The following is a 72089-nucleotide window of genomic DNA, read 5'->3' as shown; positions in this document are numbered from 1 at the left end:
TAGATGGGTTTTGCTGCATTCTGAAGTGGCGGATCCATAACTCTCTTGACAACGTGAGCGTTCATTTACAGAAAACCCCACCCTCTGCAGCGTATGGGTCATTTCCCCTAAACACTCAGTGGTCACCAGATACCCAGCTGCTGGTGAACACTCTTCCCTCTATCTTCCTGCTGAGCCTTTTCTACTTTTCGGCAAAGGTTGCCAACCTTTCAGCTCTGGCCCAGGTCTTTTAATGGGGTCAGCAAGGTGGATCATGTGTAGTGGTTGCTAAGCATCTTACATTTTGACTGAAAGCTACAAAATTTAAGACACAGCTTTCTTACCCAAAAGGTTTGCATCTTGTTCATTATTAAAGTAGTTTGGTGCTCAGGTTTCTGAAGAGAGAATGTGTGACTTGGATTACGCTCCTATGCAGTTGTATGTGTTCGGTTCCTGCAGCATAAGCATCTTTGCTGTATTCAAACATTACCAAACTGGAAGCCTCTTGTATTTTAAACAGAATGAATAGTACACCCTCCATCATTATATGCAGCTCTTAATGTAAATGTTAGTCATTCATTCATTCATTAGGGTTGTATGGTCCCGGAGGACCGTATCCATTATATGCTCTTTTGCCCTTTATATCATCACCCCAGGGAGAAGTTCATAGCTCCTCTCTTAAGCTCATTTGTAGGAACCTCTAGCGACCAATTAGTCATTAGTCTTCTGTCCGCGTCCCAAACTTATATAGTCATCCCAGTAGCAAACTTTGCCTTGGCAGCAAGAAAGATAAGGGCTGCTTTAGATAAACCTGCTTAATCTGCATGGTTCACAAACTTCATGCGATGATTTTAACCCCTTTTATATATATATGTATTTTAGATTTTAATCTTGGTTGTTTTGTATGTTTTGTATGTTCTTGTTACGTTGCAATGGCTTATGGCTATACGCAATAAAGAGATTTACTTACATTCATTCATTAGCAATCACTCGTGGATGAGTAAGATTGTCTTCCAAGATAAGGTCTTTAACAGTGGGTCTGTAAGTGACTGTGAAGGCCAATTCTGGATCTATACAGCCTCCCACAGTGAGGACATAGGTTTCCAGATGGAAGATGGTCACAATGAGGATTTATTTGACGTGCCTTCCACTTGGCTCGTTTGTCCCGTTCACCCTGTATTCGTGCTTCTTCGAAGTCCACAGCACCTTTGATAATAGCCAACCTCCATTTGGGATATTCATGGGCCAAGCCTTCACAGTTCTCGATGTTAATGTTACATTTTTTTAGATTCACTTTAAGAACATCTTTAAACCTCTTTTGCTGTCCACTGATATTCCATTTTCCATCCTTAAGTTGGGAGTAAAGTAGTTGCTTTGGAAGATGGTGATCAGGCATTCGAACAACATGCCCGGTCCAGCGAAGTTGATATTGAAGGATCATTGTTTCAACACTGGTAGTCTTTGCTTCTTCCAAAATGCTAACATTAGTTCATCTGTCTTCCCAAGTAATTTGCAGAATTTTCCGGAGGCAGCATTGGTGGAATCTTTCAAGAAGTTAGGAGTGGTGTTTATAGATGGTCCATTTTTCACAGATGTACAGTAAGGTCAGTAGTACAATGGCTTTGTAAACAAGCATTTTGGTCTCCCTGCAAATATCCCAATCCTCGAACACTCTATGCTTCATTCAGGAGAATGCGGCACTCGCAGGGCTCAGACGATGTTGAATTTCAGCATCAATGTCAGCTTTTACAGAGAGATGGCTTCCAAGATAGGTGAAGAGATCAATGTTCTTCAGCATCACACCATTAAGCTGGATTGATGGTGCTACAGAGTGACTAGTTTGCACTTGCTGATGAAGCACTTTGGGGTTTTTTAATATTAAGTGAGAGCCCAAGCTTCTGCAAAGACATTTAGGATAGTTTGAAGATCTTCCTCTGAATGTGCAGATACCACATTATCATCAGCATATTGAAGTTCTACGACAGAGGTTGACATTACCTTACTTTTTGCTTTCAGCCTACTGAGATTAAAAAGCTTCCCATCTGTTCGATATATGATTTCCACACCAGTAGGAAGTTTCCCCTCAATAAGGTATAGAATCATAGCAAAGAAGATAGCAAATAAGGTAGGAGCAATGACACATTCCTGTTTCACGCCTGATCCGACTCTGAATGGATCACTCTGAAAGCCATTGTTATCCAAAACTGTCACTGTCATGTTGTCATGAAGGAGTTGCAAAATATTCACAAATTTATCAGGGCATCCAGTTTTCAGTAGGATGGTCCAGAGAGTGGTTTGATTCACAGTATCAAAGGCCTTAGTCAGATCAATAAACACCATATATAAAGGTTGATTCTGCTCCCGGCATTTTTCTTGAAGCTGTTGTGCAGTGAAGATCATGTCCACTGTCCCCCTGGAAGGGCGGAAACCATTTTGAGATTGTGGAAAGATATCCTCTGAGATCGGTAAGAGGCAATTTGTGAGGATCCTTGCAAGGATTTTACCTGCGGTAGCAAGAAGAGAGATACCTCAATAGTTCCCACAATCTGTTCTATCACCCTTCTTTAAAAGGGTGATAATTATGGCATCCCTAAAGTCTTCTGGGATCTCCTCCCTCATCCAGATTTTTTCGATGAGCTTATGAAGTTGTTGTGTAAGTTCAGGCCCACCTTCAGCAGGAATCCCATCAGGTCCACTAGCTTTGTTGTTCTTCATTTGATGGATGGCTTTATTGACTTCATCCAAATTAGGGGATTCTGCAAGCTCGTCTCTAGTTTGTTGTTGTGGAATTTGTGAGAAGACCTCACCAGTCACAAAAGAGTTACAATCAAGGAGGTCGTGGTAATGCTCTTTCCAGCGCAGTGCAATAGACTCTTTATCCTTAAGAAGTTTGCTACCATCCATTGAACGTAAGGGATTTGTACCGTGATTTGCTGGTCCATAGATGGCCTTTGTGGCATTAAAAAAGCCCTGTGCATCGTGAGCATCTGCAAAGTGCTGGATTTCTTGAGCTTTCTTTATCCACCAGGCATTCTTAAGTTCTCTAGTTCTTCTTTGGACCTCAACCTTTGCACTGGCATAGATTTTTTTTTCTTAGAAGCACAGTTAATGTCTTTTTGCCATATCTGGAAGGCTTTCCTTTTCTTGTCGATGATATGTTCAATCTCACTATCATTCTCATCAAACCAATTCTGATGTTTCTTAGTTTGGTATCCAATAGTTTGTTCACATGCTGCAATAATGGATGTCTTCAGTTTAATCCAGTGTTCCTCGACATTTTCAAGGAGTTCCGTTGGTAGATGTTTCTTGAGAGGTGTTTGAAAGCAGGCTTGCTTAATAGGATCTTGAAGGGCATGGATGTTCATTTTACGCCTTGGTTTTCTTCCTTGGAGCCTACGTTGAGGAACAATATTAATGGCCATAGTGGATTGAATTAATCGGTGATCTGTCCAGCAGTCATCGGCACTCGTCATGGCCCTAGTGAGGAGTACATGATGATGATCTCTGGCACGGACAATTACGTAATCCAGGAGATGCCAGTGTTTTGACCGAGGGTGCTTCCATGATGTTTTAAATTTATTTTTCTGTTGAAAGTGTGTGCTTGTAATAACAAGATTATGCTCTGCACATTTAGTCAGAAGTAGAATGCCATTCAGGTTGCTATTGCCAACTCCTTCTTTCCCAATGGTTTCTGGCCATAAATAGAAATCACGCCCAACTCTTGCATTGAAATCACCCAAGAGGATAATTTTATCCTCCTTAGGTATCTCTGATAAGATCATGTCCAGCTGGTTATAAAAATTTTGCTTGATGTCTTCATCAGCATCTAATGTTGGTACATAAGCACTTAGAATAGTTGCCTGCAGGTTTTTGACGAGTTTTAACTGGAGAGTTGAGAGTCGTTCATTAATGCCAGTAGGAACTTCTGATAAGAGCTTAACAAGATTATTTTTAGTAGCAAAGCCTACTCCATGTAGTCATCGTTCTTGTTCAGGCAGTCCTTTCCAGAAGAAGGTATAACCTCCTTTTTCTTCCTTCAGTTGTCCTTCTCCTGCTCTTCGAGTTTCTTGGAGTGCTGCTATGTCAATATTAAAATGTCTCAACTCCCTCGCGATGATGGCAGTCCTGCATTCAGGACGTTCACTGTCTATATTGTCCAGCAATGTCCGTATATTCCATGTTCCAAAGTACAGTTGTCTTTTGCACCCGCTAAGTGGTTACCCCACTGGATGCGGTAATCCAGTCAGGGAGATAGATGAGGCAGACTATGTTTAGGACACTTTTTCTAGCCCCCTCCCCATACGGAGTGAGCAGAGTGGATCCTGAATAGGACTGCTCAGTCATGGATATAGCTGCCGAACTACTCAACTGCCTCAGTCCTTGAGCCAGGATGACTCAGTCTTTATCCACCACCCATTCACTGATCACCATAGGACTTTTGGTTTGGTTTGGTTGGAAGATGCCTGTGCATGAATTTGTTTTATGTGGGGAGATCGGCGCACGACGATCAACACACAGCCTTGACAGAAAAAGGCTTTAGTCTAATGGCAATTGGGGGAAAAAAGTTAGTATCATGCTGATGTATAATGTAAATGTTAGTATGCTGATGTGTAACTGACTAGACTGAATGCATGTTGGAGGCCCTGGATCATATCTGCTAGTTCTCTCCTCCTATGTGTGGTCAGCATAGCTTTAAAGTTTCTGTACGTGTGAGTGGGAACCTAGTTTTTTCAGGGTTCCTATACATAGAATACATGCAAGCTCTCAGTCTGTACTCATATAGGCTTTTTCAGGAGTTATTGGAAGTGGCTTGCTGGGTGGGGAGGAGCCACTGTACTAGCTTCCTGGCAGGCAAGCTAATGTTGCTTACTAGGAGGAAGAGGGGCAAGGCAGTGGGGAGGTCAGTACAGTGCAAATGCACCGGAGGAGCCAATTCCACTGATGAGAGTTGTTAGACACTAGGTTAGGGTAGAAGGCTGTCTCATACTGTACTGCTTCTTACTTGCAACTGCTTCCATGTTATGTACAGTGTCCCCGCTCCCAATTTACTCTCTGATGAAACTATATCCAAACTATCTTCCTCCTTTGTCTTCTTAGCTGGTGTCTGGTACTTCTCCTGGTTTTCCTTTCCTTATAAAGATCTTCTTTCACTCACTCACCCACTTATCCACCACCCTGTCAGCCGCAATCCCTTTTGTTCATCTCATCTGGACATGGTTGTAAATTACTCAACGCTCAGATAACCTTGAAGAGACTTTCCTATTGCTTCACTTTATGCTGCCATGATAACCTTCTTTTCCTTCGCTACTTACACAGCGGAGTACTGTATTGGTAAGTTTTTCCAGAGACTCTGATATCCAAGGGAATTGATAAGAGGATGAGATAATCTTTCTTTCTCATCACGGGCTCTTTCATCCTCCATTATCTCTAATTGTGAGGGAAGCTGTAGATTCAGCAGAAAATGAACCTGCTTCTAGATCAATAAGAGAAGATTCTTGTTCTAAGGTTTCCTCAATAGATATTTTTTCTGCAACCCAATCAATAAATGAGATCTGACATATAGTACAGAATCAGAGATAGATTAGCTTATGGTTCAAATGGCTAATCATAAGTGATGTAATATGTTCATTCAACAATCCTAGACAAATTTGGGTAATAATAAGATGAAAATCTATATGAAATAATGCATCACGTAAGGCCAAATAACACATTATGAGGCTATCCACTTTTTATCTTGCCAGCTCCCACTTCCTTTGTTTCACCTTGTAGCCTAAGACTAGATGATAAGGCAATGTGTGTTGGTCTGTGGTTTCCAGAATAATTGCAGGACAGAACATTTATGCTTGCAAAGAAGGAGCATATATATCTGGAGCCTTATTCATGACTACTGAATGTTTGAAGGGGCTACTGAGAATGCGCAGGGAAGTTCCACACCATAGATGCCAACATGCACACCAGCCACATCTTCCAGCTGTTTCGTAATCAACACGAATGGTGATTCAAAGTATGAAAGAAATTGTGGTATCCCTTCTGTAGCCACCTGTCAAAATAGAATTCTTTAACCAATTGCAGAGCAGTCCCAGGGGTTCCATGATATTAACCCTAGATCAGTGGTTCTTACACTTTTTGGGGGTTATGGATGCCTTTGAGAATCTGATGAAAGCTATGGACCCTCTACCCAGAAAAATGCACATAAACACATACACACAAAATGTTGTTTACAATGTATTTTATTGCATTGGGAATTGATTTTTTTTATTGTGTGCAGTTCACGGACCCTCTGAAGCCCATTCATGGACCGCAGATTAAGATCCCCGGCTCTAGATAGTATTTAGGTGATTTGTGCTCAGTCATCATTCAGATGACCATCTTATAGTGCAATCCTGTGCATATTGACTCCAAGCTGTTTCCAGGTAACAGCACAATCCAAACTCAAGATCAGCCAGGATAAGCAAATATGGAATAGGTCAGCCTTTCCCAACTAGTGGGCCACCAGGTGTTGCTGGACCACAACTCCCATCAGCCTCAGCCAGCATTGCCAATGGTCAGGAAAGATGGGAATTGTGGTCCAGCAACATCTGGTGGCCCACTAGTTGGGAAAGGCTGGAATAGGTGGATCTTGGGCTATCCTAGATGAGCCAGGAATCAGCTGGGGCTATGCCAGCATAACTCCATCATCCCAGTTCAGCTAGGGATACACTGGTGTAAGTCCCTCAACCCGGTTGAGCTGGTGTATGCTGGCTTACTTGGGCTCAACCAATGGAACTTAATCTGGCAGAATTTATGCTGGGGTAAGTCCCCCAAAAAGAACATGGTGGGGCTGTGGCAGGGGTTGTGGCAGGGGTGGGACAGGACAAGGAGAGACTTACACCTATTCAAAACTTCTTTCAGTTCAGTCATATGACCTGACAACCTGGTGGAACTTACACTAGCAAAAAGGGTGGTGCAAGTCAAATGTTACAGCTTTGTTTTCCCTCTGCCAGACTCAGCTAGCAGTAGGTCCTCTCCTAAACAGAGGATGGAGTAGTGCTAAGTTATGCTGGAGCCAACATTAAGTTCCACTGGCTTCCTATGGCTTTCTGCAGCACTATAAGGGTTGTGGTTGTATTATTTTGTGTTGTGGTATGATATATTTATTTTGGTTTTTAACCATGCTGTAAATCACTTGGAAATCTTCGGGTAACAAGCAATGAATAAATTTAAATCTAAATCTAAACAACAACAACAACAACAACAACAATAAAAATAGTAAGGATTGCTCTGTCAGTGGATTTAGGTTTACAACCTTAATTGAATTAATTTGCTTGTCTGCACTGACAAAGAGAAATGATTGCTAATAAATGTTCCAAGTGCCTGTAAGACAAAATAACCTCCAAGCTGTTTCTAGCCTTTCCCCACTGTTACAGATCCCTTGCCACTGTTGTACCCATCTAAAAATCCAAGTATCCATGAGTTTCACCCTTGACCAGACACCTGCTGAAAACGGTAGTGGTTGCTGTAGCTTTCTGGCAGCCCATCTACTCATACTTGATCTTGAAGGGAAGTCATAGTGCTGCAATTGTGGCATCCCATTTATTTCCATGACAACAGATTGCTATTTCACAGACACGGGATTATGGCTTCACTGCAGGATAAAAAAAGAGAGGCAGTGTTGTGGAGAAAAGAGTTTGTATTCAAACAAAATTTTTTTAAAAAATGTTGCAAGATATAATTATTGGCAAATGAATAAATAAATAAAATTCCCATGATGATATCTATATTTAGACCACTTTCTTTTGGCTACAGTATGAAAAATCTCATTTAAAATTTTGGTGGTGGTGATGGAAATTGGAGAAGGGCCATAGCTCGGTGGTAGAGCTTCTGTGTGCATCTGCAGGAATTTCTACCAGGGGTGGGGGAGGCAAAGTAAAACACTTAAAGGGGAAAACAGGCTAATTTCTCACAAACAGAAAATGAGAAAAATAGTGCCTATACGTTTTGATTGAAATCTCAGGATCTGTAAATACTAGAAACTTACTCTTAAAAAAAAAGAATCTGGGGGTTAGGGTTCATTGGAGGGAAACAAGTACCCCTTTGCCTCCCCTCCCCAATAGCAGCTCAGGAGAGTATCTGTTTTTCATGCAGAAGATACCAGGTTCAATCCTTGGCACCTCCAGGTGGGGCTGAGGAAATACTCCTGCCTGAAACTCTGTGTCAACACTACTGACCTAGATGAACCAGTGGCCTGACTTTGTATAAGGCAGCTTCCTATGTTCCCATGCTCCTTTCAGCATGACATTAAGTAATTAGTGATGCATAGTGGTGCAGTGGCCAGTTCAGAAGTGCAGGGTCCCGTCATGATAGTCATGCCACACACCCTCACAGTCACACCCCCTTTTCCACTTTTCCTCATCTCCCTTGCTCTCCGGGTGATCTCACAAGTCCCAACTCCATTACAACAGATGCCCCTAGGAGCCAATCAGCATGAGAGGGGAGGTGTGGGTTAGCTACTGAGAAGAGTCATCTCAGTGGCTGGCTCACCTCCTTTCACTCTGGCTGGCTCCAGTCAGTATGAAAGGACATGGATTCTTCTCTAACATGCTCTCCTTTCATGCTGATTGGCTCATACATAGGGACCTGCCTGAGGCCCTGTTCCTAAAAAGTAATGGGTCTATGACCCCCTGCGACCCTGGATGACTGGCTGATGCATAGTTCAGTTTCATCTCAACAGACCCTCATATCAAGGATCTGTTATTGCTCCTCTATCCAACTCTTTTTCCACCTCTATCTGCACACTTTTGCCTTCTTATCTGCCACGTACACATATGCAACATACTTAATCAACAGTAATACTGTATACTGCTCTCACTAATCTGCACATCTTTTCCCCAATGCATTTCCAATCAGGATTTTCAATATCAGGGTGTGCATCTTAAAGGAAAGTGCTCTTGATTGATTTAAATAAAGACAGTATTAAGTTACACATTTATCTTCCCATTAAATTTTTAGGTACAATGCCAATACACATTCCATAGAGATGATTGTCCTGGCTATTCAGTCCATTTCTGAGCTCAATTCAAAGTGCTGGTTTTGCCTTTTAAAACACTTTTGTAATCTGCTGTACCTTGTGGATACTGTTTCTGCCTACAGTGAGAAAGTAAGGATATTCACCATAGTTCATCCCACTTCTCTTGTTTACTGCACCTGTTTTATTTTGGCTGAAGTCTTATGCATGCTTACTTGGGACAGGAGTAAGCCCTCCTAAACATTGTGGGACTCATTTCCTAATAAACATGCATAGGGTTGCACTCTTAGATGCAATTTTCCCCTACTGTGAGGTGACCCTGTGAGCAGATGTATGTGGAATTCAAACATGTAAATTGTTTCATCGCACATACCTGTTCACCCTAGCATCACAAGAAATACTATGACTGGCTAAAATATTAAGATATTAAGATATTTTTTCTGTTACATTACCATTATGCTATCCTGGGCTTTTTTGAAGGAAGGGCAGGATACATATTAATTAACTAAATAATAAATTATGATTTTTTTAAAAAAAATGTATAAATAAATGCTTATATTTATTTATTTCTGATAATTAGGCTCTCTTATATACTGCTCTTAATTTCAATAATCCCAAAGTGGTTATTAATTATTGCAAGTCATTGAACTTGATACTGTTTATGTTACATTTTTTTAATGCGAGGACAATCATATGTCAATCGGAATAATAGAATATCAAAGTTGCTTGTCTACTGGTATGTATCATTATCAGATTCATCCATTCAATTAAACAGAAATGCAAGTTGCATAGGAAGGACAATGGAACAAAAAAAGCACCTTATCGCAATCATCTCTAAACAAATGGAGAAAACATTCTTGAAGATTAAATATACTGGCTTATATTATTCACTCCAGCCTTCCTCAAGCTGGTGTCCTGCAGATGTTGGAGGACTTCAACTCCCATCAGTCCCAGCCAGCATGGCCAGAGGTCAAGGACAGCAGCAGACAGCATGCTGGGACTGTGTCACTCACCTGACCTTCCTCCAGCTGAATCACTGCTGCATACTGAGATAGAGATGGGGAAGGGATTGGTGGCAGCAAGGCTGGCACAGTGCAAACTCACCAGCAGGAATGCTGAATCCTCCACTGCATTTGCATCATGCTGATGGCACCATTGCCTTGCCCTTCCCGGGATGCAGCAGCAACTCAACCAGAGGGAGATCAGGTGAGGAGTGCAGCCCCAGCACACCATCCCCTGCTGGTCAGACATGATGAGAGTTGTAGTCCCAAACATCTGGAGGGTGTACCAGTTTGGGTAAGGCTGATTCACTGCATTTCTTTCCACTTCTTTCCCCTTGTTACTCAGGCAAATAAGTTAGAAGTAGGAAAACAGGATCTGCAATGCGGGGTGCAGCTATGGCATCCCTGACAAATGGCTGTCAACCTCTCCTTAAATACCTCCAGTGAAGGACAGCCCCTTCCCCACGCCCCAAGGCAGTCTGTTCCATTGCTGCAGCTCTTGCAGTTAGGAAGTTCCTCCTAATGTTTAGTTGAAATATGCTTCCCTGCCATTTCCACCCCATTGGTTCTAGATTCTGTCCTCTGGAGCAACAGAGCACAGGTCTGCTCCATCTTCTGCATGGCACCCCTTCAGATATTTGAAGGCTGCTATCATGTGTCATGCCTCTCCCCCCCCCCAACAGATTTTTTTATCCAGGCTAAACATACCAGGATACACCTTGCTAATTTGGATATTTATCACTCAAGTTTGCATAGCAATATTAGTGTTAGCACCAGCATATCTGGTGATGTTTCTTATGTTATATGTCTTTTGATTTGATTGTGAAGTCTTCTGTATCAGCTTTTTCTGAATATAAAGAGGAAACCTGCCTCCTTTTTCTTCTCAGTTGCAATGAGATAGCACATTAGAATGCCCTCCAAATCCTTAACCAACAGGGCATTTTAAAAAATGTTAGGAATGCTTTGTAGCCTCTGGTGCTTTGTTGTATGAGCACGTACAAGAGATGAATTTTAAAACCTAGCTGGAAGATGGATTTACATGTGTTACCAGTCAGTGGGTGTGGAAATCTTTGTGACAGGTTCAGCATCAATAATGAATGGGCATATAATGGTTACAGACAAACACGTAATACACAACCATCTCTGACCATTTGGCAAGATGATACAGTGCATAGTTAAACTATGGAATCCACACCGCACGAAGTTAAACTCCAAAATTCGCTCCCACAAGAAGTAGTAATGGCCACCAACCTGGATGGCTTTAAAAGAGGATTAGACAAATTCATAGAGGGTAAGGCTATTAGCCATGGTGTCTATCCATTGTCACAGGCAGTATGCCTCTGAATACCAGTTGCTTGAATCATGAAGGGAGAGTAGTGCTGTTGCACTCAAGTCCTGTTTTTGGGTTTCCCATAGGCATCTGAATGGCCACTGTGAGAACAGGATGCTGGATTAGATGGGATGGACTAGACTGGTCTGATTCAGCAGGCTGTTGTTATGACACAGATGACCAAGCAACCATGGAGTGAAGGGGAATTGTTTATCAGTATGGCCTCTAGATGCACTTCAGTAAATTCCAATGGTGAACTAATAATGCAATGACTTGTTTTTGGTCTTTTGTTAAAATGTCCAGAGTGCTTGTTAATCAAAGAAGGTACTCAACATTTACTGTGAACTGGGTAAGATTAAGAATCCTATTTCTATTTACCTCTCTTCCATAGTCTGATTTTTTTTTCTTGGAAGAATTCCTGCCCTGTTATTTTTACTGTGAATGTAAAAGGGAGTAACATAAGCTTAAGAACCAGGGTAGCTGTTGTTTTCAATAACATGTGTGACAAAATGTCTTTTGATTTCCACAGGTGGTAGCTTCCACCATTAGTAAGAAACTGAGTGAAAATCTGAGCCATGCGCAAAAGACAAACAGATCCAAGAGTGCTTCTTCATAAATGCCTCGCATGTGCTTGTAACAAACCTTTGTACTAATCATTTGTAGCATGGGTTGTTGTGATGTTGTCATTCAGCTTCTAAGACACCATTTTGTACTTTTGGCAGCTGATCAGTTGGGCCTTCTGGCATCATAGGTATGGACTAATTTTCCATCAGTGGGAATTGAGCAAGAGTTTGTTTACATAATGTGGTTGTCCAGGGAATGAACTAAATCTAAAAGGCAGTGGACTTTTTTTGGGATTAATGCCACAGCAACAAAGCTCCAGTAAGTCTGAATCCAGAGCAGCTTAATTTTATCCACATAAGAGTCTTTGTTTTTGGATACGCTGAGTATTAATGGGGATTAAAAATACGCAGTAAAGTGTAATACTTCCTATAAAATAAACCTTTAAGCTCCAGCATCTACCAGTTATATTCATGTTCTTTTTGTGCCTTCAGACTTGCTTTGCTGGAGCCTCAGCCACAGAAAAAATAATATAGCTTTTTCCCCATAATACCGTATGCTACAATAATAGAAGATATCTATATTGTCTTTAGCAACTGTGTATTATACAGCCTCCATCCCCTCTTCCTTCCTCCTCCTCCTCTACCCACTCCAGCCCTCCCTCCCTCCCCCCGGTCAGTTTTACCTATCCTAAGCATGATTGCACGGCAGTAGATCCCACTGAACTCAATAAACATGCAAATGATCAAACCTGCCCTCACTCCTGCCTGCCCCCCTCCCCCTCCTAAGAACATAAGAACATAAGAAGAGCCTGCTGGATCAGGCCAGTGGCCCATCTAGTCCAGCATCCTGTTCTCACAGTGGCCAACCAGGTGCCTGGGGGAAGCCCACAAGCAGGACCCGAGTGCAAGAACACTCTCCCCTCCTGAGGCTTCAGGCAACTGGTTTTCAGAAGCATGCTGCCTCTGACTAGGGTGGCAGAGCACAGCCATCATGGCTAGTAGCCATTGATAGCCCTGTCCTCCATGAATTTGTCTAATCTTCTTTGAAAGCCATCCAAGCTGGTGGCCATTACTGCGTCTTGTGCGAGCAAATTCCATAGTTTAACTATGCACTGAGTAAAGAAGTACTTCCTTTTGTCTGTCCGGAATCTTACAACATTCAGCTTCTTTGAATGTCCACGAGTTCTCGTATTGTGAGAGATGGAGAAAAACGTTTATCTATCCATTTTCTCAATACCATGCATAATTTTATACACTTCTATCATGTCTCCTCTGACCCGCCTTTTCTCTAAACTACAAAGCCCCAAAAGCTGCAACCTTTCCTCATAAGGGAGTTGCTCTATCCCCTTGATCATTCTAGTTGCCCTCTTCTGAACCTTTTCCAACTCTATCCTTTTTGAGATGAGGTGACCAGAACTGTACACAGTATTCCAAATGTGGCCGCACCATAGATTTATACAATGGCATTATGATATCGGCTGTTTTATTTTCAATACGTTTCCTAATTATCGCTAGCATGGAATTTGCCTTTTTCACAGCTGCTGCACACTGGGTCGACATTTTCATTGTGCTGTCCACTACAACCCCGAGGTCTCTCTCCTGGTCGGTCACCGCCAGTTCCTCCCCTCTGTCCTTCCTCCCCTCCCTCCTCCTCCCCTCCCCATCCCCTGTGGTGAGTTTCACCTATCCTAAGCATGACTGCAGGGAAGTAAAGCCCACTGAACTCAATAAGCATGCAAATGATCAATCCATTCTCAGCAAATTTGCACAGGATCCCATTTCTTTCCTCCTGGATTAAAAAGCAGAGAAATTCACTAATAGGCAAAAAACAGATATGTCTATCAAACTTTCATTCATTTTCATTCATTGACGATCACTCGTGGCCAAGTAAGATTGTCTTCCAAGATAAGGTCTTTAACAGTGGGTCCGGAAGTGACTGTGGAGGCCAATTCTGGATCCACAGCCTCCCACAGTGAGGACATAGGTTTCCAGATGGAAGATGGTCGTGATGAGGATTTGTTTGATGTGGCTTAGAAGACGCATGTGGGGAGATCGGCGCATGACGATCAACACACAATCTTGACAGAAAAAGGCTTTGATCCAATGGCATGGATACCATGACGATTGGAAGTCTTTTATCTGCTGCAGCCTTCATCCGCCTTCACAGCCGTTGTAACATGCAAATTGTTATCCTCTGCCTGTTCTGCCGTTGAGGACTTTCTTGGATCATTCTTTGTCTGGTTCCTCTCCCTTGACCTTACCGTCATGGGTGACCCTGCTGGGAGTACATGACTCCCGACGGCATCGCTCAGAGGGTTCATTGGAACACGCAAGCCCACTCACCACTACAAGGTGATGATCCAGCGAGGGGTATCAAACTTTAAAAAGCAGGGAAATTGGGCAGCTATAGTGAATGCACCAGGGAAGCAGGAGACCTGACCTCCTGTCTGAGATATTGGACTGCCCTACAAATTTATCAAAATGCAAACACCATTTGGGTTGGTCTTTCACAGTCCAATCCACTTGCTGTGTAGCTTGGAAGAATTTAGTAACATGTACCTCTGAGCATATGGTGAGTGGGGCAACACCTGCAATCAGCCGAAATAACAGAACCAAGACATGTGCTGTGCTGATCTTGTTTTAGCAGGGAGGAAGCAACAATATTAAAACAGTTGATGTAGTTCAGATAGTCACTTTAAATATGTTTGATTTAGTTTGCAATTTTAGTGAAGTTTCCTATAGTAAATCATTTCCTTTTGTTTCTGTTTCTGGGAATATGTGAAGCACAGCAACACTTTGCAACATTAAAAAAAAAGCTCCAAAACAATTGTGGAATAATGGCACTGACTATTCTGCAGAATAGTTTCCAATGGACATGAAGAGTATCTCCGTTTGCACAAGATAAAACAGAGGGAAGAGAAATATATTCTAGCAACATTCTAGGTGTGCTCTATGTTTTTAATTGATCATGCCCACCTTTCCTTACGTGGAGTGGCTTAAGCAGAGCAGGCTGAAAACATGCATCTTGGGCAGGCCAAGTTTGTTTTTTCAACAGCTAGTCATTGCTTAAGTAGCAACATATTGCAATCAGTCTGATTTTACATCAAACTGCAGTTTCAGATTCAACTGTTAATGCACCCAAAACAGAAATAGAACATAACCTCCAATTTGAAACGCAAAAGGCTGTATTCACCATCCTTTGACAATGACCAATAAAAAGGCTTTGAAATTAAGAAAAATAAATTTGACACACGTTTTCTAGGATGAATAATGAGAAATATAATTTTCTAGGTTAGATTCTCTGTAGAAACAATTGTAATACAGAAAAGAAGCAAAGTAAGAACACCAACAAACATATACAAATGTAATTCTCCATCTTTGGAGATTGCAGGTGTTTCCACCAGTTATCATATGCTCAGAGGCACATATTACTAAATGAAGTTCTGTTTGTTGAGTGAAGTTCTGTTTGTTGCTTTCTCTCTCTCTCTCTCTCTCTCTCTCTCTCTGGTGTAGCTCATATTGCGGCCTAGGCCTGAAATAAGACATGGACTACAACTGTTGGGTTAAACTAATGGGCTACTTTATTAAACCAAATTCATATTAGAATAACGAACCTGCAGACGGGGAACTTAAGCGTGGGAGCATCATGATGACATAGGCAAAGCCTGCTTGCAGCTTAGGGTGACCAATCCCTGCTGGAGCAAGGGCATGCCAATCTGCCAAACCCCTGCCGCAACCACACCCTGAAGGTCCGTACGGAGGCCAACCTGCATCCCCCCCAGGGCCCTACAACTCTGAGCAGATGAGGCATGTTGGCCCCAAAGGTGACCATATCCTGCCCCTGGGTCCTATAACCCTGAGCTGCAGGCCTCCGGAACCGCCTATTGCCCCAAAGGTGCCCAAAGGCGTCACCTAGCTGCCTTTCCCCTTTTAACTTTTCCCGTACTTCCTTCAAAGTGACCAATTACAATATTAAAACAGACCAAATCAAGCTATTAACAAAAGCACCCCTGCTAACCCTTGACAGCATCCCAATCCCTGCTAACCATAGTGCGGAGTAAGCAAAAGAAACCCGCCAGCAAAGCAAGGCAGGCAGGCCAAAAATTCCTAGTCAGCCCCACAGCGACCAAGTTAATCACACTGCAGCAGAAGGAGGGTAGGGCGGGCGCCGAGGAATCAAAGAAGGTGCGGGGATGGCCTCCCTGCCCCTTTAGCATGCCACATCAGCACATCAGCACCTCGTGCTCGCCCACCACTCAAGATGGTGGCATGGGATTAAGCCCGGGCCGCAAAGCTTGCCCTGCAACCCGGTAAGTCCTGGGGTGCAGAGCGAGATAAGCATATGCAACTCCTTACATTTTTAAGTTTGCTTACAGGTATATAGGCATGTACGTGAAGGGGTCATTTCAGTAATATGCTTACACAGACACCATTGAAAAGTAATCATGAAGTTATGGCAGCAGCACAGAAACTCTCCACATGTTGCAGAGGTTTCACACGGTGTGCTGCACTACATATTATGTCTGCAATGTGGGAAAGTTGCCATGCAGAAGTTATGTTAGCCAGCCTATAAAGCCTGTTCAGGTGTTTGAGTGAACACGATTGGCATTAAACTGGGGATGGGACAGAGGATGGGTATTATCTGGGTTCTCATTTGTAGGGAAGCTTCTAGGCATGTTCACTCATGGGCAGAGCAATCCTAAGTACAAGAAGCCTACATAAGTTTCAAATTCTGGTCAGGAGCCAAGCTGCTGCTGGCTAAACCAGCCCATCATTGGCTTTGGACTACAACTCCTGTCATCTGCCATTGGCCACGTTGGTTGAAGCTGATGACAGTTATAGCCCAAACATCTGGAGGGAACCAAGTTAGGGAAGGCTGGTATAGATCAACCCTAAGATGGAGAATCCTTTATGTAAGGAGCTTAAATATGGTCAGTGTCTTCAGGATAAGGATTTTTGTAAATTCTGGGATGGTTGAGGAGTTAAACTGACTAGAGCTCCAAACATTAAACACTATGAAGAAATTTGTCTGAAGCGTCCCTATCCATTACTGTCCAATTTCTAATGGAAGTGGATGACCTAGTTAAATTCTAATTGGAAGAGTCGTTATGGTATCCTCTCCCTTTTACACACACAAAAGTGCTTTTTTAGCCAAGGTCACACATTTCCGTATCTGCCCTCTCACCATAACTACCACCTCAAGGATTTTTTTTAATCCACAGAATAATTTTAGGGGAAGTTTCACTATGACATCAGTGAGCTATCATACAGTCTTTTTGATGTGGAGATGCTATTCAGATGATATTACAGCCTACTACACATTAGACACTTGCTTGAATCCTGTACCATATTCCTCTTGTTGTATGTGTAACGGAATATTAGATATAGTTATGGAGAGAAAAATCCAGTAATTTAATAAATAACTACTGCTTTCTAATTCAGCTGAGAAAATTATGATCCAAAAAGGAGATGCCAATGGGGAACTGCAAGAGATTACTAGGATCTGCTTTCCTGAGATAACAATGGGGAATTATTTTGGTGGGAATGAATCCTCGTTCTTATTGCAAAGAATGTGAAAAACTTAAAACATTTCAAAAAGCAAATTTCAAGGGCTGCTAGCTTTTGCTTTAAAAGCTCAGTGTTCTATTGAATTGGAATCAGCACAGTGCAAAATGTGCACATTGCAGTTGCCTTTTAATTAACCCCATAATTATATGCACGACTGCATAGGCGTAATTAATATAAGCATGCCCCATCTGTCCTCACCACACTTGCAGTTTTAAGGAAATTTGATTATAGGAATGTTTTTTGCATTTTCTCTGCTAGCGCTTCCAGCATTCCAAACACATTTATACAAATTTAAATGGAAATAATTTGTTTTCTTCTGTCATAAAGGTGGGGGACACTACTTTAAATATTTACAAATATTTACAAACACTACTTTAAATATTTACAAACATAGGACTGAAAGACCCACCCCATCCCTGTGATTGTAATTTGTTTTAAACTGTTCTTAATGTTGAGTTTTAAATTGTTGTAACCTGCTCTGGGACTTTAGGGTGAAAAGCAGGTAAGAAATCAAATAAATAATAAAACAATATAACATAAATGCTCCATCACAATGATAAATACAATTTGTTTTGATTCTTTATAATACTTAAGCTGCTTTCACACTTCACTTTATTCTGTTATTCTAATGATTTCTTACTTGGTAATTTGTGCATTATATTTGATCTTTCACACGACGTACAAGCTAGTTCTGGAATTCCAGTGGAATATAGTGCTAGTTTTGCACTAATTTTCATGATAAATAATACCAGAAATAATCTGTCTGCAAGCTTGGGAACATGGTAAATCATGGAAGTTTTTCACTAGCTGCAGCCGCTCATATGACAGGCATCCCAGCATGCAATGCATTCCCACTCTTTAGGCGTGCAATTTTTTAAAATTTACTTTGCCTGATGAAAATTACTGGTATTCTGGCATAAGTGCAGGTAGCAGCAGCATTTCCCACAGACACCCCTATGTCTTTACAACTAAAAAAGGAAGTCCGATCCTAAAGGGAGAGAGGTTGCATGGTGACGGGATGAGATCTTAGACCTCCTACACAGTGGGGAATGACAGTGTGGATGGGTATAATGGGTGAGGGACTAAAACAAGGTGTTGTTCATTGCAGGCATGTGAAAGACAGTTGAACAAAATGCTGTATATCACACCCAAAAACTTGTATTCCTTAATGCAGCAGATATTGCCGTGTGAAAGGAATTTTAGAAATTGAGACAGAGGCGCTGCCATTTTAAACTAACTCAATAAGCCCCATGTCTGAAAGCAGCCTTACAGAGCTGTTTCAGGTATTAAAATTGTCTTATCCCAGGCAGACAAAGTGAGGTGGGTGTCTGCCAGGGAGAGGGCCTTTTCCATAGTGGCAGTTCAGCTATGGAAAATCCTCCCCAAAGAGGCTCACCTGGTGCCTTCCTTTTTAAGGTACTCAGGCTTTTTAATTTGTTTCAAAACCAGGCTGTAAATTCTCTTATGCTGTCTTTGTTTTATTGTTTCTTGTTGTTAATTATTATCTGTTGTATTTTTAATATTGTGTTGTAAGATGTCCAATGCATATCCAATACTCTCTGTCAGCTGATGGAAGAAATTCAAGGAGGGGAGGCAATTTCCAGCAATTCCTCCTTCCTGTGCAGCTCTGGTTCAGAGGGCTCCCCAGCCTTACAGAGCATATGGGGGTGAATGAGGGGCTGTAGGAAGGAAAGGGAATTGCCAAAACTGTCTTCCTCCTCCATTCTGGTGACAAATTCCTTTTGTCACCAGACAAATAGCATCTCTCTCTCTCTGTGTGTGTGTATAATTGCTTCCTATGAAATATTTTGAAGTGACTTAATAAAAACATCAACAATAAAAACATATATAAAACAATTCCATATATAAAAACAACTTGAAGTAGCAGCAAGATGCTGTTGTTAACAGTAAGTGGCTACCTTGTAAAACTGCCCCCCAAATTCTTAAAATCACCTTTTCCCTGAAACGTATGAATATGCCCTTCCCACTTTTACAGGAGATGAATGGGCCTATGAAAAGGAGGGGATATTTGGCCAAGCTTGATTTTTAATTCAAGAAATTCATTTGACTTGAATTCAGTCATTGGCTAAATTAGCTGAAACCGTTTTATAAAAAAATAAATAAATAAAACAAAAACAAAAACACACATATCCTGACTGCTGCATTCAATATGGATAATACTGTGGGAATGTTACAAGCTTTAATTATCCTTATATACAAGGAAACACAGCTCCTGAATACCCAGGATTTTGAGTCACTCTGTATACGCAATAGGAGATGCCAGGATGAAATTGATTTGGTGCAGAAATGGGGCTTCTATCCAAAGTAGCACTCTGTCCCTTGTTCCATTAGCACAAGGGTTAATGCTTTTACAATGGAAACGTCCCCCCTCTTCCTCCCCCTGCACCCTCCCAAACATGTTCTGGAGTTTTCCCCAACCCTCTGGAGCAGATTTGGGGAGGGGGAGGAGGGGGGGATAAGTTCCATTGCACAAGCATAAATCCTTGCATTAATCCTTGCACTGATGGAATGGGAGTATATCATAGCAAGAACTTTAAGAAGAGCATAAGGAGATTAGATGAAGGATGCATCCAATCAAGCATTCTTTATTCAACTATGGATAGCCAGGTGCAAGTAACTTTTTACTTGCTGTTATACACAGTTTTGTTTTTGGTGCCTTTTTAGCAAGTTTGGTCCAGGTTAAACCATTTTTCTTCATCATCGGTCAAACGCATTTTAAACCTGTTGGTTGCTGATCAGGTAAATTCCTCCATGTGTTGGACAGCAGAGACTCCATTGAAAATGTACCCTTCTATACCTGAGTGCTTGGCTTTTATGCTTTCTCAGACAAATGAGTAGGTCAACAAGAGGACCTGAAGGTTGTCAGCTTTGTTTCTGATGTGACTTCTGTGCCTTTTGCAGCAATCTCACTAGGAGACAGTTCAGTGGGCAAGGGGCTATAACTCAATGAGAGAGCACATCCTTTGCATGTAGAAGGTCCCATTTCAAGTTAAAACCAGTATCAGGTAATGGAAAAGAGAACCATAGTGAGTCAGAGTAACTAATACTGGGACAGATGGGCATATAATATGACCTCAGGAGGGATTGGCAGGGAGGGGCAGTGCCCTGGCCTACCCTGTTGGAATTAGACTTGGAGCCACTGATATGCTTTTTCCCACTGGGTTTAATGCAAAATGTAACACCAAACAGTTTCATAGATCAGCTTACGGATAACATGGGTCTCTGCGACTATACAGGAGTTTACTAGGCAGCAACCTTACATGCCCCCTGGGACCACTTAAACAGGGTCAGGGAGGGGTCACTACTTGTCTCTCTGATTGGGACTGGGTAAGCAAGTGGGTGCTACATTGCACAGGCGGGGGAGCGGCCTCAGACTGCTTGGCACCTGTGCATCCACTGGTGCATCTTTGGTGATGGGAAGGAGACACATCGGCCAGCTCTTCCACAGCCCCTCCTTCAGTCTTGCCACCTGTTCCTCCCTCTCAGGTTGCGGAGCCAGGGGCTGCTGGGGGAAAGACAGGCTCAGGAGGTGTGGTGGGAGGAGACTTGCCAGCTGGCCCCAGGTGGGGCTGTCACTGAGCAGACTACTGAAGTCTTGCCTGGTTTCAGACTTCTCCCTCTGCAGACCACTAGGGTCCTCCCCAGGATCCCAGTCCTCCTCCTCTTCCTGCTTTCTTGCTTCATCAGGAGTTCTCTGTGGGGCCCATGATATCATCCCCCCTCCCAGGCCAATCCTTTCCCCAGTCATCCAGCTTTGGCTTGTCAGGGTAGTATCCATGGAAATGTCTCACCAAATTTGGTATGTGCACATCCGTCACCACCTCCCAGAGTGCTCCTCTGGGTCATAACCCTTCCAGTCAGTAAGGTACTGCAGCTTGCCTTGGTGCTGGCGGCATTTGCGGATATGCTCCACCCTGTATTCTTTGAGCCCAACGATCAGCTCAGGTGCTGGAGGAGTCTTGACCTCATGGTATGGACAAGCTGGGCCTTGGGCATCAGCAGTGATTGGTGGAACACCGGATGAATGCAAATCGGAGCTGGCAGTCAGAGACAGTATGCAACCAGGTTGATTTGTGCCTCCTCCTTGAACAGTCCCATCCTGTGAGTATAGGGGGCATAGGGCGGTGGTTGACAAATAGCGTGTGGACAGCCAGACTTGGTCACTGACTTGGATCTCCCCTCCTTCTTGCAAATGTTGATCCACGGCCCTCTTGTAAGTAGCCTAGGCCCTCTCCAGTTGCTTTTGCAGCAGCTGTTGCATAGCCTGCAATTCTTGAATGTATTCAGTTGCAGCCAGGTCTGCCATACTGATGGTGGGATTCTGAAAGGAGTGTGGGTAATACCCATAGCTGTCAAAGGCTGGGGTCTGCTGAGTCAATGCTCATACAGAGCTGTTATAAGCAAATTCTGCCAGTGACAATAGGGAGACCTAATTGTCTTGCTGATAGTTGATGTAGCAATGCAAATATTGCTCCAGGGTCACATTGGTAAGCTCAGTCTGCCCATAGTGTGCAGGTGATGGGCCGAAGACAACCAGAGCTCAATCTCCAGCAGCTGAAGTAGAGGGTGCCAGAACCACAAGCTGAATTGGGACCCTACAGTCCAAGACCAGACTGTTGGGTAGGCTGTGAAGCTGGAAGATGTGCTTCACAAATAACGGTGCCATCTTCTTCACCATTGGCAGAGTGGTACAGGGTATGAAACTGGCCATCTTACCGAAAGCATCAACTATCACCAGAATGGTGGTGTGCTTCTGCGAGTGGGGCAAGTCCATTGTCAGCATACTCCAGGACCAGTGGGTGAGGGCAGTCCTGTGGGGGCCCTGGAGCATGTTTGGCCCTTGTACAATTGGGACAGGTTTGCTGATAACCCTCCATGTCATGGTGTGCACATGGTCACCAGAATTCTCTGGGTACTGCCTGGAGCATCTTGAACTGTCTGAAATGGCCAGTGGTGAGGTTGTCATGGCACTGCCTCAGTACTTTGGCTTGCACCTTCCTGGGAGGGACATACAGAACTTTGTAGTGGTACAAGAATCCTCCCAGTCAAGCAAATCCTGTCTCTGTCTTTGCGATGTTGGCCCTTAGTTTCTGCACTCTCTCATTGGTGAAGGGGGTCTTGCTCTTGTGTGACTCTCAACTCCTCTATCCATGGGTTTGTGCATGTGTCTCCCATTATTTTGTCCAGAGGAATGATATAACTAAGGAAGGAGTTATTTAAGGAGAACATTTTACTGCAGTTTGTGCAAGAAAGCATCAACCCACCTGTGGATTTAGGTGATCTGGAAACAGAAGCTTACAAAGTACTGTGACTACCACACTTGTCTTTAGTTGAGTTTATGGGCCTTCTGGAGGCACTCGAACTTCTGATGATCAGTCTGGGCCTCCAGTACATGTTGTATCCCACCCAGGTGGTGCCACCACACCTCAAAGTTGTCTTGAGTAGCCAACAACTTCTTTTCCCACATGATGTAGTTTTGTTTGTGTGCTGTCAGTTTCCTGGAAAGTCGGTGCATGGGTGGAGGCCCTCCTCTTTCTATGGTTCTTGCAACAGGACCACTCCAATTGCCACATCTGAGCCATCCGTCTCCACCACGAAAGGTAGGCATGGTTAGCATGCTGGATAATGGGCTCAGAGGCAAACAGGCATGGTTGATGGCCTTTTGGGCAGCCTCCATTCACTGGAACAGAGTGTTTCCTTTCAAACAGTCTGTCAGGGGGCAGTAATTTTGGAATAAGTGACAATGAACTGGTGGTAATAACTGGCAACTCCCAAGAATTGATGGAGGTCCTTTTAGGTTTGGGGGGGCGACCAGGAGACCACACAGTTCACCTTTCCTGGTTCCATCTTGACCCCTGTGGGTGAGATACATGTAAACCGCACAGAGAGCTTCGGCTATGGGATGGTATATAAATAAATAAATAAATAAATACGTTACTCCAAATAATTGTGGGTGGTTAAGTTGAAATCACACTTATCCAGGCTGGGATACATATGGTGCTCTGTCAGTCTCTGTAGAACCACCTGGATATGAGACTCATTTTATTCCAAACAAATGTGTATATCATTTATGTGTATGTGATGTCCAGTGCAACATCTGCTGCAACTTCTTGGGATCGGTTTCAGTTGATGCGGCCTGATGACATAGACAAGGTGCTTGTGATAATGTGGCCAGCAATGTATCCTCTCGACCCTTGCCCTTCTTGGCTTATTAAAGCCTGCCGAAGGGGTTTGACGGAGTGGATCCAGGGTGTGCTCAATGCATAATTGTGGGAAGGAGTGGTTCCAGCTGCCCTGAAAGAGGCGGTGATCCGACCGCTCACACTGGACCCATTGGTCTGAGACAACTACCGACCGGTTGCAAATATCCCCTTCTTGTTGTGGCGCACCAATTGCAGGTACTCTTGGATGAAACAGGTTATCTTAACCTGTTCCAGTCTGGGTTCAGGCCTGGTTATGGGACTGAATCAACCTTGGTCACTATGATGGATGACCTTTATTGGGAGAAGGACAGGGGGAGTGCGACCCTGTTATTCTTACTTGATCTCTCAGCGGTTTTGATACCATAGACCATGGTATCCTTCTGGACCGACTTGGTGAGATGGGTATTAGAGGAACTGTTTTACAGTGGTTCCGATCCTATCTCCAAAGTTGTTTTCAGAGAATAGCACTGGATGATTGTCTTTCGGCCCCTGGCAGTTGTGCTGCGGGGTGCTGCAGGGTACCATATTATCCCCCATGCTGTTTAACATCTATATGAAGCCCTTGGGAGTAGTCATCAGGAGATTTGGGGTGAGGTGTCAGCAGTACGCTGATGATACCCAACTCTATTTCTCTGTAACATCTGAATCAGGAGAGGCTGTGCAAGCCCTGGACTGCTGCCTGGATTCAGTGGTGGGCTGGACATGGGACAATAAACTGACTCTGAATCCTAGCAAGATGGAGTAACTGTGGATTGGTGGTTCCCGAGTTCAGATAATTGGTCAGTTGCCTGCTTTGGATGGGGTCCCTCTGAAAGTGCAGGTCCATAGTCTGAGGGTGCTCCTGGATCCAGTTGTCGCTAGAGGCCCAGGTGACCTCAGTGGCTAGGAGTGCCATTTACCAGCTTTGGCTAGAAAGACAGCTGTGGCCATTTCTGGACCGGGATAGCCTGACCACTGTTGTCCATGCAGTGGTAACCTCCAGGCTGGATTACTGTAATGCACTCTATGTGGGGCTGCCCTTGAGGTTGATCCGGAAGCTACAGTTGGTGCAAAATGTAGCAATGAGACTGCTTACTGTGGCAGGGTATCGCCAGCATGTCACCCCACTGCTGAAAGAATTGCACTGGCTGCCCATTTGCTACTGGGCCAAGTTCAAGGTTCTAGTTTTGATGTACAAAGTCCTATACCCAGTCCATCACTGTGCTCTGCAGGTGAGGGCCTCCTCCAGATACTATCTTATCAGGAGAGGTCCATTCTGCACAACATAGGAAACGGACCTTTAGTGTTGTGGCATCTACCCTTTGGAATTCCCTATGCTGATTCATAGGGTCGCCATAAGTTGTAATCAACTTGAAGGCACATAACAACAACAAAATATTAGACAGGAGCCATCTCTGTTCTCTTTTCAGTGCCTCTTTAAGTCCTTCCTCTTTCAACAAGCCTTTTAAGTTGAGACCTTATCCCAGTCTGCGTCTGTGTTGGAATTGTTTTTCAATATGTTTTTAAACCTTTTTTAAAACACGTTTTAATCTTTTTAAAAAGATGTCTTGAAAGCTTTAAAAAAAGTTTTTAAATATTTTTGTTTTAATGTATTTTAAAGTCTTTTTTTATTATGTTGTTAAGTGTTTTTAGTGCTTTTGTTTGCCGCCCTGGGCTCCTACTGGGAGGAAGGCTGGGATATAAATAAATAAATAAATAAATAAATAAATTTAAATACACAATCACTAACTGATCCAGATAGTCCCTGAAGATATCATTCATGAAATGTTGGAATAAGGCTGAAGCTTTGGTCATCCCAAATGGCATTACCATGTACTCAAAATGCCCATACTGTGTCTTGAAGGTCATTTTCCACTTGTCACCCTTTTTGATCCTGATGAGATTGTAGGCCCCATCAAGTCTAGTTTAATGAAGATCTTGGCCGCATGTATTTGTTCCTGCATCTCAATGATGGGGGAAAGATAACGATTTGGGATGGTGATCTGGTTTAACTCTTTGTAATCATTGAGGGGATGAAGCTTATGTAAGTTTTTCTTCAGAAACAGCAGTGGTGCTCCCCTGGGGATGTGGAGGATCAGATGAAGCTTTGCTTGAGGTTTACACCTATGAACTCTTGCAGCGCTGCCAGCTCCAGCTCAGATAAGGAGTAGATGTGGCCTGAGGGGATCTGCTCCAGGTATCAAATCAATGGCACAATTATAGACCTATGAGGGAGCAGCTGATTGGCCTCATTGTCAAACACATCACAGTACTCCTGGTACTTCTCTGGCATGGCCTGTAGATTAGAGGGAGGGGTGTGATGGCTCTTCTCAAGACTGCCACAGCCAACATTTTGGCAGGTTGGCAATGGCACTGGTAATACTTCAACTGGAACTTCACTGAGGGCTCCCCCCATTAAATTATCAGGTTGTGCTGGGTTATCCTCAGGACTTTTGGGAACCAGGAAGGATGGCCTGGTAGAAGGCCATCATCTCATTGTGCCTGGGATAGTTGACAGTCACCACTGCTGTGGCCTGGATGACAGCCCAGAAACCAGGGGCCACCCATCTATTGTCTCCATGGCCAGCAGCATATCTTGTGGCTGTATAAGGGTGCCATGTTGAGTGGCAAGTCCAAATTATTTATTTTATTTATAAATGTATTTGTATACCACTATTTCATTTTTTGTTTAAAAAAACAATCAAAACTTTTTATAACATAAAATTGCTAGAAGCTCTGGAGTACACCATGGCTTGCAAACCTAACCAAACTAAACTCAGATGAACAGGCCAGTGTAGGGCCAGCTTAGATGAATGGGCTTGGAGTGTTGGGAGGTCCCTCATTCATAACTGATCCCAGGTCTAAGAGCCCCAGGACTTTCCCTGCACTGGAGGCTTCTCAGATTCGACAGGCCAGGACTGGGCAAAGTGCCCCAACTTCCTGCAATGCAAGCACAGCCCACTCTTGTGAAATCTCTCTTTCTCCTCAGTTGTGGCTGTGCCCCTCCAATCTGCATAGGCCTCACCCCTGACTGAGTTGAGGCTCACATGCTTAAGAAAAAGTGCATATGGGGGAGTGACTCTGGAAGGAATGGTTGAGCTGAGGTGGCTGTGCATTCCATTTGAAAGCCTGCAAGTCTGCTGTCAATTTGCAGATACAGCTGGATGAGTTCTGAGAAGGTATTAGGGGGCAGGACTCACACCAATGAATCCAACACCTCATTAATGAGGCCCCTCTGATACTGGTACATGAAAGCTGAGTCATTCCAATCCACCTCCTACACCAGGATGTGAAAAGCATTGGTGTAAATCCCAAAAGAGTCCTTTCTTTGGCACAGGGCTCTGAGCTAACAGGTGACCATCTCTGGGGATCCCAGAAAATCTCTGCCACGGCCGCCACAAAATTATCATGTAGTCCCAACACAGGGTAATTCCTCAAAAGTAGAGGCATTGCCCACCTCACTGCCTCTCCTTCCAGTAGACTAATCAGAAACACCACTTTCAGGTCATCAGTGGGGAAATCTGGCAAGCACAATTTGATCTCAAACTCGTATTGTGCAATGAACATGAGGAATTGTTCACGGTTCCCACTGCAGTTGCTCGGGAGGTCGATGGGGTTTTTGGAGCATGGGGCGGTCATTGGCTGCACCGGGTTTGCACCTGTCTGTAGGGCATTCATAGTCACACTGAGCTGGGTGACCTGATTCTTCAGGACCTGCTTCTCTGCTGAGGAGTGTGGTGGGAGGAGACTTGTCAGCTGGCCGTGCCTCTTCAACAGCTGCCAGTGGCTCCGGGGTGGGGTCATCACTGACCAGACTACTGAAGTCTCCCCCAGTTTCAGTTCCCTCCCTCTGCAGCTCACTGAGGCCCTCCCAGGATCCTAGTCCTCCTCCTCCTCCTCCTTGCTTTGCCAGGAATTCTCCAAAGGGCCCATGACAGGCAGTTATGTACACCTGGCCTCCTGGCACTGGTGTCACTGCACCTTACCAGGAGAAAGGGGAGGGGAGGGAAAGTAGGGATGTCCATTTCAGTGTCTCTCAATTTCTAATTTTTCCTGATCTTGAATTCAGTTCTTTTGCTGGGAAAAGCTTCAACCGTTTGCCATGCAGTTTTGATAGGCCAGAGAAGAGGAACCTGTGGCCCTCCAGATGTTCTTGGACTGCAGCTCCCATCTTCTCTGACCATTGGCCATCCTGATAGGAGCTGATAGGAGTTGGGGTCCAGCAGCTTCTGGAGAGCCACAGGTTCCCCGTCTCTGACAGAAGCCATGAAACCCCCCAAAGCTGACAATCCTTGAGGGCTTAATGATAATGTAAATAACACAATTGTGAAGATTATCTTACTATTCATATGCAAATAAATTAGTTTTTCCTCATCTTCCTCCAATTCTAGTTTTTTCTTTCTTTTTTGGATTCAGAGGGAATTGTTTTAAAAGGAAATCTGTTGATTTATTCTAGATGATTCCATCTTTATACACAGAAATTCCCGCTCATATGGAAAACCTGGAGGGTATATAGAGCCAGGTTTTCAAAACTGCCTAACTCTCATTTATACAGTTTACTAAAGACATGGCCAAGATTACACAAATGAACAGATGGTGAAATAGTACTTTTGAATGTCAGTTCCTGTTCCCCCTCCCTTCTTCTCATGACTGACTGCTTCTGAAAGTGTAAAAATTAGAACTTGGAGACAAAACTGGGGCTTACTCAACAGCACTGAATTGCTTGCCATAATCACTGGCACAGATCAGATTTGACAATAGGATACCAGGATCTACTTTTGGCAGTTGCTAATGCAGAGCGTTTAGTGAGCTTAATTGTCCACTCTGGCCTGTAAAACTCAACAAGAAGAGACAGGAAATATCCTTAATCCAACAGGTCTGCGCAGGCTGCAGAATAAAATGGTGGAATTCTGAGATGGGAAGAGTGGTCTGAATCACTTCAGGCTGTGGGTAGGATATGCCATCTGAATGCTCCTCAATGTAAAAAAAGAAAAGAAAGAAAGTAACCTCACTGCAATTAAATACACAAAACAAAAGCCTAGCACATCAGGGGGAGAAACTTCCTTTTTGATATGCTGGATTACTACTTGCAGAGTTTTTTAAAAAAAATTGCTTGAAGGTATGAATTAATCTGAAATTCTACTAGCACAGGATTTGACCATTATCCCCACATCATTCTGTATGTCTAGAGCTCCCCTGCCCCAATTCTTGAACATTGGTGAAGGTCCTGGTGGACCACTCAATGATTTTTCTGCCTGTCATAGAAATTGTAATGCGCTGTGCCAGATATTGGTTGATTTTTATTTTTATTTTTATTGCTTTTAGTGTTTTCTTCCATTGAACTCAAATGGCAATACAACAAAATACAATATAAGAAATAAAAGAAGCAATGAAAATACAATTAAAAATCAATATGAATATTTAATTAGATGGATGTGCCAAGTCGTGTCTTTAACCACAAATCCACAGACATGCCAGGGGCCACCTGAATGAAGCTCACAGATCACAAGCGACCAGCACCACTTCCTTACCTGTTTAATTCCAGCTGACACTCTTGATACCAGTGCAACTTCACATAATGTCTCCTTTTGATCTAGTTAATTCTGTCTTTCCTATATGTGTTGTACACATTGTTTGGTTGGAGAACTGCATCATAAAATTCAGAGAAGTACAAATTTTGAAGGATAACTGTGTTTCTATTCGCATATTTGTTTGAGAAATGTGAATTTCTTGTTGAAATAAAATAAAATTTCTCCCTCATCCCTAGCTCAGTGGCAGAATCCCTGGTGTCTCCACTAGGGCTGAGAGAAATCCTGTCTAAAATCCTGGAAATCCACTACCAATCAGTGTCAACAATACTGAACTAGATGGACCAATGGTCTGACTTGGGATAAAGCAGCTTTCTATGGCCCTGTGTTCTATTTACTTCAGTCAGCACTATTCAATTATCTGTTCAACTGTCTACCCACTTCATGTCTTGGTATAACATTTCAGGATCGGTCATGATGATGTACATTGTACCTCTATGTGTGGATGCACTGTTCAGTTCTGAAGTGGCATTCTATCTTGTATGCTTTGTGTAACCTGTTTGACATTGGTTGCACATTTTCTCAGAAATAGCCTTCTAGGATTCTGAAAACAAACACTTTATTCTCTTTGTGGCAGCTGTACAGCCTGGCATTGGCTAGCAGGAGATGGGAAAATGTTAGAAACCAAACAGTAGTCTTCTAGTATTTCGCCTCACCACAACTGACTTTGAGAAATGTACTTCGGAAAAACTCCCAGCTGGATTTGTAATTAAGTCCATCTTCTATAAACACTGACTGACACTCTTTAACTAATGGCAAATGCTGGAATCATTGGCAACAGTAGGAGCCAATTATTATTTTGCACAAGTAGAAAATGTAGACTGTCTCTGTGTTACAGGGATAGCCTGAAGGGATTTTTGTATACAGTTGTCTCTGTCCTATACTGAGGTGGAACAAAAATCCCACTGGGTAATATGCCTGAATTACATAACGTATTTCTGTATCCATTTGAGATACATTTGGCAAAATCTCGTATATCTATGAATAGATCATATCATGTCCCCCCTTAAAAACCTTCAGAATGCATTGAAATTTTATTTAATGATTTAATATATACATCTGTTGAGAATACCGTATATTCCGGCGTATAAGACGACTTTTTAACCCCGGAAAATCTTCTCCAAAGTCGGGGGTCGTCTTATACGCCGGGTGCTGAAAAAGAGCGGGAAAATTAAGTAAAAAAAAAGCTGCAGCGGGAGTGGAAGCAGTCGCAGCCACCGTCCAGAGAGAGCGTCGCGGTCCAGAGAGACCGAATGAGTGTTTATAAACGCTGAACACCCGCCTGCCACTCAAAGGAAGACAAATGCATCAAGAGTATCAGGAACTCCTGCCTCCGCATACAGGAAGTTTCCCTTCTAGGACTATCTAGACGGCGTCTCAGCGTCACCGATAGAACATCGGGGCTCCACCGCGCGCCCCTTACCGCTTCCCCGCGGGTGCCACTCCGGCGTCGCCCTTCAGGCGCAGAGGACCCCGCTGGACGGCCTCGTACTCTGCAGACATCCCTCTTCTCCGGAAGCGAGGGCGAGCGCAGGCCAGCACTTCCGGGGCAGCGGGCTACCCAATAGGAGCTTCAAGCCAGGAGGGGCGGGGCGAGCGGCACCTTCCTTCCCCAGAGGGAAAGGTAGAACAGCTTCCAGCTTCCGTTCCTTCCGGGGTCTTTCGCCGCAGAGGCACTGAAAGTGTAGAGTGATGCCAGCTTCCAGGCTCCGCTTTTCTTTGTGCCCCCTCCAGTCCATATCCTGCTGCCGAAAGACGCCAGACTGGAGGAGCGAGCGGGAGCGGCGGCAGCGGCAGCCCGCCTCCCTCCTCCTCCTGCCAGCCGCAGAGTAGTCCTCTCGCCCGAGGGCGCCCTTTGCTCGTCCTCGAGGCTGCTCCTCCCCCCGCGCGGCTATCCTAAGGACATTTACCTAGGAGAAAACCTCCCTGAATTTATTGGACCTACCTTGGATGCATAGTACCGGACTACTCCTTTATGCACGCCTGAAGGACAGCAGCCTCCCCCCGCCCGTCCTTTCCTACTAAGAAATGGGGGTAAATTATTCTCAGATTGCACCCATAATCTTAAAATATGGGCACAATCCACTTTTATGTCCTTTTGATTGTAATGGGAGAATTAGGCAGGCCCTTGACAGTGCAATCTTATGCATGTTTACTCAGAAGTAAGTCCCATTAAGTTCAGTGTGTGGGGATACTCTCTAATAAATTTGTTTAGGATTGCCTTGCACATCTCTCTTGACCTCAGGATTTACCTTGCAAGGAAGGCATCGGCATAGCTATGTTTCTTTGTTGATCTCTCCCCCCTTTCTTTGTCCGTTTACATATAATAGTTGCTTGAACTGTATCTTTGGAAAAATAAAACCCTATCTTCTATGCTTAGGGGGGAAATACTTTCTGTTTCTGCATTTTTCCCTTAGTTGAGTTGCACACATTTATGTATAAAACGACAGGGCGAGTATATCCCAAACTCTATATTTTAACTGGAAAAGTTGGGGGTCGTCTTATATGCCCAGTCGTCTTATACGCCGGAATATACGGTATTTATATTGCTATACTGTAGGCAATTGCCAGTGGAGCTCTGTTAGGCACATGGACAGCACAATCCTACACATGTCTACTCAGTTCAGTATGATTTACTCTTAGGTATGTTTGAACAGTATCATAGCCTAAGGGGCTTACATGAACCCAGTGGGATGTTTTACTTACTTTGGTTTGACCGATCATCCAGCCAGATCAACACTAACACCAACACCAAGATCATACTGTTGTCTAACAGTAAATGTTAGAGCACTGTAGGGAGGTTTTCACCTCTGGAGAATGGGAAACCTGGAAAGGGTGTGTGCAAAGTTCTAGGGAAGGACAGGATCCTCAGGCAGCTGGACCCTTCACACACACATACATCACCCAAGATCTAGGATGGTATTTCCAGACCATATTTCATTGTGGGCCCTTGTGTGAAATACATGGGGTGTGTGTGTTGACTATCCACCAGTATCCAATTACATGTGTTCTGATAAGAAACATTATTAGGTGAAGAAGAAATTTGATTCAATATTAAGTATGTTCACATGTCACAGATGTGTCTTTAGACATATTACTAATATATGTAACAAAAGTAATAGGAAGCTCTCCAAAAAGGAGCAGAAATTTGAATGCCGTAAGTCATGTACACTGACATAATTATGTCAGCGCATGTCTTAGCCACTGGGAAATTTCCACTATGGGCACCTCTGGTTGGCTGCTGCAGTGAAGCTTCAGATTTGGCATGCCAGAGTAAAAATGAAAACAAACTGACATTATTATATCATGTATAGTGAAGAAGATTTCTGGCTTGATGGGGCCCCATGAGGGTGTGGACACACAGCTCATGGATTTTTCCTGGATTTGGGGGGCTGACTGCATCCTCATTGTTAATAATAATAATAATAATAATAATAATAATAATAATAATAATAATAATAATAATAATAATAATAATAATAATAAATGTATTTATACTCTGCCCTTCCTCCTGAAAGATTCCAAAGTGGCAAACACATCAACAAAACAATTTAACAAACAGCATTCAAAAAACAGTTACAGTTAAAAAATTGTTTCATTCAGAGATCTCCGGGTTACCAGAAAAGTCTCCTTCAGCCATCAAATGCCTGGGTAAACAGGAACGTTTTCAAATTCCTTCTGAAGGTCAATAGTGATGAAAACAGGTGCACCTCACCATGGAGGGTATTCCACAGTTGGAGAGCCACCACTGAAAAGGCCCTTTCACCAGACAATGCTAACCAGGCAGCCCCCAGTGGTGGCACCACCAAACAATGCTTTGCCTGCTGATTGTAGGGTCCAAGATGGTTGATACTGGGGAAGGTGCTCTTTTATGTATTTGGGTCTCAAACTATTTAGCACTTTATATGCTAGTACTAACACTTTGAATTGGGTCCAGTAGTTCACTGGCAGCCAGTGCAGCTATTTCAGGACCAGAAACATGGTCCCATCGGGCTGTTCCACTTACCAGCCTAGCAGCCACATTTTTCACTAGCTGCAAGCTCTATACTATCTTCAAGGGCAGCCCAACATAGAGTGCATTACAATAGTCCAGACAGGAAGTCATCAGAGCTTGGACAACTGAAGCTGTAGCTGGTGAGTCAGCCTAAACTGGGCATAAGCTCTCCTAGCCACAGAAGCCACATGGGACTTAAATGACAAGTTGGAATCCAGGAGTACTTCTAGATTGTGAATCTGTTACTTCAGGGGAAAGTACAATCCCTCCCAGAACAGGTTGCACACCAAATTCGCACCCATGGGAACCACCCACCACAACCCTTCTGTCTTATCAGGATTCAGCCTCAGTTTATCGGCCTCCAACTGGAGCATCACTGGCTCCAGACACCTGTCCAACACCTTCACAGCCTCTCCTGATTCAGATGGAATGGTGAGAAAGAGCTGTATGTCATCAGCACACTGATGATACCATGCTCCAAATCCCTGGATGACAGCTCCACTGTTTCATATAGATGTTAAACAGCATAGGAGACAGAATGGATCCTCGGGGGACCACACAGTCTCAAAGCCATGGAGCTGAGCAACAATCTCCTAGTACTATTTTCTGGCAGCAGCCCTGCAGATAGAAGCAGAATGACTGCAAAACAGTATCTCCAGATCCCATGACCTTAAGTCAGTCCAGAAGAACGCTATAGTCAATGGTGTCAAAAGCCACTGAGAGGTCAAGGAGAGCCAGCAGGGTTGCATTGTCCCTGTCTCTCTCCCAATAAAGCTCATCAGTCAGGGCCACCAAGGCTGTTTCAGTGCTGAAACCAGGTTGGAAACCAGGCTGAAATGGATCTAGATAATCTACTGCCTCTAGGCATGCGTGCAGCTTGCTAGCCAGGAAGGAAATATTAGAAACTGGATGGTAGTTTTCTAAAGTCTCTGGATCCAGGGAGGACCTCTTCAAGAGGGGCTGCATCACTGCCTCTTTCAAGGTGGTGGACATAACTCCCTCCTATAGTGAAGCACTGACTACTCCCAGTCAATCCCGTCCTACTAGATTTTACCAACCACAATGGTCACTGATTGAGAGGGCATGTAGTTGGCCTCACTACCATAAGTGTCTGGTTTACATCTTTGGGCTGCAACAATTGAAACCAATCACACAAGCTGTAATTTGAGGGTGTTCTAAGGACCTCCAACAAGCCTGAACCAATTGTGGCATCACGTTCAGCACGCTTCTAAGCAATTTCCCCCTCAAAGTGGTTTGCAGATCACTCATAACAGGCTACTGAATGGTCCGTTGTATATGATGCCACACTGGTCTGGACCATCTGGTTTACTGCTCTAAACAGCTCTGCTGGGCAATTCATTGAGGAGGCAATACAGGCTAAGAGATATGCTCTCTTTGCCACCACCACAGCCATGTGGTAGGAACAGCTATGTATTCATTTCTCTACTTGATGTGATTTGTGCTGGCACTTGTGCCATCTGTGCCCTAGCTGAAATTTGTTCTGCTTCATTGCCCAGAGCTCCTCAGTAAACCAAGGAGCCTTCCAGACTCTCTGTGGCTGAAAAGGGTGCTTAGGAATGATCGTGTTGATGGCTCTTCCAATCTCACTGTTCCACAGTGAAACTAGGGCCTGAGTAGCAGCACCAGCAATGCTACCTGAAAAATCCCCCAGAGCATTCAGAAATCCCTCAGATTTCATCAGCCTCCAGGGGTGGACCCATCTAACTGGTCTTCCACCCCGCAAGGGGGAGTTCAGTCACAGCCAATCCAAGCCTCACCAGGGCATGATCCATCCATGACAATGGGGCAATATTCACCCCCCTGATCACTGGATCCTTCCAAATGCCATCTGTAGTGAAAACCAGATCTAGGGTACTACCTGTAGCATGTGTTGAGTGTACAATATATTGTGACAGCCCCATAGTTGCCAAGGCAGCCATGAGGTCCTAAGCCAACCCAGGTAAGGCAGTATCAACATGGATATTGAAGTCTGAGAATGAATGAATGTCCTGAGATTCTCCAACACCACACCAGAGACTGCCTCTGCCAGCTCAGTCAGGGAGGTGTTTGGGCAGCAGGCTGAACAATACACCAACAATATCCCTGTACTGTCTCTGCCTCCCAACACCAAGTACAAACACTCACACCCTGCTCCCAGATGGAATGGCCTCCTGGATCACTGTCATACCTCCTCCCCATCCCTCTGACCTTGACTGATGCTGCACTGAATTTGCAGGTGGGCAAATCTGGGTAAGGTCAGGGCCCCCCAGCTCACCTGCCCAGGTCTCTGTATTATACACCAGATCAGCCATCTCAACCATGATCAAATCATAGGTGAGAGTTATTGTATTGTGGACTGATCTCGCTTCAATTAACAGCTCCACCAGATGACAGGGCAGGTCAGCATGGCAACCCAAGTCTCTTATGGGGGGAGTAGGATAGGCAACCGGTGTCAAATGTCTAGTCCCTATTGCTTACCCTCCTCTTCCCCAGGTCCCTGGTAATAGCAGCCTCCTGGAACTCCTCTACCTGCTCCCTTTGACCCAAGCACATGATGCCATCACTGATTTTTCCCTTCTGTCCCAAGGCAACTGCTAAATCCCACAACAGAAGAACTCAATAGCACATTTTTCATCCATCAAGCATCCTGTGTATGTGCCCATGAATGGCTTCCGTGCTCTCACCAGGTCACCATTCCCCAGCATTCCTTCTCTCACCAAGAGGCTGGCTTAGGCACATACACATCCTCCCAGTTATTCCTGGCCCTCACACAGGAATAAACCCAATCAGTAATCAAAATGTACCCAGGGATAACACCCTTGCACGAGTGGCTCCTGAAGGGTATCCCCAAGGATAAATTCCCTTTGGTCTTTTCCCTTTAGTAGCAACTCCATTGGTGGTGGGCCCGCTGCCCAAGGCATGTTCTTTATAAGCCCCTATGGAGCAGCTGGTAAAGGTGCCTGCAATCAGGAACTGCTGAGTCAAGCCTGGCTGGCCCCTCTAGGAAGCCAACCTCTCTTGCAGAGCCAAAACTGCCCTGCAAGAGGTAGAGACAGCAGGCAATAGACATTAAAGTGCACTACTCACTCTCTACCTGGGTAGATGGTCCAGGCTTTTTCTTCCTCTGCTGCTGCCGCCAGGGGGAGGATTTAGAAAGAAGAGAGCTAAGAAATAACTGTTGCTTTGTACTTAAGATGTTTCCCTATGCATGTCTTGGGGAGGGATAAGAGGTCCTTGTTTTAGTCTAATATCAGAATTAAAATCATAAATGTTTGCATGTTCACTTGTGGAACACATGGCTAGCACTGACCAAGGGAAAGGTCACAGAAGATAGAATAAGTAGGCAACCAGAGTAAAGCATGACTTGCAAAAGCTTCCTTATTCTTATTAAACTGAGTTGCAAGACAAAAAGGACTAAACGAAGTACATAGAAATTAGGTTTCCAATGAAAGTTGACCAAGAAGAAAGCTAAATGGAGTCACCATATAGAGAGGTGACATACTCAATACCAGTTGCCATGGAGAGAAAGGCCACCACCTTCACGACAGCACCCAAAGGCATCTAGTGGCTACTGTTCAAATTGAAATATAACATTGGATTGATGGATTTTGGCCTGAACCAACAACCCAATTCAAATATTATTTACAACTCCATTTCTATTCAATGCTGCATATGTGAACCTCTATAAACATTCCAGTCCAGAGACTTTTTCCCGGTCCAGGAGCTTTTTATGCCCACAGGGAATTACTTAAGGTCCCTGCCATTTACTGCAATGTTAATACTTCCATATTCTTGTTCCATGTTCAGGTCTGGTTATGGGACTGAATCAGCCTTGGTCACTATGATGGATGACTTCTATCAGGAGAAGGATAGGGGGAGTGCGACCCTGTTATTCTTTCTTGATCTCTCGGCAGCTTTTGATACCATTGACCATGGTATCCTTCTGGGCCGACTTGGTGAAATGGATATCGGAGGCACTGTTTTACAGTAGTTCCAATCTTATCTCCAGGGTCATTTTCAGAGAATAGAACTGGGTGATTGTCTTTTGGCCCCCTGGCAGTTGTGCTGTGGGGTGCCATAGGGTACCATCTTGTCCCCCAGGCTCTTTAACATCTATATGAAGCCCTTGGGAGTGGTCATCAGGAGATTTGGGGTGAGGTGTCAGCAGTACGCTGATGATAGCCAGTTCTATTTCTCTGTAACATCTTAATTGGGAGAGGCCATGCAAGCCCTGGATCGCTGCCTGTACTCAGTGGTGGGCTGGTTGAGGGCCAATAAACTGACTCTGAATCCTAGCAAGATGGAGATGCTATGGGTTAGTAGTTGCCGAGTTCAGATAATTGGTCAGTTGCCCGCTTGGATGGGGTTGTACTCCCTCTGAAAGAGCAGGTCCATAGTCTGGGGGTGCAGCTGGATCCATCTTTGTCACTAGAGGCCCAGGTGACCTCAGTGGCTAGGAGTGCCTTTCACCAGTTTCAGATGATAAAACCGCTACGGCCGTTTCTGGACTGGGATAGCGTGACCACTGTTGTCCATGCCCTGGTAACCTCCAGGCTGGATTACTGTAATGTGCTGTATGTGGGGCTGCCCTTGAGGTTGATCCGGAAGCTGCAGCTGGTGCAAAATGTGGTGACGAGACTGCTCACTGTGGTAGGGTATCACCAGCATGTCACCCCACTGCTGAATGAATTGCACTGACTGCCTATTAACTACCGGGCTAAGTTCAAGGTTCTAGTTTTGGTGTACAAAGCTCTATATAGCTTGGGACCAGGATACCTGAAATACTGTCTTATCCCTTATATACCCAGTCCATCACTGCACTCTGCAGGTGAGGGCCTCCTCCAGATACCATCTTATCAGGAGGTCTATTCCATACAACATAGGAAGCAGACCTTTAGTGTTGTGGGACCTACCTTTGGAATTCCCTCCTCTTAAATATTAGACAGGCACCATCTGCATTATCTTTTCAGTGCCTACTGAAGACTTTCCTCTGCCAACAAACCTTTTACACAGAGACCTTATCCCAGTCTGCATCTGTTGGAATTGCTTCTTAATATGTTTTTAAAGCTTTTTTAAAAAAAGGTGTTTTGTTTTAATATGTTTTTAAGGATGTTTTGTTTTAATATGTTTTAAAGTTTGTTTTTATGATGTTTTAGAGTATTTTAGTGCTTTTGTTTGCTGCCCTGGGCTCCTACTGGGAGAAAGGATGGGACATAAATCTAATTAATCATCATCATCTTCATCATCATCATCTCCATTTTAGTTGTGGGAGATGTATGGACCCATCCAGACCCAGGCAGGAAACTGTTTAGCATATAAAGCAGGGATTGCCAACATGGTGCCCTCAAGATGTTGCGGACTATGACTCCCATCATCCCTGACCATTGGCCATGCATGCTGGCAGGAACTGATAGGAGCTGTAGTCCACAACATCTGGAGGGTACCATATTGGCTACCCCAAACTAGGGCCAGGACGTCTTTTTGTCCTGGCATAAAAGTCTGTGTCTGTGGAATGTTGTCTGGGGGATGGCAAATGCCTCATAATGTGATCCTCTCCTGCCTGCTGCTGTGGCTAAGTCGCAGAGCCTGGAAAAGTTACTTTTTTGAACTACAACTCCCATCAGTCCAATCCAATGGCCATGCTTGCTGGGGCTGATGGGAGTTGTAGTTTAAAAAAGTAACTTTTCCAAGCTCTGGCTAAGTGATAGAGAACTGTCCATTAGGGTGAAGAGTGTGGATTTTAGACCTGCCCATTTGCTTCTAACATGATTCTAACTGGTCATGCTTCAATATGAACATAAGAGCAGTTCTGATTAATCAAACTAAAAGCCCATTTAGTCCAGCATTCTGTTTCCCATAGTGGCCAACCAGATGCTTATGAGAACCCTAAGAGATTGAAAGAACTGGGCATGTTTAGCTTGAGAAAAGAAGACTTTGGGGAGATATCATAGCACTCTTCCAGTACTTGAAAGGGTGTCACACAGAGGAGGGCCAGGATCTCTTCTCAATCATCCCATAGCGCACAGCACGGAATAATGAGCTCAAGTTACAGGAAGCCAGATTTAGGCTAAACATCAGAAAAAAGTTCCCAGAGTAATCTGATAATGGAGCCAATTACCTCGGGAGGTGGTGGCTCTCCAGCACTGAAAGCATTCAAAAAGCAGCTGGACAGCACCTGTTGGCTATGCTTTAACTTGGATTCCTGCATTAAGCAGGGGGTTGGACTCGGTGGCCTTATATTTGTTATTTATTTATTTATTTATTACATTTATATACCGCCCCATAGCTGAAGCTGTCTGGGTGGTTTACAACAATTAAAAACAAATATACAAATTTTAAAAGACAAAAAACAATTTAAAAACACAATTTAAAAACACATGCTAAAATGCCTGGGAGAAGAGGAAAGTCTTGACCTGGCACCAAAAAGGTAACAGTGTTGGCGCCAGGCGCACCTTGTCAACAAAATTATTCCATAATTTGGGGGCCACTACTGAGAAGGCCCTCTCCCTTGTTGACAGACTCTCAGCTTCCCTCCCAGTAGGCAGGCCTTGGATGTTGAGCATAGTGTATGGGTGGGTTCATGTTGGGAGAGGTGTTCCATCAGGTATTGTGGTCCTAAGCCGTGTAAGGCTTTATAGGTTAAAACCAGCACCTTGAATCAAGCTCGGAAACATACAGGCAGCCAATGCAAGCAGGCCAGAATCGGTTTTATATGTTCAAACCGTCTGGTCCCTGTTACCAATCTGGCCACTGCATTTTGCACAAGCTTCAACTTCCGAACCATCTTCAAAGACAGCCCCCACATAGAGTGCATTGCAGTAATCTAACTTGGAGGTTACCAGAGCATGGACAACTGAAGCCAGGTTATCCCTGTCCAGATAGGGGTGTAGGTGGGCCACCAACCAAAGTTAGTAGAAGGCACTCCGTGCCACCGAGGCTACCTGAGCCTCAAGTGACAGAGATGGTTCTAGGAGAACCCCCAAGCTATGAACCTGCTCCTTCAGGGGGAGTGGAACCCCATCCACGACAGGTTGGACACCCACCATCCGGTTAGAAGAACCACCCACTAGCAGCATCTCAGTCTTGTCTGGATTGAGCCTCAGTTTATTAGCCCTCATCCAGTCCATTGTGTCAGCCAGGCACTGGTTCAGCACATTGACAGCCTCACCTGAAGAAGATGAAAAGGAGAAATAGAGCTGCGTGTCATCAGCATACTGATGGCAACGCACTCCAGAGCTCTGGATGACTGCACCCAATGGTTTCATGTAGATGTTGAACAGCATGGGGGACAGAACTGACCCCTGCGGAACCCCATACTGGAGAGTCCAGGGTGCCGAGCAATGCTCCCCAAGCACCACCTTCTGGAGCCGACCCGCCAAATAGGAGTGGAACCACCGCCATGCAGTCCCTCCCACTCCCAACTGAGCCAGTCTTCCCAGAAGGATACCATGGTCGATGGTATTGAAAGCTGCTGAGAGATCAAGGAGAATCAACAGTCACACTCCCCCTGTCTCTCTCCCAACAGAGGTCATCATACAGGGCGACGAAGGCTGTTTCCATGCCAAAACCAGGCCTGAAACCAGACTGAAATGGATCCAGATAATCGGTCTCATCCAAGAATGTCTGGAGTTGGCCTCTTCCAACACTACTAGTCTATGATTCAATGATAAGCCTAAAAGCAGGACAAGAGCACAGTCATCCTCTCCTGCTCTTATTCTCCATTTACTGATCCTGGAGGTACCATACAGCCACCATGTATAGTGGCCCTTGACAGACTTATTTTCAATGAACTTGCACAAGGTGATTTTGGCCTTACTTCTGTCATTCCCCTGGTAGAGCTCGAACTTACATTTACCATTTCCATCTCCATGTTTTATGCAGTGACCCATCAGCTCCCGTGAGAGCCCAGACATGGCTTCTCTACTTGCTTGCCCTGTTTCCTCCCTAGCAAAAGTCTGCTTCCTCCCCCACCCCAAAATAGGACTTGAACTCTCAATGGAGTCTATCTCTTTGCAATGCTTGCCTCCTTCCAAGCAAACTGCTTGGGCCTCTTCTTACCCACCTGTGCATCTGGCAAGGTGTATTGCTTGTGGGCATGGGGGGGCACTCCTTGTATCAATGTATGAAAGTTGTGCATTTGAAGAGCCCTAGTATTGTCCAGACAGCTGGTATAGCACAGTGGGGAGGAAAGCCTGGCTGGGAGTCCAGAGTCTGTGAGTTCAAATCCCCACTCGTGTCTCCTGGGTGTCAAGGGCCAGCTAAAGATCACCCCCACAGTGAGTGGCTCAGGGGTTACGTGCCCTGCCACCTGTGTAGCCGTGGGCAAGCTGCATAGTCCCAAAGAGCCCAGTTGTGCCCCAGCTGGCAGTTGTGGACAAAGAAGGGGCTGGCTTGTGCAGCTGTGGCAAGCTGAGCAGGCCCTAGCCAGCTGGGAAGGACTAGCCTCAGTGGGAGGCAATGGTAAACCCCCTTTGAATACCGCTTACCATGAAAACCCTATTCATAGGGTCAGGGCTGGCTCCAGGCATGTTGGGGCCTCTCCGCTCCTCTTCTGCGATCCGCAGCACGAGCACAGCTCGCAGAACAGGAGCTTCTGAGCAGCCCGCCATCCCCCCGCTATCCCTCTGCTTCACCTACCTTTCTCTGCTGTTTTTTGCAGTGCGTGCTCAGGGTTGCCATCAATCAAGATGGAGGCTGAGGTTTCCGTAAGGGGCTGAAGCCTCTGCCGCCATCTTGGTTGATGGCACGCATGTGCGTGCATTGTTGCCATCAACCAAGATGGTGGCAGAGGCTTCAGCCCCTTACGGAAACCTTAGCAGCCATCTTAATTGATGGCAACCCTGTGTGCACTGCAAAAAACAGCAGAGAGAAAGGTAGGTGAAGTGGGGGGATGGCGGGCGGCTTGGAAGCTCCTCCTGTCTTGTGATCCGCGGATTCTGCTGCAGATTGCGGAAGGGGAGTGGAGGGGCCCCTCAGGGGCCTCTGTAGCTCCAGGGGCCCTCAGGCCAGTGCCTCACCTGGCCACCCTTAGAACCAGCCCTGCTAAGGGTAGCCATAAGTCGGGATTGACTTGAAGGCAGCTCATTTCCATTTTTCAGTATTGTCCAAGACAACATGGCTGCATATCAGATATTTCCCCAGGCTAGTTATCTCGACTTCAGATGTATATATGAAGTTGGGTTTTTTGTTTTTAAATCTGTTATTAATCTGGCTCCACTAGGCTCAAAGAACCCACTGAATTCAGCAAATGCTAGAGCAGTTTTGATGGACTAAAATGAATGGCAGCAATGGAAAATTCCAGCTCTGTGTAAATTGCTTGGAACTTTTGCTGAGACAAAGTGATAGCTTGTATTTATTTTCTAATAAGATTTTTAGCCCACATTTCTGAAGGCTATGCCCCACTCAAGGCCAGTTTACGCAAGTTAAAGTTCACCATCATAATAAAAGACATCAATGAAATGGAGTAAAATCCTGAGGGAGAGAGAGAGAGAGAGAGAGTAGCATGGCAGATAAAAACAAACCCTTAACTAAAGCAGGGGAGCAAAAGCCTACCAGTAACAGAAGGTCTTCAATGGCCAATGGCCAATGGCAAGGGAGGTGGTCATTAAACCATCAAGGACCAAGGTGGTCCATAATACAGATACGGCCACAGGAAAGGCCCTCTCTCTGGCCCCTGCCAACTCTGTGAGACCTTGGCACCTAGATGATGAGAAAAAAACATTGTGCTTGTGACGAATATTGTCAGGCAGCACAGCAGACGGAGAAACCACAGCATGCTGGGTTGTGTTTTGAGAAGATGCTGATGTGAAATGTGTTGCTTGACTTGTGTGACAATAAACATATTGCAGTTTAGGGATTTTACATTTTCCCCTGAGGAATCCTGAGTATGTATGAAAGGTGGAAAAGTTCTGGGCTCAGTTCCAAACAGATGTAAAGATGTGGTCCCATCTCTGCTTGCTATAAAGATGGATTCAGTTTCTCTATGCATTCAGGGTTTTTACTTGCCACCCTTTCCATACAGTATTAATTTAATTTTCTTCTGTTTCTGTATTGAGCAGTATGTATTACTAAGCGGCCATCACAGTTCATTTAATTCATTTCAGTCACCATCTTCAGTTACTGGCTCTTCTCCCTGTTTCAACTTTACCACTGGGTTGCAAACTGAAACCCAGATTATCACCAGTGCACATTGATTTACACTTCCTTATGTTGAACCACATTTTGCCATTCTGTTGCCCTTCCTTCTGCTCTAGCTAGATCTTTTTGGAATAATTTGCTGTTGGCTTGAATATCCACTGTCTTAAACAATTTAATGTGATCCAGATGTGACTACCTCACGGCTCATCCATGATATTAAACCATTTATGAATGAATTAAATAGCACATGGCCCAATGCGGATTCCCAGTGGCAGATACTGGTGTTTACTTTCCTTCATTCTGAGGAGGAAAGTATTCTGAGGAGTGTGCATGCACCATCTGCTTCCTGTTCCTTTACCCGTTACCAATCTATGAAACAGGGGTGGGGAACCTCTGACCCTTCAGATGTTGCTGGACTACAAGTCCCATCATCTTTGACTATTGGATATGTTGGCTGGTGCTGGTGACAGTTGGAGTCCCCAGTATCTCTAGGACCACACACTCCCCATTCTTATATGATGTCTCCTACCATCATTACTCTGAAGATGTAGTCCAACAGCATTCTGGAGGGCCACAGGTCTCCTATCCCTGCCTTAGTAGATTAACTCTGAGACATTCTTTCAGAGAAATCCTAACTATAGGAAAACTGCTGTAATTTAAGCTGACATAATTTATGCTGGGGTAAATTGCCCCATTCTCAGCTCTGTTCAGGAGCTTCTGGGAGGGGCTACCACTGGCTGAGCTGGCAGGTGAGTATGGGTCTGAGTTCTGAGGACTGGATCCTGGGTCTCTTGACTGAGCTGAAGAAGGCTTGGAATAGGTGTAGTTCTCTCCTTGCCCCATCCTGCACCCACCACACCTTTTGGGGGGCTTACACTGTCATAAGTTACATTTACTTACATTCCTCAGCAGAGCTGTGGCTGAGCCAGGGTGAGAGACTATTGGCTCAGCTGGGAAAGCCCAAGATCCACCAAATACAAAATCTAGCATCCTGGCAGATCTTGGATTTGGATCGCACTGTTTCTCTCATTCACTGCATCCCTTTGTAAATCACTGTTATGTTTCAGCAACAGAGCTTGCTAAAAGCCTTAGAATTCATCACACCCTGAGCGTATAGCATATTGGTAGTTCTAAATTCCCTCTTAAATATTAGACAGGTGCCATCTCTGCTATCTTTTTGGCGTCTATTGAAGACCTTCCTCTTTCCACAAGCCTTTTAAAGTAGAGACCTTATCCCAGTCTGCTTCTGTGTTGGAATTGCTTTTTTAATACGCTTTTAACCCCTTTTTTAAAAAACAATATGTTCTTTAACCTTTTTTAAAAAAAATATCTTCAAAGCTTTTAAAAACACGTTTTTAAAGTTGTTTTGTTTTAATGTATTTTAATGTCTTTTTTATGATGTTTTAAAATGTTTATAGTGCTTTTGTTTGCTGCCCTGGGCTCCTGCTGGGAGGAAGGGCAGGATATAAAACAAATAATAAATAAATAAATAAACTGTGTTTTTTTCATGCAGATTAGTTGTGCAAAGAACCCAAGGAAGATGGTGGTTTTTACCCATTCAGCTAGTGATTAATTTATACTTCTAATGCATGATTTTGATTTTTTTCTTAGCTGTTTCCCACCAACTGGATGTTAAAATCATCTCAAAAGCCCTGGAGGATAAGTCCAGTGTTTTCCGCTTGCTTTGTACCACTTCAAAGAAAATTCTAACCTTAAGATCTCTACAGTCATGCTATTTCCTATTATATTCCATTACCCTCACATAACTCTCACTGGTGCCAGTAAAAATAACTGCACTGATATATGCAAAGATGGAAGTGAATAATTATTACTCATTTCTGAAATTGTTGCATAATCCCTATGGAGAACAGGAAATAATATTTGTTTGTGTACATACACACATTTATTAAAAATATGTGCTTTTGAAGATATCAGTGTACAAACCCTGGGATATATTTTCAAATAGTTATGGCTTCCATATATTCAGTAATTGGGTATGGCATGGGTTGCTGTGCATCCTGGAGTACATGCAGAACGCTAGAGTGGAGGCAGTGTTTATTGTCAAGAGAATGATATTCTAAAATGATTTTTACATACTAAGGACCAGATCAGTGATAATGGGCAATTATAGCTAAATAAATACAAATGTTGAGAATTATTTTTCATGACATGTATTTTTAAAAGATTGAACAATGTTATAAGGATTTTGTTAAGAAGATCTCAACTAATAAGTGCAACAGAATTAGCAAATTCAGTAAGGATATTGAGTGTCCAAGTGTTTAAATACTCAGACCTTAATGAAGCTATCTGGCCACTGATACTGGGCAAAAAGAGGAATCTGTTGGCAGCTGATGAGGTCACTGTTGCTCAAGCAATATGGAATGTAATACTCAAAATATCATCTAAAATATTCCATTCATGGAGGAGTAGGAAATGAAACCAAGTCCGTGAGAAAGCACCTTCTTTCATGATTACCAAGGTGAAGAATGTATTAATAAAACGGATATAATCTAGACTGTTCCCCTAAGAGCAGTGTTCAACATCTTTAAAAGGAGTTTTGTAGTTGCATCACATAAGATTAAATGCTCAAGAATATGAAAAGCTGGCTTGAAATCAAGGTAATTTACTTCCAAATGTATGAGCAAGAAAATAAAAGAATGTGGGGACGAATGGAAGGCTTTGGCAATGGCATTCCATAATGCAAAAACAAAACAAAAACCCTCCACTAATAATAAAAATCTCATGAAAAGACCTGTGGTTGAGACACTTAACCCTGTTTCAAAGAAATACTGCTAAAGGTTTATGGTTTTCTTAGAAATATAGAATGAAAGTAAACATTTAGCGGATTCTCAGGAAAGGAGAAAGGCACCTGGTTGGCCACTGTGAGAACAGGATGCTGGACTAGATGGGCCACTGGCCTGATCCAGCAGGCTCTTCTTATGTTCTTAAGGAAGCTCATGCTTCAGGAAGATTTTAAAAAGAGAAGCAAAATCGTGCTTTTTTAAAAAAAATCAATAACATAAACCTGAAGACATATGTATAAATTGGAGTATAAGAAGTGGGAATCTGCAAAGAATTACAGAGTGAAGGAAAAGTGAGCAAAGAGTTATTTTTACTGCTTTGTCCCATCCTTTCTCTCACATTGCATTGTATTTTATGCTGTATTTATATTGTATTTTATTGAATTTCAATGTGTACGTCGCCTGGAGTGGCTTCGGCCAGATAGGTGACACAAAAATTAAATTTTACTTACTTACTTACATTGAATCAATCTTTGAAGAGGGGATTGGGCACAGAGAAAGCTCCTTCTGAACCCAATCCAGTTATGAAAGCAGAATAGAAGGTCCACCTTAATTTTTTGTTTGTGTTACATTTGGGGCACTGAGGCCACTCATTGTGATGTGTGGGGCCAATGTGATGATGATGCCAGAACATTTAGCATAACAATGGTAACATATGAAGGTGGTTGCCTTAATCTCCATTTAAGTTATGAGTCTAAATGAGACCAGTAATGAAAGATGGTGATTGATTTTATAGATATCAGTGGTGGTGCCATAGTTATGAGATAAAAGATGACTTCTTCAATGTCCATCTTAGAATGTTATGTTCTTATCCTCCTCTTTCCATTGTCACTTCCAGATGACCTGTTTATTGAGCATTCATCCTGATTCATTTGCACAAAGTTTGTGGGGAGGTTATATGACATCATACATTTATTGAGAGTTTATTTGGATTTGTTTGCAGGAACTTTATACAAATTGCATCAAGAAATTATTATCTTACAATTTCCAGTGTATTTTCCCATCATTTTATTAATTGTAAGAAGTCCAATTTTGGGAGTGAGCAGATTTGTTACACAAGAGTATAAAATCAACTTGAATTGCCTGACCTGAATTTGCTGGTATGTGATTGAATCCCACCCGAAATAGCAACAGTTTGGATGTTCCTGATGTATTGCTGCCTTCAGTCTTTTACTCCCCCCACTCTAATATATAGTCTCCAGACTCGGATGCTCCTCAGTGTCTGTCCATCTGCTTCTTCTCCTTAGACTTCATTTCAATATTACCTAAATGCAATGTATCTCCTTTGGACTCTACTAATCTTACTCATCACTGCTGTCCTTCAGCATAGCTTACCTGGCTACATCCTCTCACAGCCTCTTCAGATAATCCCCAGGCTGGCTGCCTGCCTTGGTTCCTTACAAATAATACTTTAATTGAGACACAGCAGATTCTTGCTAAACTGAATACTGTTTCTGCTGTATTGTTTGCCATAGTAACCTTGCCAATAAAGTATGGTAATATCAAGTTATGCAGAACAATGTGGTATTGTCTATACGACTCTCCCCCACAATAAGAGAGAAACTACTGTAAATAATGCTGCTGAGAATTCTAAAATAATTAGATCTAACTATGAGGCATACATATCCATCACGACCAAGGTATGTATCTCATATAATAAGCATCCTTGAAACATTTTGTATATTCATTTAAGGATATATTGGTTTTACTCTACCACTAGCTCAATCTGAGTTTTATCATACTTTTAGTAGAAGTGGTTGACACATAACATTACTAAATTACGTTAGTAATGATGCTTAATTTGGGTTTGATTCAGCCCCCAAATAATTATTTTTCAGCCACATTTTCCCAAGGGAGGAACACATGTTGAACTCTTTCCAACTGAAACCAGCTGTTCCTAAGCCCTTTTAACTTTGGATAGATTTTTAAACACTTTGTTTTTAAGTCTGAATATGCACATTTTACTTTAAAAACATAAGGGTCTTGCTGGATCAGACCAAAGGCCCATCTAATCCAACACCCTGTCCTCATAAGGGCCAACCAGATGCTTATGAGAAGCCCCCAAGCAGGATATGAGTGCAATAACATTTGTGCTCTCCAGCAACTGGTATTCAGAAGCATGCCACCTCCAATACTGGAGACAGTACACAACCATCAAAAGCTAGCAGACACCAATAGCCTTTCCTCCATGAATTTGTCTAATCTTGTTTTAAAGCTGTTCACAGTTGTAAGACAGGAAAGAAGCAAAGTAAGAACATCAACAAACATACAAAAATGTAATTTTTCATCTTTAGAGATGCAGTCTTGAGTGCAGGTGTTGTCACCACTCACCATATGCTCAGAGGCACATTATCTAATTCTTCCAAGCTACAGAGGAAGTGGATTGGACTGTGAAAGACCAACCCAAATTGTGTTTACATTTTTACAAATTGGTAGGATAGTACAATATATCAGAGAGGAGGTCAGGTCTCCTGCTCCCCTGGTGCATTCACTGTAGCTGCTCAATTTCTCTGTTTTTTTAAGTTTGATAGAAATATCTGTTAGCTATAGGTACATTCTGAAATGGCAAGGGTTTTTTTTTGCCTATTAGTGAATTTCTCTGCTTTTTAATCTGGGAGGTAAGAAATGGGATCCTGTGCAAGTTTGCTGAGAATGGATTGATCATTTGCATGCTTATTGTGTTCAGTGGGATTTATTCCCCTGCAATCATGCTTAGTATAAATGAAACTGACCATAGGGGTGGAGGAGGGAGGGCAGAGGGGAGGGAGGGCAGGGAGAAGGGGAAGGAGAGAGGGCAGAGGGGAAGAGGGGGCATGGGAGCAGGTGGGGGGGAGGGGAGGGCAGGTTCAATCATTTGCATGCTTATTGAGTTCAGTGGGATTTCCTCCTGTTCAATCATGCTTAGGAGAGGTGAAACTGACCATGAGGGAAGGGGAGAAGAGGGAGGGAGGGCTGAAGTGGGCAGCAGAGGGAGAAGGAAGGAGGAAGGGAGGAAGGGAGCAGAAGGAGGGGAAAGGGGAGGGGAAGGGGATGAAGGAGGGGAGAGAGGGTGAGGAGTGAGGGAGGGGAAAGGCAGGTTTGATAATTTATTTATTTTATTTTATTTATTTAATTACATTTCTAGACCACCCTATAGCAGAAAGCTCTCAGGGCGGTGTACAACAAATAAAATCACAATTAAAATATGAGCAAGTGTGGAAAATATATATATATATAGTACAATTATAAAACATTAATAAAATTGCCATTGAGATTTATAAATTAAGATCATATTAAGTTTAGAATGTTAAATTTAAAATATTTAAAAATTTACAAAATTTAAAAAGCCTGGGCGAAAAGGTAAGTTTTTACCTGGCGCCGAAAAGATAACAGAGAAGGCGCCAGGCGTGTCTCGTCTGGGAGGGCATTCCATAGTTCGGGGGCCACCACCGAGAAGGCCCTAGATCTAGTTGTTGATCTCCGGGCCTCTTTATGGGTTGGGACCCAGAGAAGGGCCTTCGACGTCGAGCGTAGTGAACGGGTAGGTACATAGCGAGAGAGGCGCTCCATCAGGTATTGCGGTCCGATGCCGTTTAGGGCTTTATAGGTAAGAACCAACACTTTGAATCTGGCCCGGAAACATATCGGTAGCCAGTGCAGCTGCGCCAGGACAGGTGTTATATGGTCAAATTTCTTTGTCCCAGTGAGAACTCTGGCCGCAGCATTTTGCACTAGCTGAAGTTTCCGAACCGTCTTCATAGGTAGCCCCACGTAGAGTGCATTACAGTAGTCCAATCTAGAGGTTACCATAGCATGGATAACTGAGCCAAGATGCTCCTTGCTCAGATAGGGTCGTAGTTGGGCTACCAGCCGGAGCTGGTAGAATGCATTCCGTGCCACCGAGGCTACCTGAGCCTCAAGTGACAGGAGCGGATCTAATAAGACCCCCAAACTACGTACCTGTTCCTTTAGGGGGAGTGTAACCCCATCTAGGACAGGTCGAACGTCAACCATCTGGGCAGAGGGTCCTCCCACCAACAGCATCTCAGTCTTGTTAGGATTGAGTTTCAGTTTATTAGCTCTCATCCAGCCCATTATCGCGGCCAGGCAGCGGTCTAGTACATCAACAGCCTCACCTGACGAAGATGAAAAGGAGTAGTAGAGCTGCGTATCATCAGCATATTGCTGGAAACGCACTCCAAAACTCCTGATGACCTCACCCGGCGGCTTCATATAGATATTAAAAAGCATGGGGGACAGAACTGAACCCTGCGGGACCCCATATTGGAGTACCCAGGGACTCGAGTAATGTTCCCCCAGCATCACCTTCTGGAGACGATTCCCGAGATAGGAGCAGAGCCACCGCCAAGCAGTGCCTCCCACTCCTAAATCCGTAAGTCGCTCTAGAAGGATACCATGGTCGATGGTATCAAACGCCGCTGAGAGATCAAGGAGAACCAACAGAGTTACACTCCCTCTGTCTTTCTCCCGACAGAGGTCATCATACAGGGCGACCAAGGCCGTTTCTGTACCAAACCCCGGCCGAAAGCCCGATTGAAATGGATCTAGATAATCAGTTTCATCCAAGAGAGCCTGGAGTTGGCGAGCGACCACACGCTCTAGAACCTTGCCCAGGAATGGGACATTTGCTACTGGCCTATAGTTGTCCAAATTATCAGGGTCCAAGGAGGATTTTTTTAGGAGCGGTCTCACCACCACCTGTTTCAGGCAGGGTGGGACCACTCCCTCTCGTAAAGAGGCATTAATCACCTCCTTGGCCCAGCCGGCTGTTCCATTCCTGCTAGCTTTTATTAGCCATGAGGGGCAAGGATCCAGAGCATGCTTATTTTGCATGCTTATTGAGTTCAGTGGGATTTACCCCCCCATGCAATCATGCTTAGGATATGTGAAACTGAGCATGTGGGAGAAGGGGAAGGGGGAGGGAGGGACTGCTGGAGAGAGAAGAAGGAAGGGAGGAGAGGGGAGGGGAAAGGGATGAAGGAGGGGAGAGAGGGTGAGGAGAGAGGAAGGGGAAAGGCAGGTTTGATCATTTGCATGCTTATTGAGTTCAGTGGGATTTACTTCCATGCAATCATGCTTAGAATAGGTGGAACTGACCTGGGGAGGGCAGGGAGGGGGGAGAAGGGGGAAGGGGAAGACAAAGGGAGGAAGGGTAGGGGAGGGAGGAAGGGGGAGGGGAGGAGATTGTGTGGGTGGTGTGATGTCCTTCCCTGGTACCAATTGTGTCGCTCTCACTTGTGGCTACCAGCAGTCAGGATCATTGTGTTTATTTTTACCTCTCTCCGCTCTAGCACAGATCTCAAAAGGTCCCCCTGCTAGGCCACACTACCCAACACTCTGTGTATCCAATATAACCTCTAGACTGTGCCTTAGTCTCTTCCTGGTTATTTTGATACCTTGTGTCTGTGTGTTTAGGTAATTCCCAACCCCCCTGAAGCCTCTTGCCTATGAAGCTCACAGCTCTGGGTTGCTCTGTGGTACTGGATGTTGACACAATATCTCTTCCTTCACTGCTGCCACCATTCAATACTATTTCTTCTTCAGCCTTGGTTACTCTGCCTCCCCCCTGGTCTGTGCCCCCCAGCTGAGGAATCAGGCTTTAAGTAAACCAAGAGAATATTTATTGATAACACGAATAATAACAAGATTACTTATAGATTTCATTGACAAGCATATGGTTTCATATATGTTTCTCTTATGTTCCTAATTCCTACTATTTGCCTCAGAACTCCCAATCCAATATCTCAACAGCCACCTCTTACTCTCCACATCAACCTCCCTGTCCACAACCACCCTGTCCAACCCCCACCCCGACTCAACTGTCATACTCTCATTTGTACCTTCAGCCATTCAAACACACAGACAATCATCATCCAGCATTCTACAGCCCATCTACTTCCCCTTCTCACTCACTCCACTTACCATATTTCCTATAATAAACCTACACTTACCATATTTACCTTACATTCACATACAGGAACATCACAGGTGGGCTCTGGGAAAGTCAGTGAAGAAAAACAGTGTTAAAAGCAGAGCTTGGAAAAGTTACTTTTTTGAACTACAACTCCCATCAGCCCAATCCAGTGGCCATGCTGGCTGGGGCTGATGGGAGTTGTAGTTCAAAAAAGTAACTTTTCCAAGCTCTGGTTAAAAGTATCATTATTTTTCAGAGTTTCCCCATGTTTTTATTCTACATTATGTAGAATAGTCTTCCACCCTATTTTAAACCAAAGCTGTCCCTAGCTACATACATATCAGACCTTTATTCCACTTTAAACAGTCATGACTTCCCCCAAAGGATCCTGGGACGTGTAGTTTGTGAAGGGTGGTGATTGCTGAGAGTTGCTAGGAGACACCCTATTCCCCTCACAGAACTACAATCCCCAGAATAGGGACTGACTGTTAAACCACTCTGGCCACTGGAGCTCTATCAGAGAAATGCAAGTCTCCTAACAACTCTTAGCAGCCTTCACAAACTACACTTCCCAGGATTCTTGGGGAGAACCCAGGACTGTTTAAAGTGGAATAAATGTCTGGCATGAGTGTGGCACCTTGATCAGCCAACCCAAACAGGTGTAAGTCTGGCTTTTAGAACACTGACAGTTGGTTCTTGCTGAGCATGCTTGCACTATCATAGAGTCCAATGTTAAATTTCTTAAATTAAAAATCAGCCAGGCATTTTTTAAACAAACTATAGAAGATGAAGGTCAGAGTATGGGGCAAGGTCAGTAATAGGATTGCAGGTACTTTGTGAACATGGCTGATTTTTAATTAATTCTAACAGGTTATGAGAACTCTGACAGAAAAAAGTCCAGCAGGGGTCTGGATTTTTTTCCTCTTGTTTTACAATTTGAACTTTTGATTCTCTTTGAGTGTTTTGTGTATTGCCATGAAAACTTAGATGATTGTTAAACAAGCATTTCAGAGTTCAGGACTATATGTTTTGTAAGATTTTGTTTTGAAATGAACTTATGGGAAGCAGCAGAATGGCATGGGAGTATTTTCAATTTAACATGGTGGAATGTGAAAAATCTATGCTGGCTATAGTATACAGCCACTCTTGTGGCTGTAGATTACCAGTTGCTACTCATCAATCACACAAATGTGCTGTTTCCAATCACAATCTGGCTCCCATGAAGGTTGCTGTCTCCCATCCAAGACTCTCACCCAAGGATAGGTGGAAATGCATACCTCTCCCTGATACTTCTATTCTCACTTCGGAGTTCCCTTAGAAATGCAACCCACACAAGAAGCACTTAAAAAAACCACCTTGATGGAGGGCACTCTCATCACAATCCCAACTCCGTTTGTCTCAGCAATGCTGGCTTTGAAGTTCTCTGGCTGGATGATACAGAGGTTGATCAAGCTGATCATAAAGAAAGGATGCCATATTCCATCCTACCTAACAGCCTACCCTTTCCTGCTTCTCTGGCCTCAGTGGCCAGCTCCATCTACACTATGTTATGGCCCAGAGTGGTCCATCTCTACCCAACAGACTCATCTTTCTGCAACAGGTGTCAAGGGATGATGTTTCCCTTCCTTTGTCCCTGTGAAAATGCTGATGAGGGCTGTGGGAATTCCCACAAACTGGGGAAGGGATGCAAAATTTGGCATGGTGCCATAATCTTATTTCCAAAAAAGATTAAATCTTGTATATTCCATGAGAATAAGAACAGTTAATGTATAACGTTTCATGCCATCTACACCATTAGACAATAGTCTGAGAGCAGCAGCTCTTATTTCTGTGCTAATTATAAAACTGAAATCTATTTCTAGATTATGGAACTGATAGCATACACTGATGCTGGTGGGTATAAATATATTTTCTATGTCATATTGTCTCAGTCCTGCAAATGGGATCCACCTCATTCCAACAAGGGGTGTATTTCCCTCGTCTTCATTGCCATCATCTGATATCCAGCATCTGCCTCTGAGCATGGTTTTTCAAAGGATCTGGTGCTATCTTCATTTGTGCTCTGCATTACACTCTCATTCATCTTGCAATGTGGATATAGAGGCATGTCCTTGCCTGCTGTCTCAAGCTGCTAGTTGCACCCAACATTGTATGCTACTAAGAAGAATAGAGTACACAGCTTTCATCAAATTTGACAGGTTCTCCACCCCTTCTCCAGACTAGGACCTCGTTTTATCCATTATCAACGTGTTGCATATCATCAGCTAGATATTCTCTATATTGCCTTAATTCCACTGTAATTTCCCTTCCGTTACCCAACATTGCAATTCAAAGGCTATGATTGTATATGTGTGAGGAGTTAATGTGAAATATGCTAGGTCCTTTTGCTTGATGAGACTTTAGAGCTTCATAAAGCTACTCAGATAATCGTTTTTCAAACAAGGCATCTTTATTTTGTGTAACTTTCTGATTGCTTTCAGGGGAGCTCTTTTATCTGAAGGAGAGACTGCATTTAATTTTAAAAACCTTCACAGCTCTCATTTTCACTGTAACTCTTCTGCTTTGGTGGCAAGGATAGGCAATATATTTCCACAAAAATGCTACTCTGAAAAGGATAAGTGGTAGGTCTCCAGTGTGAATTATTACAGCATCATGTGTAACAGAACACAGTCCTTGGTACTGAAGATGGAGTTCCTGTTCTCTGGACTGCTTAGGAATTTTTTTAAAGCATACTACCAGCTCCAAAATATTCCCAGCTGATAAATTAGAATCTAGAAAACTGTTATAATGTAGTTATTCTGAAGACTGTGCAAAATGCAAAAGAAAGAAAGAAAGAAAGAAAGAAAGAAAGAAAGAAAGAAAGAAAGAAAGAAAGAAAGAAAGAAAGAAAGAAAGAAAGAAAGAACTGCCCGGGAGAGCCCATTGCAGTGATTTAAGTTTAATGTCCAAATTATATTATAAAACCAGTGTCTGCAGAAGTTGTGACATTTTGTTAATATGGTAAGATTTGTCTATTAAGTGTATAAGGCTGACTGTTAATGCAAACAGAAAACCAGTTTTAGGAAACGATGTGGAGATTTGGGGCTATTTTGCCTCCGTTTTCTCCCAAAAAGGGAACAGTGTGCAACCTTCCATCTGTAGCAATCTCAGTAAGGGGTCGGGACTGCAGTTCAAGATTGATAAGGAGATAGTCAGGAAATACCTAGTTAACCTAAATGAGTTCAAATCTCCAGGGCCTGATGAACTGCGTCCCAGAGTATTGAAGGAACTTGCTGATGTACTCTCGGAACCTCTTGCCATCATCTTTGAGAAATCCTGCAGAATGGGAGAGGTGCTGGAGGATTGGAGACGGGCAAACATCGTCCCGCTCTTTGAAAAGGGTAAAAAAGAAGATCCGGGCAATTACAGGCCGGTCAGTCTGACTTCAATACCGGGAAAGATATTAGAACAGATAATAAAAGAGTCCATTGGCAACTATCTAGATGACAATGCTGTGATTAGTAGGAGCCAGCATGGGTTTGTCAAGAAAAAATCCTGTCAAACTAATCTCATCTCTTTTTTTGATCGGGTCACTAGCTTAGTAGATGGTGGAAATGCTGTAGATGTCATCTATCTAGATTTCAGCAAAGCGTTTGACAAAGTCCCCCACGACCTTTTGATTAGCAAACTCGTCAAATGCGGACTACATGGAAATACTGTCAGGTGGATTCACAACTGGTTGGAAAACTGTACTCAAAGAGTGGTCGTCAGTGGCTCTGCTTCGGACTGGAAGGAGGTTTCCAGTGGAGTGCCACAGGGTTCTGTCCTGGGGCTGATACTCTTCAACATTTTTATCAATGACTTAGATGACGGGGTGGAGGGAAGCCTTATGAAGTTTGCGGATGATACGAAACTGGGAGGGATAGCTAACACAATGGAAGACAGGAATAAAATCCAAAGGGACCTGGATAGACTACGAAATTGGGCTGAAATTAATAAAATGAAATTCAATAAAGACAAATGCAAGATTCTGCATTTAGGCCACAAAAACAAAATGCACGGGTACAGGATGGGAAATACCCGGCTTAGCAGTAGTGCGTGTGAGAAGGACCTTGGAATTGTAGTGGATCGCAAGTTGAACATGACCCAGCAGTGTGATGCTGTGGCAAAAAAGGCAAACGCAGTTTTGGGCTGCATAAACAGAGCTATAGTTTCCAGGTCGAGGGAAGTAATAGTCCCACTATATTCTGCATTAGTCAGGCCTCATCTGGAATACTGCGTTCAGTTCTGGGCGCCTCATTTTAAGAAAGATATAGACAAGTTAGAGCGGGTTCAGAAGAGGGCGACGAGGATGATAGCCGGTATGGAGAACAAGTCTTATGAGGAAAGGTTGAAGGAACTTGGCATGTTCAGTCTGGTGAAGAGAAGGCTGAGGGGTGACATGATTGCACTCTTTAAGTACCTGAAGTGCTGTCACATAGAGGAGGGTACAGATTTGTTCTCTGCTGCCCCAGAGGGTAGGACTAGGTCTAATGGTTTTAAGTTGCAGGAGCGTAGATTCAGATTGGACATTAGAAGGAACTTCTTGACAGTAAGGGCAGTTCAGCAATGGAACCAACGCCTAGGGAGGTGGTGGGATCCCCTTCGCTGGATGTCTTCAAGCAGAGGCTGGACAGCTATCTGCGGGAGATGCTCTAGCTGTGGATTTCCTGCTGTGAGCAGGGGGTTGGACTTGATGGCCTACAAGGCCCCTTCCAACTCTATGATTCTATGATTCTATGTGTGGAAATGTACCCTGAGAAAGAGATGGCCATGCGTTTATTTATTTTAAATGTGTCAATCCCTTCCTCTACTACAAAGTTTTCAAAGCAGCTATCATATCAACAGCACTGTTTCAATTAAAGTCACAAAGGCCGACATGATAGTAGGACACTAACAAAATGGATTTCTTCTGCTAATCTCCATTTCAGAAGTCATTATTTGACCATAAAAATACCATAAAATATACTATAACTTGTGGCCTTCCAAATGTTGTTGGACTACATCTCCCATCATTCCTGACTATTGGCCTTGCTGGCAGAGGCTGATGGGAGCAGAAGTTTAACAACCTCTGAAGGATCACAGAGGTTGCCCATCTACTTCTTTGTCTCAATCAAAAAGATCTAACCAAAACTATTCTACTGATTGGGATGGCAGTTACCACTCTGTTCTGGGAGGTAGTGAGAACCTTGGCTTTTGCCAAGAGGTTCTATGAAAATCTATAGCAATGCTTACATTGTTCATAGAACTTGAAATCAAAATGCTAAGGTTTCCCTAAAACCTCTTATTGCTCAGCTGCTTAAATTAATGCTGAACAGCCCAGCTGTGATACAGCAACTAAGCAAGTTCTATCCAGAAGAGGAGAGGCATCTCTACCCATCAGGGCCTATTATGACAAAAAACAGCCAAACAAATCACCCAAAAGAACATTGGAAGAACATTGGAAGATCCTGCTGGATCAAACCAAAGGCTCATCTAGTCCATTCACAAAGTGGCCAACCACATGTCTATGGGGAGCCCACAAGCAGAACATGAGGGCAGTAGGACTTCCCTACTTGCATTTCTCAGCAACTGGTATACAGAGGCAAGCTGCTTCTGATCCTGGAGGTAACATAGCCAATATGACCAGTAGTTATTGATATCCTTATCCTCATCCCCTTTTAAAGCCATCCAAGTTGGTGGCCATCACTACATCCTGTGGTAATGATTTCCATAGTCTAACTATGTGGTATGTAAAGAAGTACATAATTTTGTTGTGAAATTCCTGCCAGTCAGTTTCACTGGATGACCCCAGGTTCTAGTATTATAAGAGAGGAACAAAAATGTCTCCCTATCCTCTTCCTTCATACCATCCAGAACTCTATACATTGCGATCATGTCCCTCTTACAATTTTTTAAGTTAAAAAGCCCCAAATATTGTAACCTTCCCTCAAGAAATATGGGACAGGTAGAGAAGAAAGCGGAAGAGGTCAGTGTGCAAGGCAGGGGAAAAAATGGAAATGGACTGCCTTCAAGTTAATTCTGACTTATGGCAACCTTATGAATAGGGTTTTCATGGTAAGCGGTATTCAGAGGTGGTTTACCATTGTCTTCCTCTGAGGCTGAGAGGCAGTGACTGGCCCAAGGTTGCCCAGCGATCTTCATGGCTGCTTGGGGATTTGAACCCTGGTCTCCCAGGTCTATAGTCCAACACCTTAGCCACTATACCACACTGGCTCACTATGGAAGGCAGGAAGGAAAAATATTAAAGGCACTTGTTTCTAAAGGCACTTGCTTTCTGGGATTTATCACTGTGAGCTACCATTTGTATAGAATGTATGAAGACAGCAATCTTATTCTTGGACTGTGAGCATATAGCAAAGCACTGTGAGGATGAATAATATACATTCAAATATTTTTCTCATTTAAAATATATGTGCATCCCTCAAAACAACGATGCTTGATTTTTTTTAAAAAAAAACTTGTCTAAAGAGGAAGTACATTTAGTTATCTTTGCATATCTATCCAAAATGATAGGAATTAAAATATTTGATATGATTCAATAGTGCAGAATGACACGCCTTGGGTAATAAATCTCTGAACTGATGTTTATGAAATTTACTAGTGCATTCAGATAGCACTTTATTCCATTTTCTTGATGTTTCCTTCAGAGCTTGGAAGTAACTTGTTACAAATAACGAGCTACTTGTAATTTACTACCTTTTTGAGTAATGAGTGGTACTCAAAAATTTTTGCTGGTAATAGAACAAGTAGTCATTTCATTACTTTTGAGCTACAACTTTAACATTTCCACTGTTACTTTTGGGCGTTACTTGGGGGGGACGGGAAGTCTTCTGCTCCTCTGATTGATGGATGAAAGAATGTGCCTCATAATGGGCTTCTGTGCAGCGTCCTCGTCCCTCATGCTCTGTGGGTGTTAGGAGGCTTGGTGAGCCTCAATGGTTGCTAGCTGAGAGGGTATGTGTGTGTGTGTGCTTGCATTGAGCTGGAAAAGCTGCTGAGTGGTGGTGTCTGTCTTCCCCCCTCCCTTGGGCAGGCAAGCTCCGCAATTGCCTTAGTTGCTGGCAGGGGAAGTTTGTTCCATATAGTTCCTTCCTTCCAAAGTTCCAAAGCAAACCCATTTCAAACCATCCATGTCCCCCCATAGGCAATTTTGTGATAGTGCATAGAGGCTTGTGCAGAATTAATTAATTATCATTGTTATTAATAATATTTTTAAAGTAATGTTTATTAAGGAAAAGAAAATTACAAAGTAGAACTAAAATAATAATAAAAAAGAAAAGGGAAAGAGAAAAAATGCTTTACATATATCATTCAGGTTTATTACTAATGATAGATAGCTAACAGATATACAGGATAAATGGCATTTTGTCAAAAGTATTTTTGCCTACATTTTATACCTCCTCCTTGGTTTTTCAAGCTTGGCATGGAATGCTTCTCATACAGAATTAATTTGAAATGCTGCATATTTATTATCATCATAATCATCATCTTCAAATCTTATCTCAATTCACTATACATGTCTCTCTCTCCCCCCCCTTCATTTTATTCTCACAACAACCCTGTGAGTTAGTAGGTTAGACTGGTCCAGGCAGGGTTATTCAGTGAGCAAAAATTATGTAAATCGGATCTCTTTTAATTGTGCTATTGACCTGCTTACTTCCACTCTGACTGGGGAGATCTTGCAGGATAGGGAAAAGATGGGGTCACACTTCACATAGCATCACAGCTGAAGTTCACCCATACAGGAGCATTATCTCTTATTTATTACAGACAAACCTGTTGCAGTTTTTGCTGCTGAGAGCAACAATCAGTTGGTTCAGCCACTTGAGTCACAACTTGTTGATCCTGAGGAGGCGAAACTAGAAAGTGAAGTTCAGAAATGAGGCTCTGTGCATGAGGAGGAGGAGAAGGATGGCATGAAGCAGTGCCAGTTGCCAAACATCTGCAGAACAGCAAGTACCATGGTTTGGGTTTGAGAAAGCTTGTACATTTGTGAGCCAGAGTGGGAGAAATGCCATTGTAAAATGCAATTACTGCCTTCCAAGGATCAAAACTCTGAGATCAGCTATTTCTCAACAGGAAAATAATTTATTTCATTGTAGAGGAGACATTACCACTTCAGACTGTGGACAAACCATCATTCATTAGTCTGGTTTGCATTGGACTCCCAAAAGATCTCACCATCATATGTGCCAAGACTCTGAGAGACAGAATTGAGAAGAGAGCAGAATTGAGAAGAGAGCAGAATTGAGAATTGCCACATGAGAGAAACTCTTGCAGACCGAATGGGTGCTGTGGCATATATAGCAACCACTGCAGATTGTTGGACCAATAGCAAGAGAGCTACTTTGGGGTAACAGCCCACTGGATCAACCCAACTACCCTGAAACTTGAGGTCAGGGCCTTGGCTTGCAAGCATCTGAAGGGGCGCCATACATATGATGTCCTTGCAAAAGCACTACATGATGTGCATGTACAGTACACGATTCACAACAAAGTTGTGTGCACTACTACAGACAATGGCTCCAACTTTGTGAAAGCGTTCAGAGTTTTCATGGCCAAACAACCAGCAGAAGCTGCAGATACCAGTGCAAATGACAATGATGGTGATAACCAGGAGGAGGAGGCTGAGGTGGAGTTTGTGCCCATCTGTGAGATTCTGGACACAGGACCTGAGGCAGAGGAAGAAGCTGCAGACTCAGGAGAAGATTTTGTTTTACCACCACACCAGAGATGCGCTAGGCACACCCTCAACTTTGTGGCAACACAAGACATAGAGGCCATACTTTCTGACTCCTCCAAAAGTTGTGTTCTTGGTTCTTTCAAGAAACACTTTTGTTACTTGATGGGAAAGTGCAGCAAGTTGTTGTCCAAGGAGAACCAGTCAGCTCAGATTGCCTGACACATCCATGTGCAATGTGGTGTACTGAAGGTACTGAATAAGACCAGGTGGAATTCCACCTTTGATGCATTGAAGCAACTACATGAGCTCCTGTCAACTGTGCACTAAAAATACATGCCATAATGGACCACTGCTTCTTGTCCAGGATCACAGCTGCTGAGATTGAAGTGGTGCAGGAATACACAGAGGTTATGGGGCCACTAGCCCAGTCCCTAGATATCATGCAACGGGAGAACGGCATGTTCATGGGGTATTTGCTACCAATGCTCTACAATCTGGACTGCAAGTTAGAAGGGCTGGAAAACTAACCTGAGAGGTACACATACTGTTTTCAGCTGCTGAGAGGTGTGCGCGAAGCCCTAAGAAAGCGGTTTGCAGCTTTCTGGGATGACAAGAGGCTTCTTCTGGCAGCCTGCCTACACCCTTGCTTCAAACTAGTATGGCTGGAATCGTGCCAGGCAACCACCCATACTAACAAGTAAGAACATTAGGGAAGACCTTTGGGTGGATTACTCCAAGGGAAATGTCTCCAAGGAGGCATCAGAGGGCTTAAGGTGGTAGGCAGGGGCTGGGCCTTTTCTTCCTGGGGCTCCTCATTACCTTTCTGCCTTCCATGTCATCATCCACAGGCTCAAACTGAACGTTGGACCCTGAACCAGGGGACATGACAAGCATCAGGAAATCAAGAGCAAATGGAGGTTTCCTAACATATATGTGTTAACACATCCTCTCTCTTTCTTAGATACACATTGGAAGCCTTGCTGAAAGCTGAAATAAAGATGGGTGCACTTAATGAGGACAGTGATCAGTCTTCAGACAAAGACCAGGAAGGAGATGATTTGGAAAATGACTTCTTTAACATTCATCCCCAGGGCAAGAAGTCAGCAGTGGACACTGCTGATGAGGAATTGTTGAGGTACCTGAGGCTCAGCAGGGAACTGTCATCACTCCATGGCTTTCCACATGTGCTGCGGTGGTTTTTGCAGCACAATACAGGCATGCCTTCAAGTGCCGCAGCAGAATGCCTGTTCAGTACTGGTGGCAATGTAAAGACTTTGAAAAGACATTCCTCGTCTGACGTGCTCTTTGAGCATCTTGTTCTTTTGAGACATAACAGAAATGTATTGTAAAAGCAGTATTTCAAGTGTAAAATTTGATTTCAAGTGTTGGGGTATCATCATTGCTGGGGGGGATGTGAGATTCTGTTATGCCATTCTGTTAATCTTATGGATAAAAAAATTATTCTACTACCCTCTGTGTGTCTGTGTTTATTTTTAATGTTGTTTTAGGCTACTTAGACGTGCAGCAGCCAAGGCCAGCACCTTGTAGGCATTGTTTTTTTAAAAAAGTAACTGAAATGTAACTGTGGTTACTTTCAGAGCAATTGTAATTGTAATGGTAATTACTACTTTTTTGGGCAGCTTAACTGTAATTTATTACTTTTTAAAAGTAACCTTCCAAGCTCTGGTTTCCTTACCTGCCAATTTCCCCATTTTATCTGATCTTTCCATGATGTAAAAGCCACTTCTGGAAATCTAGTGGAATCAAGTGGAAATTTAGTGCTCATTTCTGTGTTAATTGCTTCCAGAAAACAATCAGTTTGCAACCCCATTACCCAGAAAATCATAGGAGGTTGTTGTTTAATTTTTCCAGTGGTTTTCTTGTGATCATGCTGCTGCCACTCTTGTAATGAAATTTGGGGTGATATTGTGGCATAAAGAAGTATGAATGTGCATAAAGGGAGGGACACAACATGTTCGATGACATCCGCTGCTGTTGTGCCACGCCATACCCACTGATGTGAATGAAATTTAGCACAACATGGTATATTGATGAAAAAAAACCAAAGTTCCTTAACACAAAAGGTACTGTAGTGTGCAGGGACCATTGCAAATCAGGAAAGAAGTGCTAGCATTATAATCAGAAAAAAATAACACAATAAGCCCCACCTCTGAATGCAGCCAAAGAAAACAGAAGGAAGTTCAGTCAAGAACTTTAATAGCTGGAAAGTGAAGTGTAAGATAAGACTTCGTTTCTCAACAAAGTGAGACAATGTTGAGCTATGAGAGCTTAACACTGCAGAATACAAGACTACCAACTTCAGCTCAGCTTTTCTGTGATTGTTAAATGCACTCAGTGAAACAACTGAGGTAATACAAACTGGTAATTTACTAGAAGAGATCTATTTGGGGGGAATCAATTCAGCTGTCTTCTGTCTATTGATTACTTGACTAGTATTCATATTACTGCAAGATAAAATGTATTTTAAACAAATGGCTCAATAGCAATATTTTTAGTAGGATGACATGAAATTTTTAGTTACATCATGCTTGTTGTACATCCAAACCTTCCTCTGCCTCCACCTGCCGCCTTGATCAGCTCTCAGTTATAACATGGCAATAGTGATGCAGTAGTAATGTGCCCTGTGGGATTAAGATAAAAGATCAGGACAATCAGCCAAACCAAAAATACCAGGGTAGGGGGAGGTAGCAGACACACAGATCTCACGCCTTCAGTGTTAGAAGGATGAACATGACAGTCACAAATCCTCATCCTTGGCCCTTCTGCTGTTTGCCTGCCATGATTCCATCACAGGCTCTTTTCATTGGTTACTTGCTACTCAAGGCAGTGGAGTCTGTTCACTGTTGGAGGCAGTATGCCTCTGAATACCAGTTGCTGGGAATCTCATGCGGAGAGAGTTCTGTTGGACTCAGGTTCTGCTTGCAGTCTTCATGAAGGCATCTAGTTGGTCACTGTGAGAACAGAATGCTAAATCAGATGGCCTGATCCATCAAGGCTTTTCTTATGTTCTTATTTGTCTCCTGTTTCTCAGCTCTAAACGTTTCTGCTGTTGCCACAGCATCATGTTCTACTAGATTCCCTAAGTCCTAATGCCTTCTTCAAGCTTTTAAAAAATATTCTTCAAACTAAATTGCTTTCTTCCATTAACTCAGATTGGATGTCCATGTATATTATTCCAGTTTCGGCATATCCAGATGATTGTCCTGCAGGTGTTCTGTAACATGTGCTCCTTCTCAGTACCACACACGTAAGAATATAAGAAGAGCCTGCTGGAATAGGCCTATGGTCCATTTAGTCCAGCATCCTGTTCTGACAGTAGCCAGCCTGATGTCTGTGGAAAGCCCTCAAGCAGGACTTGAGTGCATCAGCATTCTCCTATCCTGTGGTTTCCAGCAACTGGTGTTCAGAAGCATACTGCCTCCAACTGTGGAGGCAAAGCATAGCTGTCATGGATAGTAGCCATTAATAGCCTTATTGTCCAGAATTTTGTCTGATCATCTCCTAAAGCCCTCCAAGTTGGTGACCATTGCTGTCTCTTGTGAGTCCGAATTCCATAGTTTGTGCACTGCGTGAAGAAGTCTTTCTTTTGTCCATCCAACATTCAACTTGTTTGGATGTCCACAAGTGTATTTAAGAAGCTAGAATGGAAGCACATCTGTTTAGTCTAGACATCATTGTGCTTGGTTATCTATGATTTCTTAATAGTCACCTTATGTACACTTGCTTTTTAGCAGTTTTGTGGATTACAATGTTTTGTTGATAATTTTATTAGGTACACCTAGAGAGTTTTATGATTATATACAACTTTCTAAATAAAATAAATAAATATCATTACAGGGAGAATGGGAGAGTCTCTAATTTATGTTGACTACAGCCAAAAATACATTTCACCAGCCTCAGTATCCCATGTGAACCAGGACAAAAGTCAAAACAATACCCATGTTTAGTCCTGTTCACTCTCTCTCCATGTGATCTCAATAGCATAGGGAGAAATGCCTGAACAGTGCTAATGTGTCATCTTGTTCCCATGACAAGTATGCTGAAGTCACTGAGGCTCCACTTGAAGCTGCAGACTGTCTCTAGAGAAGCCATCCTATGGTGGTTGTGGAGCACTAACATGGAGATTAGGGCAGACAGAAAAAGGTTGCCAAAAGCCAAGGAAAACACTTGTTTTTTAAAATAACCCCTTCCAACGTGATAGATTGCAGGCTCCTGAGGCTGTTTCGTCATGTGCTCCTTTGAATGAAACAAGAGGAAAATTTCAGCAAAAGAATTAGTATGATGAAAAGGTCCACAAGTAATGTAAACACAGCAAAAAACTGTTGTTATCCATCCAAAGAGGTGATTATGATGTGTGAGCTGTACTTTGTCTTCTCTCTGCCAAACCATACATTCTGTGAAGCTTTACCAGGACAGATTAAAAAGAATCTCACTAGACAGCATTATATTCCCCAGAAAATTCAAGCATTGCTGCCCTTAATACTACATTCTAACCCTACTTGCATCATTTAAAAATAAATGAATAAATAAATCTTTTCTTACTAAAAATAATGGGTGGTATTCAGTGATAGTCTTACTCAGGGTAGACCCATTCAAGTTAATAGATATTCACTAATAGGCAAAAAAACCTTGAGGTTTAAGAATGTACCTATAGCCAACAGATATTTCTATCCAACTTTAAAAAGCAGGGAAATTGGGCAGCTATAGGGAATGTACCAGGGAAGCAAGAGACCTGATCTCCTCTCTGAAATATTGTACTGCCCTACAAATTTGTCAAATCATATCGCAAACATACATTGGATAATGGAACAGACCAAGGAATTTCAGAAGGAAATCACTCTGTGCTTTATAGATTACAGGAAAGCCTTTGATTGTGTATATCATGAAAAACTATGGAATGCTTTAAAAGAAATGGGGGTGCCGCAGCATCTGATTGTCCTGATGTGCAACCTATATTCTGGACAAGAGGCTACTGTAAGGACAGAATATGGAGAAACCAATTGGTTCCCAATAGGAAAGGGTGTGAGACAGGGGTGTATTTTGTCATCCTACTTGTTTAATCTATATGCAGAACATAACACACAGAAAACGGGATTGGACCAAGATGAAGGAAGTGTGAAAATTGGAGGGAGAAATATCAATAATTTAAGATATGCAGATGATACCATACTCTTAGCAGAAACCAGTAGTGATTTGAAACAAATGCTGATGAAAGTTAAAGGGGAAAGCACAAAAGCAGGACTACAGCTGAACTTCAAGAAGACTAAAGTAATGACAACAAAAGATTTATGTAACTTTAAAGTTGACCATGAGGACATTGAACTTATCAAGGATTATCAAAACCTTGGACAGATTAACCAAAATGTAGGCAATAGTTAAGAAATCAGAAGAAAGCTAGGACTGGGGAGGGCAGCTATGAGAGAACTAGAACATGTCCTCAAATACAAAGATGTATCATTGAACACCAAAAGTCAAGATCATTCAGACCATGGTATTCCCAATCTCTATGTATGGATGTGAAAGTTGGACAGTGAAAAAGGCGGATAAGAGAAAAATCAACTCATTTGAAATGGGGTGTTGGAGGAGACCTTTGTGCATACCATGGACTACAAAAAAGACAAATAATTTGGTGTTAGAATAAATGAAACCAGAACTATCACTAGAAGTTAAAATGGTGAAACTGAGAAGAAATGACATCATGAGAAGAAATTATTCACTAGAAAAGAGAATAATGCTGGGAAAAACAGGAGGGAGTAGAAAAAGAGGGCCAAACAAGAGATGGACTGATTCCATAAATCATGGTTCATGACAGATGCTCTTGGAGGTCGCTGATTCATAGGTTCGCCATAAGTTGTAGTTGACTTGAAGGCACATAACAACAACAAATGTGTAAAAATGCAAACACCATTTGGGTTGGTCTTTCACAGTCCAATCCACTTCCTGTTGGAAGAATTTGGTAACATGTGCCTCTGAGCATATGATGAGTGGTGGCAACACCTGCCATCTGTGTCTGTGTTACTTGGATTGCTCCAGCAAATTTGGTTAGATATTAATATTCAACAGATAATACTATGAGCGCTGCACTGCTATCTTGAAATCTTCTAACTGGGAGTGGTATGAGATACAACACATGAGCTAGAATCCAGTGGGTTGCACCTAAGTTCTACTCAGAGTAAACTCACTGAAATTCATGGTTCTAAATTAATGATGTACAATAATTTCAGTGGGTCTACTCTGAGTGTTACTAATGTGTTGGATACAATGAAAATAGTTTTGTATCAACCTAACAAGGCTTTATACTTGAGTTCCTCGCATTGCAACCACACACCATATGGCAAGCTGCTTTTGAAGGAATCTTCAAAAGCAATTTGTGAATGATGGGGGAATCAGCTGAGGAAAAGTGCAGAGAGGAGAGAGTATTCCATTGGGTTAGTGCATTCCCTTTGCAGGACCTAAGCAGTCTTTTGAACCTCCGCTTTTAACAGCAGGATGCCTGCATAAACTCATTTGATTATAATCTGACTGTTTTTAATGTTGTATTTTTAAATTATTGTAACAGGCCTTGGGACCTCATGGTAAAGGACTGATAAAAAAACCCTGAAGAATAATAATAGTCATTGTCATCGTAAAGTACCTGTTGCTTCACACGAGGAATAGTATATAGAAACCAGAGGGGCCTTTTTTCATTTATATGTCCTTTCCCCTCTGCAAAATGTTTAAAGAAAGGATATAAAGTGTACTTTTTTCTGTTACTATATAATTACTTCAGTTAGTATTGCAAAGCATGATAATATTCACTAATAGGCAAACAACCTTGGGGTTTAAGAATATACCTATACCCAACAGATATTTCTAAAATCCAAAAGGATCTTGACAGGCTGGACCACTGGGCTGAAAACAACAACATGAAATTCAACAGGGATAAGTGCAAAGTTCTACACCTAGGAAAAAGAAACTAAATGCACAGTTATAAGATGGGGGGTACTTTTTTCAGCAATACTACATGCAAGAGAGATTTTGGAATTGTTGTTGAATACAAGCTGAATATGAGCCAACAGTGTGATGTGGCTGCAAAAAAGGCAAATGCTATTTTAGGCTACATTAACAGAAGTATAGTTTCCAAATCATGTGAAGTAATAGTTCTCCTCTATTGGGCACTGGCTAGGCCTCATCTTGAATACTGCATCCATTTCTGGATGCAGTGCTTTAAGGAGGATGCAGACAAACTGGAACAGGTTCAGAGGAGGACAATAAGAATGATCAGAGGGACTGGAAACAAAACCCTATGAGGAGAGACTGGAAGAACTGGGCATGTGTAGCCTTGAGAAAAGAAGACTGAGGGAAGATATGATAGCACTCTTCAAGTACTTGAAAGGTGTCGAGTTCCCCTTTAAGACCTCTTTGAGTCAGCTGAGAGTAGTGGCCAGCTGAAGGGATGTAGCTCATTAAAAAGAGGTGGTAAGCATAGTGAATTATGTCTAGGTATGCTTGTTATGCTTGTTTTGCTTGTACTTAGAATAAAGTTTTTTTATTACAACTTCTTGCCTCATCTCTTGGACACAACATATTTGGCGATGAAGGATGACTCATTATTGTTGTTGTTGTTGTTATAATAATATATTACCCCACCCTTTGGCCTAAGACCCTCAAGGCGGCTTACAAAAGACACAAATATCAAAATACAATATAAGAATACATCAATAAAACAAAAAATCAATACAATAAAGCAATACGATTTACAAAACACAATTGACAAGAGTTTAATAACAATAACCAATAAACAATGCATAAGAATATCCCCTACAGGAGTTTCCAGAGGGATACTTACATTTGTGTGCTGCAGCAAAACAGAGTATTCTGGCACCTCAAAGACTTTTACAACAACATCTTTAAGGTATGCAAGACTCTTTCTGGTTTTTCCCCATAGACATGCGACATATGGTTGCCCTTTGTTCATGCAGATGCAGTTTAGTGTTCTTAGAAGGAATTAATATTGAGCAAGCAATATTAATATGAGCAAGACCGCTGTGCGAGCTGAACCACCGGGGTCCAATGTACAAAGGCAATGCATTGGCCGGCGAGGCCCTGGATCCCAGGTAGAGCATCCCGTCTCTGTGGTGACTGCCTCCCATCTCCTGGTAACCATTGCCATGGGCGTAAAGGGTGGAGTCCGTGCCTGACCCTCTGCTGGCGGTGCCAGGACCCCGCTCCGAGTCTCCCATCAAGGCCGCCCCTGCCGCTGCCGTGTAAAGACCAAAGGGAACACTGCCAGCTGACGCGGGCTCCATGCCTAGCCCTATGTCCATGCCAGGACGGACTCTTGTATTATTGAACCCATCAGTACCTTTCCTTCAAAGTCCAGGTGAGCCTCCAATTGCATTCTCTGTTTGGATTTCGATGTTTGAAAACAATCTGCTTACAGCTAATGACATAGAAATCTCTGAAGCAAAGAAATGTGCATTGCTTATCCGCTGTTTGGGAGTTAAAGGACAGTGCATATTTTATATACTCCCTCTTGTTGATGATAAATATGAGATAGCATGACTGGCTTTAAGGAACTTTCTTGTGCTAAAGGTGGATGTAGTAGCTAATAGCTACAAATTCTGTCAGCATGAACAGAAACCGGGGGAGTCTACAGAACAATATATTGCTGCTGTAAGAGATTTAATGAGCTCTTGTAATTTTGGAGATATGGCAGACAAGATGATAAGAGACCAATTGGTTGAAAAGGCAACTATGCCTCATGTACGAGAATGTTTGCTCCTAGAGACTGATCTTACATTGGAGAAAGCTATGACTATCATGACCCAAATGGAGACTGCTTTGGCAGAAGACAAAATAATGAGCTCAGATAACGGGGGCATGGTGCAAGCAGTAGACTCCCAGCGTAGAAGTTCTTTTACAGGTCTGACAGAGGACCCCCAAGAGAAAGCTAACCGGAAACAGTTGATGCATCAAAGTCAAAGTACAATAAAATGTTTTCATTGTGGGTCTTCACAACATCTTGCAAGTCATACAGGATGTCCTGCTAGGATGGCTCATTGCAATTATTGCAAAAAAAAGGGACACTTTGCCAAAATATGTAGGAATAACCAACAAGTACATGCAGTTATAGTGCCAGATGTTACTATCTTAAGTGTGGATAGGATTAGACCCATACATATTGCTGGGGGGGGGGAAATTATGTGTACTGTTAATATTTCTGTTATACCTGCAGGGGTGTCAAAGAACATTGAATGCTGGATACTGGTTCAGCAGTTTCTATATTACCTGAAACAGTCTATTTGAATTACTTTGGGAATGTGCACCTTACAAAACCAAAATTACAGTCGGTATGTAATTCGAAGAACCAAATTCCCGTATGTGGATGTCTGCCTATAAAAGTGACTTTTGGGCCATGTTGTGTATCTCTAGAGTTTTATGTTGTGCATAAGGGCACACCTATCCTTGGCGGGGATGTATTTACTGCACTGAATCTTAGAATAGTTGATGGACAAGTTGTTCCTCCTCAGTTGTGTTACTGCAATGCAAACACAAATTCCCATGCAATTGGAAGATCAAGGTGAAGGCAAATTTGGTTGTGCATATGGATTTATTCATAAAGTTAAAATGAAACAATGTGATATCTGTATGCTAAAACATTACGACATTTACTATTTGCAGTGGGAGATGCAGTATCAGAAAAGATTAAGAACTTAGTACAAAAGGATATTATTGAGGAGGTGGATTCCCCAGAATGGGTTTCACCTATAGTAGTGGTAAGGAAGAAATATGGCGATATCTGCCTTTGTGTAGATTTGAGGGAGCCATTGTAATTGATAGCCACCCTCTTCCACATATAGAAGAAGTCTCTGTAGAACTTCAGGGAGCAAATATGTTTTCTACTCTTGACTTGCAGAGTGCATATCATCAACATGCTGCATAGAGATAGTAGAGATCTTACAGCATTTATTACACATGATGGATTATTTCATTTTAAATGTGTCCCCTAAAGATTGGCATCAACACCTAGTGCTTTTTAAAAAATGATGTCATCAATTCTTAGGAATGAGAAGGAGGTTCAGTGTTATTTGGATGATATTATTGTGCATGGTAATACTCCTGAACAGCATGAGAGTAACTTACAGTCTGTATTAGACTGTATTAGTGCAGCAGGCTTGAAGCTTAATTTGGATAAATGTAAGTTTAGACAAACTGAACTTTCTTTTCTGGGGCATATAATTTCACCACAGAGGTTGAAGCGTGACCCAGATCATGTGTTAGCAATCCTAGTGGCACCTGTTCCAAGAGATATGCAAACCTTGCATTCCTTTTTGAGTCTTACTTTGTGGTATGCCAAATTTATTCCAAAATATGCATCTGTTGTGGAACCTCTTCAGGAATTGTTACAAGGAACTTCAAGTTTGATTTGGACAGCAGCTGAAGAAGTCAGTTTTGAGAAAGTGAAGGGCCTGATTGTTAATAGTCCTGCACTTGCATTATTTAATCCTGCATTACCTGTAATTGTGACAACAGACGCTTCTGCTTATGGACTGGGAGCTGTACTTACCTAACTTCATGGGAATAATACTGAAAGGACTGTGGCATTTGCATCAAGAACACTTACTGAGGCTGAGAGGAAATATTCAGCTATTGAAAAGGAAGCACTTGCTTGTGGTTGGGCTACAGAAAAGTGGAGGATATATTTATGGGGCCATGTATTTAAATTACATACTGACCTTTAACATCATTATTAACTACAAAAGGAGTGGGACGAGTAAGAAACTGTATTGCCAGGTGGTCAGCAAAATTACTTTCCTTTACATATGAAATGGAGTATAGAACAGGCTCCCAAAATCTGACAGCTGATTGTTTATCTCAATTGCCTTTACCACCATCTGAAATCCCATTGGAAGGTGATGAAGAAGTAGTTGCATTTATTGCTACTACTCTTACTGCAGCTACACAAGAGCAGTTTTTAGCTGTATGTCTGGCATGCCCAATACAACAAAAGTTATGGGAATTCTTGACAGGCAGATGGCCTAATAATCAAAGAAATCTTGACCCTGCTTTGCTGCCTTATTTTAGAATATATAATAAACTCTTGTTGCAAGGGGGTTACTTATTACACACCAGCTACGTGTTCCAGAGGAATTACAATCAATGTTCATACATTTGGCACATGATACCCATCAAGGGATTGTTAGAACTAAACAGAGACTGAGAGATTTGTATTGGTGGCCAGGGATGGATTCCCAAACTGAGGCAGCTTATAAAATCATGCATTACTTGCCAATTACATG

This window comes from Rhineura floridana, chromosome 1 (assembly GCF_030035675.1).
Source record: "Rhineura floridana isolate rRhiFlo1 chromosome 1, rRhiFlo1.hap2, whole genome shotgun sequence".
NCBI classification, from domain to species: Eukaryota; Metazoa; Chordata; class Lepidosauria; order Squamata; family Rhineuridae; genus Rhineura; species Rhineura floridana.
This window is presented reverse-complemented; position numbering follows the sequence as displayed.